Below are 72,089 nucleotides of genomic sequence, written 5' to 3'. Positions count from 1 at the left end.
ATCATTTTCCCACTCTATTTTTTATAATATGCATTCTGTACCCTGCCTACCTTCTAAACCATGATATAAAAGCATTTTTGACTTTATAGCCTAACACCATTTGAAATACTAATGCCTTTTAACCATATGAGTTCTATTTTCACACATTTACAATACTAAATCACTCCATATTAATTTCTCTGCCTAGCTTTAAGTGGGGGGGGGGGGGTGCCCCCTACTGCATTCAGTTGTTGGTACCTCATCTTCATTTCGGCACCTCCATTACAAAGACCTTAGGTACTGTGATTCTATTGGTATTAGGAGTCCTAGTGGGTTTGGCCTTGTGAGGTCTTCAGATTCTTTGAGATAGATACATAGGGGCTGTGTTGTGTAGGCATTTGTGTGTGAGTGACAATGTTTTGAAGATTATCCTTTCTTTGATTGGAGCCAGTGGGCTTGTTTCCTAGCGACTGTTATGTGGTCTCTTTTGAGGATGCCAATGGCTGCCATTAATCGCGTTGTTCTGTGAGACCAGAGAGCAGAACCACAACCCTATTGGAGTTCTATAACTTGACAAATATTTGCAGACTGGGTTGGGGCTGTTTTTGGAGACAATCATGGGCTTCCGTGGAGCTGGCATGTGGGAGGAGCTCCCTAATATCTTCTATGCATATAGGGGGGTTTTGAGTGGCTTCCATGTGACTGTTCCTTGCCAAGTGGCCCACACAGTGGTGTGAGAGCAGCCCCGGGAGCTTCCACATTCCACCCCAGGGTGCAACATACTCTGGTTTAGGGACGTACCCAGCCCACAAAATCACTTTCCCACTCGTCCTTGGAGCCAGGAAGAATAATTTGCCACATGCTCCACAAACAAAATGAAAAGCAGGCGTATGTGGATGCTGGGTGAACCGGATGGCTGTCTCCTGACCTCTTCTGATACCGTAGGCTGTGCCTTGGCTGGGAAGGGACAGACCATGCCTACCAGGAGCAGGAGCACCTCACATGCTGAAGGGAACGCTGCGTGCATGAAGATCCTTTGCTGTGTGGTGGTGTTGGCTCAGGTTGCCCCCTTCCCTTCAGTGCCTCTGTACTGTGGGGCTGAGCGGGGCTGCAGGAGTGTGAGGCTGATGCTGAAGGGGACCCCAGGCCCCACGTCACGCCGAGATTACTGCGATGTCTATGGACACCTCCGTCCCCAAGCACCGGTCAGGGAGAAATCAAAGAATGCTCACTAACCAGTTATTGAGACCACAGGTGCACAAGAGGCAGGAGCGCGGGTACCAGGTAGCTGCAAGGGAAGCAGGTTAGGAAATCGTGAATACAAGGTCAATAATCACGAAGGGCAATAGTAGGAAGGAAGTAAGAACAGCACCTACCAATGTTGCAGTGTGAGGAGGGAGCGGGTAGTCCCCAGGTGGTGGAGAATAATAGAACACCCAGAGGAGGACGGGTAACCTGGTTCCCCAATAGAACACCCAGAGGAGGACGGGTAACCTGGTTCCCCTTGATGAAAGCACCTGAAGTAGTGCTCAGCATTTAAAGGACAGAGTCCACAAAAGCAGAACGGTATCCAGAGGCAGTCCAAAGTCCGTGAGCCAAAGTTCCAAAATCCTGAGGAGCAAAAGTTCCAAAACACCAATTCCGAGGTACAAGCGAAGGCAGTCCAGTAACACGAAGCACAAGGTCAAAAATCCAAGAAAACAGAGTTCCAAGCAGCAAATTCAAGGGAAAAAACGAAAGCAGTCCAATTCCAGAAACTCAAGGTCTAATAGCCAGAGGAACGGGATCCAAGCAAAACGAAAGCGCCACTCGAACACTGTTGAACAGCTGAGAAGCGGAGTAGTCCGTGATCAGTGTTCCTTTATGCCGGAGACCAGGTCATGTGACTGCATCTCCATCAGGTCACATGGGCAGCATAGCGTGTCACGTGATACAGACGAGCAGGAAGCGGCAACGGGATTCGTTGGGCGAAATCTCCTAGTATCACGTGACCGGTATCGGATGGCACGTGACCAGGAAGTGGTGCCGGCGGTTCGTGATGCACCCCTTCGCAATCGGGGCCACAATCGCCAGGAGCCTGATTGATGTTTTCCCAGCGCAGAACTCCGCGCGTGGTGGATTCTGGAGATGCGAATCCGCGTGGAACGTCTGGAGCAGGTATCAGGCGGGGTGGTCTGGATTGTACGTGTGGGTCGTGTGGGTGTCATGACACCCCCCTAGCATTTGTTTTTTCTTCAGTTGGCAGCCAGGAGGGATTATTTTGGGAGGCACTGCTGAAATGCGTGCATCCTAGAAGGGACACAACCACTGAGGTCACAATCGCAGGCAGGTGCAGGCTTCTGTAGTTTCTCTTGTATTCATTATACTTAGGGCACAGTTGAAAAGGCTCCCCCTGGGCCTGCAGGGTGATCTCCCCTCTTTCAGGAAAAGTGTAGGCCATTGGGGACTTATTTTTTTTTCTCCTGCTCTGCCTAATCACATGGGGAGCACAGAATGCAGGCAGGAACTTCTTTTTCTAAGGAAAACAGGAGGTTCTCTGGGGCTGCAATCTAATTAGTTTTCCATGTGCTATGGGGCTGGTGGCAGAGGGCTCAGAGCTGCGCTCCCCCCTGCAGGCGACTCAAGGGTGGACTGGCCTACAGGGAATTCTGGAGATTTACCGGTGGACCTCTGCGCCATGGGCTTCTTCTTTGTGTGTACCCTGATTTCTTTCTCCTCTTTCGCTCTCTCCCGTGCACCCCACCCATTGCCTTCAATCCCACCTCATTACCCTCAACCATTTCAAGTAATTCGTTTGTGACAAATCCTCCATTGTGTTATTCCATATTCTTAACATAGGGGCACATGATATGATAGGTTATTTATAACTTGCTTAATATCCAGAGGTTTCTAAGCGTGGACCCGGGGATCGAACCTGTGGTGCTCCGTGTCTTCTTGCTTCCAAGGCAAGCACGTTGGCCCTGAGCTACCCTCCCGAGACATGTGTTTTAGAATGCACTATTTGGACCCATTTTTGTTCAACTTGTGGGATAATCCACCCAAAGTCTACTGCCCCACACAGTGTAATATGGGGCAACTTTGAAAAGAATCACCAGGGCCTCTTTTGGTTCCCACACCACCCCTGAGGAGACTACTTGTATTTCTTTGAGAGCCTAGAGAGCTCTTGCAGTGAGGCCCACAACAGTAAACACAGCTGAAGTAGCTTCAATTTCTGTTGGACCCCCGAGGTGCAGGGTGCACCGTAGACAGCTGTCAGATTTGTTCTGGATCCCTGATCACCATGTGGGAGCCCACATAGCCAGCCGGCTCTATACTGTCTTCCTCACTTACTTTAGACTGAGGAGCAACAGCCCCCTTTCTCTGTCTAAGCTGATGGCTTATATATGGGGACCCAGCGCATGAGTGGCTGGCTCCTTCCTACCTTCTTCACCACCCAGCGAGTCACATGACATGGAGCAGCATGGAACTTAATTTCAGCAGGGCCAGCTCTCTTCTTGTTCTGTGTTTGCCTTTCTAGCAGGGGCAAGGGCACAGCACAATATTCCTTCCTAGAGCACCGCGGAAAGGAAAGGCTCCTTCCTCCCTGGTGGGGCAAAGCTGGAGGGGTTCTGAACCAGATCTTCTCAAAAGCCTGAAAATCAGTTGTAAGACTACCCTGGTGCATGGTCCCCTCGATCAGTGGTCCCCTCAATCTCTCAGGCAATTTTGCCAGACATGTGCATATGAAGGCAGCGATGGAGGACAACCATTATCTGTGTTAAACCGAGGGAGTTATGAACTGAAAAAGGAGTCTGGAAATGAATTTACTCAAAAATGGAAGCTATTTTAATAACTTTGCAAAACGAATCAATAGTGAAATAAAACACAATGGCACTCTTTTACAATACAACAGGACAGTGGAAACAAATTATTCATATCCATTGAATTCATCATTTATTGCATACAACATCACACCACACACTGCATCATACCACACACACACATATGATAGCATGTGTGGGTGGTATGAATTAATCAACGCACAACTAGGACAAAAGAACAATCAATTCATAATTCAAAAAACATGTAGCCTAGACATGAAATGGTTAATTAATTCTTGTTTCCATCTCCCGGCTACTCCAAAACACCACCGACTGGTTTCAACATTACTATTGATTTATCATTGTCTTCATCAGGGAAATAAACGACCTAATAAGAACATAGGTACACAAAAATAAACCAATTCGCAGAAAATTGTCCATATATTCCAATCAAAATGACTAAAAACATACTCACAGGAAATTAAAGGCCAGAAGCAGATTGGGGGCCTGTAAAAGATCAAGAAGACCATAAAAAAGTAGGAATCCTTGCATCACCAGGTGTCAGCGCAAAAGACTGGTGCCTGCACCAAAGGATGTGGTCTTATAGGAGTGGCACTGAGGTGAGCAGAGTGCACCCGGGTGAAAAAGAACAGCCTACCCCCGAATAGAATACCTTGAAGATGAACAATGGTGAAACGACTCAAAGCCATGAAAAGAATAACTTGGTTAACCGACACATAACTCCAAAGAGTCATCACATTGTGTGCACAACATAGGAACGGGGTGGAAAACTTACATATGGTGGTGTTGCTAGGTCTGGAAAAGATCCGGGGCTCTGCTAATTTTGGGACTCTCAGGACTGGGGGCTAGCTAGCCTTTTTGGTTGTAACCCTTGAGCTTCTATCCAGGGCTACAACCAAAAGACCGGGGCTATAGCCCCCTCGGCCGCCCCTAGCAACACCTCTGCGGATGACATGCATCACAAGGCAGGTCTGGAAAATCTGGTAGGTAGATGTCTTGGGAACCAATGGGTGGCCTAGACATGAGCTCAAATACAGACAATGCCAAACCATGGTATAAACAAGTCAAAACGAATGTAATATAAAATATAAAATGCCAAGGGCATTCTTACAAAACAATGCGCCAAGTGCACTTGACCCGTGTGGCCAGTCTGCGGCCATCTCAGTCACCCTTCAGACTGACCTCAGAAAAAGCTGCGTCCGCAACAATAAAGATCACGTGCCCCCTAATCGTGGTGCTATTTGCACCTGAAAAGCTGACACACATACCCATGTTTTTATGCGGCAGAGAAGGAGGAACCAGTAAATGAGCGTGCCAAGAAGCGAAAGCTCACAACGATGTGGGCAACATAGGGGGCTAATGGGCTATTTATACATTTACCTCAGCGTCTCCAGGTGCCCCCTACTGGGAACACTACTGGAGAAATCCAATTCTACGTCAAATGGTTGATTGGTAAGTGATTTGTACTTTAAAATTGTGTCCACGCTTGTGTGCATTCTTTTGTTTTCTCATAGGTTGTGTTTAAAATTCACAAAAAGAGTATTGCAGTAAAATATACTGAATTAGTATTTTCACACGTTTTACTTTTACAAAAACAAAATGCCAAGAAACATATTGACCTACATTTTTACATAATACATTTAAATGTATTTTCACACCTGCTTTGCATTTGAAATGTACAATTTTAATAAAGTATTTCTTTCACTTTACTGTGTGTGTTTTATTTATGATGAGCGACTATGCCTTGCTTCCTTCCCTGGATTCACTGGGTTATTGTTCTTCTTCTAAAGAGTGGATATTTTTCTCCTTGTTTCTGCTCCATCTGCGTCCATATTCAAATGTCTGCTCGGTACCGTGTGTTATTTGCCATCAAAATCACAGACATCAATTATAGAAATCAAAGACATGAATGCCATGATCCCATGGCATTACTCAAGAAACACATAATTTATTCGCCCACTGGGAACTTTGAATAAAGAACAGAAACCCATGTTTCGAAGAAATCATGTCTTTTTGGCTTGTGTTGTGGCTTAATGGGAATGAAAGGATTGACTGGTGTCACAGATTGAGTGCATATGCCCCTCTTCGAAGACAACCCTCATACCAGTAGAGAATAAGGCTCGATCTTTCAGGAGCACCACCAGCTGATCAATACTATAAATACCTAGGGCTGCTGAGTCAGGGGTTGCCCTAGTTGGCAGACTGGCCATCCTTGTGTCACAAACCAAAGAAAGACTTGGGTAAACCATTGAAATAGTCTTTGTGAATCTCACCTCTAACACCCTTTGTCATCAACTGTGCAAGTGTGAGGCACAATGAGGCTCACGTAAGGATGTGGTTCTTTTATAAAACAATGATTATTTACACAACTAAAATGGAAGATGGTTTCTTCACCAAAGAATCACGAGCAGAAAAAATGTCTCTTACAGCATTCTTGACTTCTGCCCATCCTGGCTCCACTTCAATGTCCAGTTGAGCAATACAGACTTTGTCTTCGGGTTGCACATGTTTGGAGTATGCATATCCAATGTGATGGAGTCTGTAACAGGGACCCACTGAGGCCAAGACATCACAGACAAGCCTCAAAGTTTCCCTTAGAAGTTCAAGGTAGAGATGGATGCTTCCCAGCAGGGGTCCACTCTTCTACCATTCTAAGGCCCGGCTTGAGGGGATGTCATGGTATCTGACCACCATCCTCTTTTAGGGATTTTGTCCAGGGGACACTCCACTCCTGACTAACCCTGGTGTAACCTCCCTGCACCCTGCAGAGGTTGCACTGCCTCAGATCACCTACCACTTCTAAAGAATGCCCTGGACCGACCTGGTCTACCAGACCCTTCTTGGTCTCTTGGTCTCTCTGACTGCTGGCAGTGCCTGCTCTCCTCTCACCTTATCAGCACTTGCAAATCTAGCTTTTTTCATCTAGCTTCCAAGTTGACAGGTGTTCTCTCTTTCTCCTGCCCCCGCCAGTCTACCTTTCAGCTATATCTCCAACCTCCTCAATTTTACTTTCTCCAGATGAAACCACTCTACCATCAACGTTATCAGCGCAACTGACTACAGAAGGTACCTTTCTCAATTCAACCTGCTCAGAATACCTCTCTCAAGAGGTAACTCTCCTCACACTAACCTCCAACAATCTCCTCCCAGCTCTGCTCTCAACAAAGCTCTCTCTCGCCAATCTCCTCTAAACGGCTTCCTTCAGATCCTTCTTGAATACTCCACTCTCTGACTGAGCAAGCGGGTTTTTATAGTGCAGTGTCCCCACTTGGATGGTGCTTAGGGAAATGCGTGGCAACTGTGTAGTGTAGGCTGAAGTGATCTGAGATTGGGCCAAGTGTCTGTGGTCACGTGGTCTAAAGGAGGTTTGCCTTGGATTGTATCAGGGCCTGCCATCATCTTGGATTGTAAAACTGTCTTGGGCATGTGTGAGGTCTCGTTGCCTTCTCTTTTGAGTCCTGCTGACAATGCCCACTTTGAACTCATTCCCTCTGGTCTCTCAATGTGTAAATCAGCAGTGAAGGAAACCATTGTTAAGTAAGGGAAGATGCTTGCTGTAAAGCTAAAGCTTCTATAGCAGGGAACTATCCATTTTGCCATTTCTGCAACACTATTAGGAGTGGGAGACCTGTGCTAGCTTGCATTTCCCCTTCTGCGGGTCTCACACATAAGTTTCCCTTTGTTAAACATGCCTTCTTATCCATCAGACTCCCGCCATCTCATTGACTCTGAATCATTCTCATGAATGCTTCTGTAAGCATCACGTGCCCGGTAAAGAAATGTATTTCTGCACGTGCCAGTGAATTCAAAACACTGAAATTATGTTTCCCTATTTATTCCTATATTTAGGGCTATGGAGTTGGATTAGTTGTTTATAACCCCCAGTGCTATGATTAGAAATATCCCCATTGGGTGTGTGCCTAGCACTCTTACCCTATTTAACATTGGTGGTTGTGGGTGGGAATGTGTTTGTGTGACTGCCCCCTGCCTTACTGTGGGGAGCCACTAGACGTGGTCTAGGGATCCCCTGTATACCTCCTATGGGTCCAGCATCCAGCAGCTCAGGTGGCCCCCACTTCCTTGACCACACCATTGTCTTTGTCAGTCCCCAGTGGTAGGCAGGTGACTTTGGACACACTGGCTACAGGGTTACCCTTTCACACTAAAGTAGCTGACCTAAATGTTTTACTTTTTGCAGTTACACCAATATCTCTCTAAGTATTGTCAGGTCGGGTTCAGGTGTAGGTCAGATTGGACACAGGTTTAGGCTGAATGATTATCACTATGTTTATAATGCCTAAACATATCCTGGGTTGGTAACAATGTACAGTTCACTCAAGTTGATAAGAGTAGGCAGGTTTGGTCTTAACCTTACTTTTTACAGAAGGAGAGTTCGCCCATCCTTCTTGGTGACAGTGTTGTTGGGAAGCCGATTGGTGGAAGAGTGCTCTTCAAGTCGTCACAGGCATTCTAAACTGCCTTTCATTGTCCAATTTCAAGGAGGAAGGTCCTGTGTGGAGAAGCTCCAGTTTTAGGGCTTAAGACTGGGCACTACAGGAAAAGAAAAATGTCAAGTTAAGGTCCTCCAAGAATCCAAATCTGCGTGGGACAAGAACACTAGAAACCTTGGTGGGAGTGCAGCGCTCTATTTTTGAAGGAGTTGCTGTTGTGAAAAGGCAGCTCATTTGGTAAGTTCTAGATTAGGTATTTAGTTAGATATTTAGTTTTAATATCTGGTTAATTCCCTACTTTCGCTTCAGAGACTTCCTTCCTGGTTCTGTCCCTGCGTGAGTAAGGAGTTTGTGGATGAGACTGGAAGCGTAGGAAGCATCGCCCATGAGCAGATGTCCAGTCTTTGGGGCTGATTATTTGTTTTTTCTTTTCTGTGCGCTGCCAATTTATTCATAAAAACAAGACTGAATTTATGAAGCGGGCCATTGGGAACTTCACCAACATTGTTTAAAAGTTTATTTTTAATTGCTGGGTGCCAGTAACATGGAGATTAGGGTCTCCTTGTTCAAGTGCCTTACGGCGAGAAGTGTCTCCCGGCAGACAAGTTTTGTTCGTGCCTGTAGTGGAGTAGCATCTCCTTTCCACCGTGAATGCTGCAATGAGCTGTGCCTCTTGTTTTCATTGTTTGCAATACCTGAATGCTCTGCAGCAGAGTGAAAAGAGTTTTTGTTTATTTGTGCAAGCGGCAACACGCAGAGACTTTTGCTAGTGCTCATATAGCCAGTAGGCTTCGTGAGGAAAAACTGTTCGAAAGAAAGAGTCCAGGAAAGAATATAGATATACATTCCCAGTAAATAAAGATCTCAGGACAGTAAACCAAACATACTGGAAACAAGCTAGTTAAAGAGGGACTTAAATATATTTCTTCTGAGAAGTTCAGAACTGTCTAACAGTTTTTTTGCAAGAGTTAAGTCAAGTCAACACAGCCTTTCAGAAGATTCCGCTAGTAGTCTTCACAATTTACAGAAAAAAACAATCCTCCGAGCTTTTCGAGGAGGAACACAGGTACCGGTTTTAATATGAGGATTGTATTGGGAGAGTCAACGTTTTTAGAGTGAAATTTTACTTGTTTATGTATTTGTTATCCTCTGCAGATTTCTGTCTAACCAGGAAACAGGATTCTGTTGTTTGTTATTTTCTCCACTTCCCCTTGAGGATGTTTTGTTTTCAGCTGTGATTACAATCAGTTGTTGATCAGACATCTTGAGGGGTCTGTGGGGTTCAGCAGCTCCTGCTACAAGAATATAACAGGATCAGACAGTATAAGAATAATTGGAAGATATTGGGGAAAGGACAGACAATTGTTCATCTCTCTAAGTGAAACATGTCCACAACCTGGCATTTTAGGAAGTGTTCAGGGATATTTGCTGGCTCAGAGTAAGGTGTGGGAAACAAGTTGGCTCACAAGGGATTAAAACATGTAAGCAAGCAGTCAATGTTCAGAGCTTTGTGTGAGGGCGTGCTCTCTATGGCCCATTATAATTTGTACTCAAGTGTATTTTATGAATTGCTGATTTGGAGCAACAGGGAACTTTCGGGGTAACACGTTTGTGCAAACACATCAGCAGAAGAAAAGGTAACAGTAGGTTTGGCTGCAGTAGACTTCATAGAGGGAGAATTGGTTGAATTATTTCTGCTGCATTTTACTACAAATGTATGTGGCGGTGGGTTAAGGTACTAATAAAGGAATGGTGCAGTGGGGGTGTGTGGGCTGCAGGGGTCTCCCCGCATACATTTGCTGTAAAATGTCCTTAAAGAAAAAAAAGACAATCAACCATTTCTCCCTCGATTAAATAAATTAGATGAAACCACATAGAACGGAAGAAAATGATGCTTATAGTAGCAATAGCCTTAAATTGTTAATAGTTAAAGTAGAATTGGTAACACATTACCTTTCTGAGTTTGTGATCAGTTTTGATACTTATGTACATGGATTGTGGCTTCATGTGAGTAACGCACCAATTTTCCAAATAAGCGATCACTGATGCTGGCCATTAAGGATACGTCCTGTAGTATTGATCCCCTTTAAAGGTTGAGTAGGAGTGCTGCCACTATCACCCAAGTTGAACATAGAAACCGATTGAGGCATGAACTGCTGACTCACAAGATATCTGTGAGGAGTGGGTGGCAAGAGAACACAGCGGCTAGAACCTTGCTGGCTACCTGTATGCAGCCTGACACCCCACACTACACAGCAAGCCCCACGAGTACCCTCTGCCTTTGACGCGTCCATGGTGAAATGTGGCAGAGCAGCTTACTCAGCAAAACCAAAGCAAGGCATGAGGTCTGCATTTGGAGAGATTTAGCTACATGGAAATGAAATCACTGAAACTCAAGTGCAGAAACTGCAGGCCACCACTGCAAAAATAAGTCATGATCTTTCGTAAACACTCAACGAGATAAAAGGTGCAATATGGACCAGAAAATAAAGTGTACATGATCACAGTGAACAGATATAAACATGTAATAAGTAAAGCTGCAGACTGAGTTGACGAGACTAGCAACACAAAATGTGGTTACATTATTTGCGACTGAACCCAGAGAAGAGTAGGTTACTCGTGTGCAAACTGCCTCAAAGAACCTCTGGCACTGAAATGTTACTTCAAATGGAACTTCTCAATGTAATACCATACACTAGTAAAAATGTCTGTCCTGGGACAACATAGGAATTTGAGAAGCTACATATATGTGACTGCTATTTGAAAGTGTGTCTGGACTCCACAGAAGTGCATAGGTATTCCTACACATTCATAGTCGCATGCATTATATAAGTAGACACATTTCAGCTACACGCGTGTCTAATCACTCACATACAAGGGTCTTCCTCACCCCGAGCTTTTTGTACTTGTCATCGACATTTCAAATATTGGCCCACACACAATGCATCCTTTGCCTCAATGCGAGCCACTTTGTCTTGGTGAGTGACCCCTGGTTGATTTATTTCTTTAAACATATTAATGATAGGCCTATAGAGAAACTAATGGAACTGCTGCACTGGTCACATGGTGTGAGGCGAGGTGGAAACTGTGCAGCCAATCCATATGGTCTTGTCAGAGCCGAGCGGATGGTGACCTGTCGAGGATGAGTTAACACTTATCTATACTTCTATGATCTTCATGCAAAGTGTGAAATGTGAAGAACCTCACCTCTGAACAGGGAGCAGCGGCAGGCATGGGGTTAAAATCCTGCCTTCTACACTGCCTTTGAATTGGCCTTGTCCATTTGCTGCTTTTGCTTACCTGTTGAGAAATGGATAAAAAACATATTGTAAGCAATATGGAGTTGAAGCATTTGTACATTTCAGACATAAATTTGCCTTGAGGCGTGCTCTCAAGTAGAGAAATAGAAATACATGGAGAGTAAAGGAGTATGAGAAGGCCTTAAGGTTGTAGGGTGAGAAGTCAATAAACCCTAACATTGAGAGGTGAGAGTGCAGGAGGGGAGATGGGGAGGAGGTGTGATGACATTTCTAAGCATCAAAGAGGAGGAGAAAGCGAGAGAGCGAAGAGCTTAAGTTAGGTGAAGCAGAAAAGATGCTCTTAGGTGTGGGACCATTGCAACTTTTTGGGTAAGGTAGATGAGGATGAGGTATTGGGGAACTAGAGAAAGGAACTCAAGAGAAGGAGGAGGAAAAGCACCCAGACCCAATCTATAGAGAAGCTCAGCTGGCAAACCCTCTGATGGAAACTCTTGTGCTCATTTCCTCCACTCCCAGTACTAGCTTCCAGTACTGCCCAGACTTAACAGGTAGAGGCAGTCAGAGCCCCAAGACCCGGGTCCTATTGATTTTTTCAAAGACAAAATAGCTATATGGGTCCCTTTTCTAAGGAGGTTTATCAATGAACTTCGAAGTTGGCAAGAAGCAATAATTGTGTCTATTTATAAAAAGGTCAAAAGTTACGACTCCAGTGATTATCGGCATATATCCTTCTTAGACTCCCTTTCAAAACATTATCCCAGGGTGCTATGAGGGAGGCTAGAGCAATGGGCTGAGGAGAACAATATTATTTCTTTAGTGCAAATGGGCTTCTGATAGAGACTACCATCTACTAAGTATTTAGACTAACATTAAAGAAGGGATGGCTACATTGCCTACCCTTTGCATTGTATCGATTACGCAATCAACCTGGTTCAGGTCACCATTTAATGCCCCATGTTTTGGTGACTGGACGCCTTATGAGAACTCCCCTCACACCCCCAACAAGGGCAAATACAGATGCCCACAGTGTGTAGTGAAGGCATTAGGTGATGAGATGCATGATTATTTGAAAACAATGGCTCAAGGTGTTTTTTTTATTTCTCAACCAATACAAGAATCTACAGGAGGGGTCGAAAGTAAACAAAACAGACAATTTGCCTATTAGTTTGGAAGACTCATTAAAATCTCCAGTACTTTACCCAAGGGACCAGGTGCTAGTGAGAAAATGTGTGCGCACCTGGAATACCCCTCAATTCAATGGACCTTATGAGGTAGAGGAAGTAATCCCTACGGCCTTGAAACTCAAAGACTGATGGGCTTTGATCCATCTGAATGATATAAAGCCCTATAAGGGTAAAGCATTGACCTCTCCTGTATATACCCCGAGTGAAGTGCCCCCAGTGAAGCAAGAGATGAGTCACAACCAATGACAACGCAATCTATGACCAAGAGCACATATAAAGAAAGCAAAACATTTTTAGATTAGGGTTGTTTTATGAACGGATTAATTTACAGTGATCTTGAAACACTTTGACTAGATAAGCCTAAAGAGACAATGAGAGAAGAGTTTGCGCATTGAACGAAAAAGAAGTAAAAATATCTGATCTTCGTTTATGATACCCATCATTACATTGGTATATACATTCTTAGTTTCTCCTTTTACCTACAAGTTTTTCAAACATCTCCAGCTTTGATTCAAAGAGGAATAAACATGGTTGCATTCCTGGAGAACCCTATGAACAATTGGATTGTTTGGAGAGTGATCATTGAAACAATACTCCAATTTCTGATATAGAACTGATTAAAAAAGGAGGTAAAACATTTGCATATTCATACAATGGAGTGGCTTCAACATTTTAGAGATGCATTACCATATATAAAATCGATAGGATTTCATGTGATATTGATGATTATATCACCTGGTATTATGACTTGTGTTTTTCTCCTTATTTTTATGGCATTGCAAAATGTTGCAGAAAATGGCACTAACATGGAGGGTATTAATAGCACTGATATGAAGGGTATTAATGAAACACATAGTATTGTCCCCACTACAATCACAATTAGCCTGTTGTATAATATAACCAGAAGGTTATTTTGCTTCAAAAGAAATGCTGACGAAACCATGAAGGTAAAGATGCGTAAATTGAGAATTCAGTTCATTTAAAAAATAACCTATGGTAGCAGCACATGAAAGGAGTGGGCAAAAGAACGTCAGACTAAAGTCATTATGTTTGTTCCTTAATAACGTATGCCATGAATGCGGCAAGAACCTTTATTGAAGTCATCTAGCGGCATGCACAACCAGAGGACAATTTGAAGGGAAATGGGCTGTGTTTGAGACGGCGATCTAAATTGGCATCCCATATGAAGATACCTATTTGAAATCAGGAAGGTTGTAAAATGAATTAGGATGGACAAGCATGAAACTCATGTATCCTACCCAGATAGGAGAATGCATAAGGGTTGTTCAGATAAAGAACTTGAATTGTTCAGACGTCACTGAAAAACCGGAGAGTCAAGATGTGGAGAAAGACCTCAGTTAATGATATGCGAATGTGTTTTCACTAGTACTGGATGAATGGAATTAAGATAATGATTGACATGGATACTATAACTAGTGAACACATGCAAATTGAAGACAGTATTCATAAGAACTCAAAGAAAGGTACCCTTGCACCTACAGGAACTTGTATTATGCTAAAGATCGGAAGAAATATGTGTGATGATGGATATTCTGTGAACCAGCAGGAGATTGTTGTCTGATGACCTGGAGTGTGGATGAACATATACAAAATGCTGGTCACCTGAGGGGGTTGACAATGATGGGGGTCCTGAAGAAAAGGAAATATGATGAAATGATGAAATGATGGAAGAAGACGAATCAGGAATTGCAGAAGAGAAGGTGAAGAGTGTGGTTGAGTACTCAACAAGGGGGGGGGAATTAGAGGAGCAGGTAGACACCTTCTCCCTGGTCTCTGCTCCATTAGCCCCTTCCCATTGGAATGACAGGCAAAGAGCCACAAGTGGATACCTGTGCATGAATCCTTGCAATATTCCTGTACCATGTAGAGTATATGAGAGATGACATGCACTCAGGGAACCATTTAGAATGTGCCCACAAGCTCCTATAATAGAGCAATGTTACCGAGAAGGATGCCCCTTGCCGAGCTGTCGAAATGCTGCCATGAACAGAATGGACATACGTTAAAATCAATTTGATGGCAGCAAAAGAATATCAAAAAGATGATATAAGAACTTATGCTAAAACAATATGAACATTCTTAAGGATGATGATGTAACTGGAACACTAAGAGAAACATGTACCCAATGATACAGTAATCCTGAACACAAAGATGAATGAAGTGCCTCACTGATCAATAACTGTAAATACACTTTAAAGCAAGGTAGAAAGAACATATAGAAGCTTGCTTATAAGAGGTACATATTCAATGTTTACGATGACCATTAAATCAATCAAGCCAGCTACCTCAAAATACGAGCCCAGGATCATGAAGTAAAAAGACTATGAAGAGGTTGTTTTTGCCTTGCAAAATAGAGGAGTACATTGGACTGGGAGCAAGGATGCTGTTTCGTGAGATGAATGCAAAGTTGCGAAGGGAGTCCAATGAGCAGATCATGTAGGAAGGATATTTCACAAGATTAGGAGGAACAATAACATTTACAGATGCCAAGTATTGGACAATTAAAAGTGTATAAAGTTTATATGGGATGGAGTGAGCAAGTCTCAAAAGGCCAAGAGGAGCAACTGCACCCAGTATAATTGAATCAAATAGTGTTAAATACACTGTCGAAATAGACAAATTCGTGGCCTCTTAACACATGACAAAGAGTTTGCAAACAAGGGCTATTCATAAGGCTTGAAACTAAGATAGTGGTATGCCTACATTCCCTTGAATGTTCCAAGACAATGCAGACTGGCAAGGTCAATCTTCAGACAAAGGACACTGGCATGAGGCATACCAGGGTAGACTAATTGTGAAAACAAGGGGAGAGCTGACGTATCTCAAAGCACCTGGGCTTTGTTTCGATGTACGTGCTGCTAGCGAGCTGAATGTCCAAGGTTGGATTTGGGTTGCCAACCAATCATAAAAGCCTGCCATGCACTTTTACATAGAATGTTGCATATCAGTACACTACATATATCGGAGTAGCTCTGGGTGTATCCTACGGACTAGTGCCGCCAATGAGGGACTAACACTCATGCATTCTACATGTAGACAGGTTCCCCTAATCAATCCCACCCCTCTATAGGTTTTTGTAATATGCCACAAAGGATGACATCATAGATGACACATCTAGCATTATATAAACTAAGTATAATCCAGAAGTGTTGTGATCCTGTATACATCGATTTGATGAATGACGATTAACCCTGCTTTCCTTCATTGAGATAAAAGCAGTATTTTACCTTCTTTGAGTCTGTCCGGTTATTTGGTCTGAGGCATTTCTCTTGGTAATTCCATCTAGCACAAAGACGCATCAAGGTGCTAGAGCACATTATGCTAAAAGTAGATGATCTTTGCTTAATTTTCTCCAGCATCATTGGAAGTATACAGGAATACCAATGAATGCAAGCCTGAAAACTCTCATCTTGGTTTTTACATTGCATTGTATTTTAAATGTTTAAATAAACCCAACTCGCATACTTGTGGTTTGTTATTTACAATGTGCAGAAGAACATTTGAAATAGTATAAAAAACGAACCGTTTTTTAGTGACAAATAAGCAGACCTGAAAATATGCATGCCCAAACCTATAATGATGTGCTGGCTCTTCTGTGTCTAGTACTCCTGCCAATCAAATGGCTTACATAACAGGAAAGAGCAGCAAACTGCCTGAACAGGTTCACTAGAATTTGAAAGGGCAAACATTTTCACAGAAGAGCAGAACACTATACAATGAGATAATATGATATGTCCGGGATCACTGTACTGTCTGGTTGCAAAGCTGGAATACGATCCCTAACATGTTGGTTCCACAGAATGGAATTGTGACTACCTAAACACCTCTCCTGAAAAACACTTTATGCTCTTCAGTGTGGGTTGCCACCCAATTTGTTTAGCCCTCTTCAGGAGGAACAGATCCCTAGAAGTTCCAAGAAGAGTCGTTTTAAGTTAGGTAACAACAAACATCTGTTATCTGTCAATAGTGCCAAGATATCCCTCTAGGGGTGAATCCGTGCTATACAAATACACCTGTGATGTTGTTATGTTATGTTATTGATGCTATGTTCATTTTTGCAGCCAGTGTAATCTAGTGCTCGTACATTTTTGTTGTAACAATTATGGGTGTTGCTATCCCAAAGTCTATTTGCATGCAAACATGTTTATCAACATCAGACATAGGAAAGGCACAGTTGGCCTTGCCATAATTTGGTACTGTGATCTGGCATATGAACAAAATCTCTGTAACAAATGCTTAACTCTAAGCTATTTTCTTAATCATAGTAGCACCCATATTTATTCACATGCTTTTTGTTAGGGAGAATTCTCATTTCTGTGCTAATTTCCTTGAACCTTAGAGACCCTCAGCTCTTTTGCTGGACATAGGACTTTTTAATTTTAACCCTGTAGTGGGTGAGACCTTTTTCTCACTCTCTCATGTGTTATCACTGTTTTTGAAGTCTGACAAACTACACAGGCATCTGCTTTCTGTATGGTGACACACGCCCCCTTCAGTGCAGTGTCCCTGAGAAATCCTTTAGATTTCTTCTAAGATTCAACTACCTTTTCTTGTGTGAACTACAGTTCCCAAGAATAGTAAAGTGAAATTGACTTTACTTACCTTTTCTCTTTGTAGGTCCAGCAAACACCATTTTATGTGGAGTGCTGGAGGTTTACCTAGTAGCCCCTTATCCTACATTCTCATGTAACATTTGTATGTTACCCTCACTACTTTAAATGGCTGGTGGCAGTGGTTTACTTTTTCCTACCAATATGCTTTTCTACTGTAGGCTGAACATTCAGCTGCAATACAGCACCCATGGGTGACCATTTTGTCAAAATGGCCCAGGTCTTCTTTTTTCACCATTTTCTGTTTATGAGGTCGTTGGGTTTTACTCTGTGCGTTGAGACAGGTTTGAACTCTTTGTTTATCTTGCCTTTGGCGGGCTTCAGCCCTGAATCCCTCCCCTGGCTCCAGTGTGTGTGGAAGGACAGGATGTGAGTGAGGGTCCCGAAACTCCCCTGGCCTTTGTCTCTAGGAATGCCTGAATGCAATTAGTCCTGATTGACTGGCCTGCTGTGTGATTGACAGCCTAGGCTGTGCATGAATGGAAGAAACCTGCTTAAAAGGAGAGGGTTAAGTGACTAGAGGCAGAGTCAACCACTGGGTTGACACCCAACTAGGAAACCGTGAACAAAGCTTGCTGCAACCTCCTGGACCTTTGAATTGCCCAGGGAAGCCCTGCTGCTGTGTTGAACTCCTTTTTTGCCTCGACAGAGAAGCTCCGGACCAACTAACCCCAAGAAGAACTCCACTGGACCACCATCCCCGACTGGCTGTGCCTCTGCATTGGTTCGGAAGCCCAATGCCAGGGGTTGAGTGTCCGTAGTCGGGTGCACTGTCTGCCATGGAACGAATCAGGGTAGAAGTTTCAGGAGACTCCTAAAGACCCTCCAGATGCAGGACCTACAGATACAGAGTACCCTCACCAGAGTGCAGGACCGAGGGAGCAAAGAGAGTCCAACCAGTGTCCAAGATCCACAACGGTGCCGTTTGCTAAGTGATGAAACTGCAAGGTGCTGCTGAACCGAAAAGAGCCCTTAGCTGCCGACGCCCTTCCAAGTCCCGCCGCAGGAGTCCTCCAGACGTCCTCCCTCTTGCCCCTATTACTGAGGCTCGGGAACAAGGGTCTGAACCGCTGTAGCAAGACAGAATCCAGCTGGACCACTCTTCTTCAAACCAGAGGTACTGTTTAGGCTTGGGGTACTTACCTTATTGCCTTTAGCCGTGCTCTTCTCAGTTGGGAATTGCATTGGCTTACTTTTCAGAGTTGATCTCAACTCTCTTTTCACGGGCTTAACACCTTGTGACCCTACAAGCGATTTTTCTAGCAACTCTCTAACTTTGTGCAAGACTTTGATCGAAGAAGTACATCAGATCCATCGACTGTGTCCCAAATGACTTTGGCTGTTCTGGCTCCCTAAGGTCTATGCAATTGACTTTGATATTGTTTGTCCCTCATAGGTGGTAGCTTGTGGTAGACTGTTACTGCTGGGAAAGGCTTATCCAGATTTCATTGGAAGACTTAGTTGTCCTCACATATACTGAGAAACTGTTTAACCCTTTTCCTTCCCTAACCTTTCTTTTTCGACAACCTCCGAATCTGCAACATAAACTAGTGAGATATATAAATGCCATTACTGTCCTTGTGATTGAATTCACCTCAGGGTGTAGGAATTGTGTAAGACGCATATCCAAAGATTAGCCACTAACTTGTTTTGATTCTGAAAAGTAATTTTAAAGTATATTTACCTTGTTACAACGACATTGACTTTTTAAAGAATGCTTATTTAAAAATGTATGATAATTAAATAAATAACTATTTATAACTGAAACCTTGAGTGTAATTGTTACTTGGTTACTTGTATTTACGAATTTCACTTGTACACTATACAGCTCACTTTTGCCCCTCTTGGAATAGGCCTGGCTGCTCAGTCACACTACCAACTTGTGTAGTACAGACCTATACCAAAAGGTGGGTTACTTAATACCAAACAGATAAGTGTTGTGTAGTCCCACATAGTGTGACTACACCAATTCTTACCTAACATTTTTCAACTTATGGTTTGCATGTGATGAATAATTTGTCCTCACAAAAAAGTGAAAGCTCTCCTGGAGTTGTACTATAGTAAACACACACAAACTGTAGATAACTTTATATGATAATTGATCTGAATGGAATGTTCTTGTCAACAATAGATAGGCAGCCGGCGTATAACCTCGCCAGCACACTACAACATTTACGGACATTTGTCATTTATGATTTTATTTTTAAATGAGCAACAACTTTTTTGTAGCTGGCAGTGATGAGGGAACTCTCCCTCCTCCCCCAAAGTGGTAGCCCAGACCACGTGGCCCTTTACCCTCTCATAAAGCTGTCCCTATGGTTAGGCTGGCCTCTGCTGAAGAAGCTACAATTCCCCAGTCTCTTGGAGACCATCAAACCCCTCAAACTATAGGCACTGTTGATTCAGATGGCCTATATATACCCTTGGACTCATCAGAAGTTGGATCAGCAACCACAAAAACCCACAGCCTGAAAAGTAATAATATATGAGTAATAATTAATACTGAACAAATTCATTGGGGTCCTGACCTTATTTAATGCCCCCAAAACAAAACTAGAGACGAGAAAAACATGGATAACGTAAAAGCAAGATATACATTAAAACAATAGATTGTTGATAAATAAATACATAAATAGCTCAGGTGTTAAATGTTCTGTTTACTGAATGCATTCAAAAATACATTGGAGGGATGGATGGGCGCCTGGGGCCTAGTTGATTAAGAACCCACAGAGATGATGATTGACTCCAACCGTTGATGAGGCAATCACTGGGGTTGAACACGGCTCTCAAATCCATTTTGGGAAGAGGAGGCCGTGGGCCAACCATGCGGCCACCCTTGCTACAGCTAATGACGGACACCGGAATGCCCACGTGCATGAAAGGATGCCTACGTCACGCTCTCTTCCTCTTCCTAGTGCGTTAGTGCCCAGGGACAGCAAATGCAGACGGGGGTGCTTTGACCGCGATTACAGGATAAGAAGCCACCTGGAGGTGAAAGGATGAACAGTGCTGGGAAGGCCGCGCCTGGGGGGTATCAGAGATACATTGGGCTACAGATAGTGGTGAAAAGTGTCAGTGAGATGGCAGATTCAGGCCGATAAAAACGAGTCATGTGTACAAATGTTGCTCTCAAGTGCAGTACTCCTTGAGGCCCTCACAGGATCGATAATGGTGCCCTTGATTCTCAATTGCAGAGCTATGTCCCAAACGATGCCTTTCTTTATGTAACACATTGCTCATGTCTTGATGTCTTTGTTTCTGTAACAACACTGTATTTCTTCAGTATTGCGCCCAGATACCTTTGGGTTAGGTCCGCTATATAAATTTCAAAAGGCAAGATCCTGGAAGCCGTGGTCAAGCGACAGCTGCAAAATGGAGGGTAAATACACAACATCCTTCATATGGATGGAGAGGATCCACCCCACACGTGGACCCTCTGCATCCATGTGGGGTCTGGCTTCTGGCCTCCTATGGAGCAGACAGCAGCAGACAGCCCTCACCTATAACAGGATAGATTTTCTCAAGCCACTGGATTGTGATTAACGTGCTGTGCTCATAGTAGCTGAATGTGTTTCTTTTCAGCCACATGCAACACATCTGCATGGGATCTGCCGACTGCACAGCAAAGACGCGTCACATGATGTGTCATCCTTTTACAGTGGTTCACCCTTCATAGTTAGCCTCTCCCAAGAGGCATTCTGCTGCCTCACCTCCAGCTGCAGACCTCCGCTGCCAACATGCAGGTGCAGCTCTCCCAGGGAAAGGGGCTGGGGCCTCAAGTAGAATCGATCAGTGCCTCAATCCCACCCACCACTGGATGAGCGAAAGCAACGTGTGCCTCAAAGGCACAAGATCTGACATCACGGCGAAGCCCAGTGCCGCCATGGCAACATGCAAAGCGTGTAGGAAAAGGGAAGCCATTAGACATTTCAGATGTTTCTTGGCTGACTTATTTGTAAAATAGTACAAAGCGGGTTACAATACTAAAATATCCTTTGGCGTGTTTCTCTGCAGAAAATGGATATCTTGATATGAATAATGTAGGGACATTTTAGGGACAGCTTTTCAATTTGGTAGTTGCGTTTTTGTTTTATTAGCATATCAGGAACGTTAGGATATGATTAGTGCTATCGTGAGCAGAAAAAGTATTGCCACCAGAGGGCCTGAGCGGGCAAGGCCCACCCATAATCTGTAAATGCCCACTCAGCAGCACTGTGTGGGCATTTACAGATGTTAATGTCGCATGGTGGGCCCAACTCCATTAGCTTCAGGCCCCCTTGTTAGACACTCCTGGCTATTCCTCTGATTGCCACGTGGAGAACACGACTGTCAAACTAATTTGATTCCAAGACAAAATATTCCTCCATGAACTGTGCTTAATTTCACTCCTCAGGAGCTTGGCGGATTAGGAAGAGTTTAAAAATGACGTATTTAGCATGCTGCGTCATCTGCCCGAGCAGCACCACTATGTTCCGTGAAGAAGGAAATGGGTGTTTTTGTCAGTGAATAGATCGTTGAGATTTGCGGGACATTACGTCACATAGTATTGTGGAAATCCATAGCACTTCTAAGGAAAATGAGAATATCGCCAGCATCAAAGGCATACTCTATTCTAGCCAATAAGAACCAGGACTCATCTGCGTCATTAATAAACAGCTGGGAAGAGAAACTATTAGAAATCTTAGAAGAAGCGAACATAAAAATGTCTTTGGTTATAACGATACCCCAACTGACAAAAGATAAATTCAAACAATGGAAGTGGATAAAAAACGTGGAAGAACGTGTCGCATTAACTTCAGCAATAGATTTAGGCCTGAGCGCGCAAAAAATTGGTGTACTGCCAAAGTATCTGGCTAGATTCCCATCCAATTACCATCGGAATCAGTTCTTGCACCTACGCCTTAATCTTTATAATACAAAGGAGCGGCTGTTGAGAATAAAAGACTCAATGACTATGAACGACAAATGTCGCTTCTGCCAGAAGGAGCCTGAATCCACTAAACATCTAATAATTGAATGTCCGCAGATCTCCGGCCAACGTTCCTTGCATCTAGAACGTTTTGCCCCTAAAAACGGTAACATGGTTGAATGGTGGACCCATTTGATTATGGGAACAAATGTGCAGCTAACCTGCGGCGTAATTAACTTCATGGACATGATATTACTACAAAGGTTGGAAAGACTAGAACCGCCAGATAATACAACTGCAGAACTGTAGATTATCCCACGTCCGCATAACTCCAGACATGAAATGCTTAATGATGTGGGATAGGGGATTGGGAATGGGAATGACAAAAAGTGTGTTTTCTTTTACAAAACTAAAAGTCTATAAATAAAAAATAAAAAGAAATTACGTCACATTAGTGACTTTCAGAGTTCACTAAATGAGGTTCATCAGGTGCCTGCTCTTCGGAGAGAGTCGGTGAAGGAGGCTGTTTTGTACCCTGGTGACTTTGTATTTAAAGGCATGCCTTTTGGGCTAACTTGCCCTGGTCCCATTGCGGTTTCATGCATGGGGCTAACTCATATGCTTTGAAATAGTATTCACTGTATGTGCCGTTGCAGTGTCTGCTCGGGCAGCAGATGTATCAAGGCCATGCCACCTTCATGCCAAGATGGATGCGGGGCATGCTCGCCCGCTACGGTTCCCAGGCACTGAGAGCAGGTGGTGACCATTTTCACTCACGTTCTTTCTCTTCAGTGGCAATACAGCAGGAATATGTGTTAGCACTACCGCATATCTGCCCTTAACCAGCTTCTTAAGGACACTTTGCCAGAGGAATGACAGTGCACACAAAATTGTAGATTTCCCATCTTCGTACATCGACTAGAATTGGCAGTCAATATTAGGTATACGATTGAAGAGTTAAAAACACTAGGCTTAAAATGGAAAAAGTTGAAATTTACACTGTGGGGAAAGGTAAACATTATTAAGATGACTCTATTACCGAAGCTCCTCTATGTCTTCAGTATGTTGCCTCTCCCCAAGACGGGGGATTTAGTTTGTGACTTAAACAGAGTTCTACGTAACTGTTTGTGGGGAGAGAATGAAAAAGCTAGGATTCCCTTGAATGTGCTTTTGAGGCTAGTGCGCTTGGGTGGGTTTGGATTCCCTGACATCGTTTCCTACCACAGAGCATTCTCATTATGAACGTTGCATTATTGGATGAAAGGAGAGGAGGTGGGAATCCCTAATGGGGTATGTATGCGTAGAGAGGAGTTTGGTTTGTCCAGCCCCTTTAGATTGTCTGCTCAGCATGGAAAAGAGAATGCCACTGGCAAAATCCACCCCGTTTATCAGATCTGTCTCAAGGGATTGGAAAAAGTGTTGCTTTGATTTAGGTGTCAGCTGTTTATTGAGCCCTACCTCCTCAGTTTGGTGGAACGCAAAACTCTGATTTAATAATCGTCCTCTTTCATGGTCTACATGGCGTTCTGCAGGCATCTGGCGCCTGGGGCAAATATATGATGGTCTATGCTCTCATTTGATTTACTTAAATTTAAGTACAAGCTAAGAGCCTCTGAGGTAGGTTGGTATCATATTCTTTGCGAAGTGGTTAGTAATGCTCTAACACCCTTGAATGCCTCGCTCCATCTGTCCAGGACCTCAACACTTTCGCCCTCGTTCATTTATAAATTACTGACGCAGGCGCATGGGACCACTCCTTCAGAGCATGGTAGACCCATGTGGTCACTGGAAATGAGGTCTAAAATGTCGGATAGAGATTGGAGTCAAATCTGCACAGGACCTTCCAGGTACAAGGTTGACTTGAATCTGCGGTTCACTCAACAGAGGGTTAGTTATGGTATCTATTGGACACCTTCAAGGATGAAACAGTGTAAGCTGATGCAGATAGATACATGTTGGAATTGTAAGAAGGAGATTGGCAACTATCTGTACATGTTTTGGTCCTGTACAAAGGTGGTGAGTTTTTGGGAGGGGATCTTACAACGAATGGAGCTGGTGCTGGGTCGGTCACTTCCTCGGTCATCTCGTATGTGTTTGTTAAGGTTATTTCCAGTGGCTCTCCAACTTTTGTCTGATCAGTCTTACTGGGCTTATAGAGCCCTTTTAATAGCTAAAAAACAGGTTTTGAAGTATTGGAAAAGTGGTACTTGTCCAACAATTGACAGCTGGCTACATGATCTGTCCATTCTATCAAACAGAAATAAAACCAGTTATCAACGAATAAAAAGAATGGACAAGTATCTTACGATTTGGAATGCCTTTAATGATTTATATGTTTGATGTCCCTTAGGTTCCCTAACTCCCCCCTCCCCACCGAACCCAAGCCCCCGGATGCTTAATTAATTTTTTTATTTTTTCTTCTTTTCTTTCTCTTGCTTCTCTCTCACCCCTTGTTCTATTCTCATTTACTGTCTTAAATTTCGGTAAATATGGTGGGTTTTTTTGTATATTATTCCACAGATTCTGAATGTTATCTTTTCATGTCAGAGGCACGTTTGTTTTACCATGCGTGGCCAACGTCTTTTGTGGTCCAGTGCAGTCGGGAGAGCCAAAGGCAGGATATGGCTAACTAGGCTGAAATAGTGCCTATAGAAAAACGCACCTGAGGTGACATAGGATCACGTGACTTTTCAGTCACGTGAATGTCCGAACAAATAAAAAGCCAGTCCTGAGATGGATGAAAAACAAGCGACCGGCGTGAATAGATGCGGATCAGCAGACGGCGTGGAGGAACCCGAACCCCAGAAGAGGTGTGCCAGGATAAACAATCCCAGGTAAGACTAGTAAGGCAGATGATTGGAAAAGGTGGACGTTTAGCATGATAGACAAACAGAAAAAAATCATTAGAAAGATGAAATTGAGTTTGTTTTCCCCGCTTGATTATGTCCTCTATAGACACAGCGTGGGACTCCCCTCTCATCTATTATATGAATTGAGGGTATTAGAACGGCAGTATAAGAACATCTGCGCAATTCGTTGACAAAACACCAGGGATTGAGAACCCCAGGGTAACAAGAGCGACAAAAGCCTCATTTTGGTCGGTAAGGAAGAAAAGTGCAGTTGCATTAAAAAAAATTCTTTGAAACGGGCAAACTAAGTACTGATGTTGCTTTGTGTCTTCTATAGTCGGGAGCATTGGAGCCCAAGGTATTGGACCTAAGGAGGTATGATGGATCCTTCGAAGAATGGAGGGGCCCATTAGAACAGCTGAAAGATACTGGGGAGATAACATCCTAATAGTCTGAGGTAATACCATCTTATAGAACACCATGCTAAGGTCATACGCAATGACAGCCAAAAACAACCGAGTTGAGAAAATGTTCATTGTCCACATTGTCTTTTTTGCACATGGGCAGTTTCCACCGACTGATAGTCGTTGTGAGGAGACACGGCCCACTACACTGATTTGGAGGTGTATCTAGAACATCAACAGGACAAAGAACAAACAAGAAACTGAGAGACCGATCTGAGGTAAAGAGACATTGCCCAGTATGAACATATAAATTCCTTCCCCAATATACTTGGCTAAAACAGCTCCATTTTGGAAATGACAGGTGAAAATAGATATCAAACGGCTAGGACATGTGTAATCTGAACCAAGTTGCAAGAGAAATGATTGTTAAACAGATGTTCTGAAGGAGTATACCGAGCTAATGATTCCCTTCTGCTGTGACATTTAGCACAGCCAGTTGTATATATTAATAATTACAATGAGGATCTTTCGAGCATTCATTTTCTAAATATCCTGTATTTGCTTCCCATAGATATCCGCTCAGAGATTTGGCTCGAAGAAAGGACCAAAGGGAGGACAATTGAAGCTAATCCCCCAGCGAACCTAAAGAAGATATAATTTAAGTGTACATTTCGTAATGAATGTGGTACATAACCCCTGAAGAATTTCCTAGCAATAAGTGTGACAGTTAAAGGAAAGAAACATGTCGGGTATGGTATGAAAGTTGCATGAGAGATGGAATGAGTGACATGAGCACGGACAGTTAACAACTGTATGGACTGGGGTGTGCTTCTCTAATGATAGAGGGTAGCAATCAGCAGATCCTGACAAATAAGTGATTCTTGTGATATGATTAACTTTTTGATGAACTAGAGTACCACATAACATTGCTGATGTACAGTAGATTCGTGTTCTAATGTGAAAAGTCTGCTTTTAGAAATGTGCACAAACACTTTAGACAATTGTAGATGAGAATGGTTTTATTGAAATACTTTAAATAAAAATTAATAAATTGAATTGTATGTGATAATTTAATGAATGTGAATACATACAAAAGGGGCAAACCCGAAGGTTACTGGGCAGCAAGTGACCCTGTGAATATATTATATTGTAACAGTTTTTGTAGAGGGCTGTTCACAAGAGGTCCAATTAAATATTTCCTCTAGTCTCTCTGGAGGTGAGTAGATCTTTTCATGTAAAACACTGGTTTGGATTTCTTTTCTGATTATCACTCTTTATTTGTTATAATAAAATATGTAAAAAAAAAAAAATAAAAAAAAAAGAATTCCCACTCATATGTTACATACCCGTCACAGAAACCTTCCCAGCAAAGTACTTCGAACCAAAGGTTTTTACATAACATCTTTGCTTATCAATGCTCATATTGTACTTTATTGGTGACTTCAATATAGGTTTTCTTGCTTCTAATGACTGCTGCCCTGTCCTCACCTCAACTTACTCATTCACAACTCAACCTGAATTTATGCTACACCAAAGACTAATTAAATGGAATCTGTATTGTAATTGGTTATTCATAAAAACACATCTTGTTTGTTTTTTTGTTTGCTTGTTTTTATTATTTATAATGCGCGAGTGTACCCGAGGGTATCAGGGCGCAGGATATAAGAAATTTCAAAGCTTGGTTACAGTACACAGAGAAAATACATGATACAAAAAGAGGAACATAACGTTATATACAAATCAGCAGTCATATTATAGGACCGTAATATACAAGTGTGCAGGAAGGCACACGTGGTTACAATGTGTGCCGGTAGCGCTAGGGATTTCATTATCTTAGTGGGACCCTAATTTCAGCCAGGAGACAACCTTGGATCGGAAGTTCCGATAGGGTAGGTCTGCTCTAAAGTTAGGAGGCAGCGAGTTCCAAAGCTTGGCAGCTCTTACCGGGAAACTGGTGGCCCGTTTGTAGTGGGGAACAGATAGTCTTTGTATATAGTTCTGACCGGTCTTAAGGAGGATTGTTTGTGGAATCTATTGATCAGGTAGATTGGGGCAGCATTGTTAAGGGACTTGTGGGTGAGAGATGCCGTTTCTAAGAGAATTTTGTCTCTAGTGGAGAGTCAATTGTTCTGTTGGCTAAGTCCTGTAATATGCTCTCTTCTGGAGATGCACAGTGCTGCTCTGGGAGCGTTGTTCTGGAGGGTTTGCAATTTGTTGGTGGTGGCCTTGGTGGACCCCAAATACATGGCATTGCAATAGTCAAGGCGAGACAGTATAAGGGCTCTGGCAAGTGTCAGGCAGCTGGAGTTTGACAGGAAGGGCCTGGCTGCGCGGATTAATTTACACGTACAGGCTGTGGTAGATGCAAGAGAACTCACTTGTCTTTTGAGGGAAAAAGTAGAGTCCAGGTAGAAGCCCAGTGTTTTGACCTCCTGTCCGACTTTGATGTTGTTCCCGTCAATCATGAAGGAATTGTAGGCAGGGCCAAGTTTCTCTATGCTGAATGTGGTACCTAAAATGATGAACTCAGTTTTATCATCATTCAGGCATAGTCCATGAATGGCCATCCATGCCTGGATGATGATGTACACCCTATTTAGCAAGGCCAAATCCTTTTCATAATCTCCTGAAAGCGGAAGGTGGATCTGAGAATCATCTGCATAGTTAGTGTAGGTCATGGGTGCACAACATACGGCCCGCGGGCCAGTTGCGGCCCGCCATGCTGTTTTGTCCGGCCCACGAGGCACAAACACTTTCCTAATGGAGGGCGGCCCGCAAGCAGCATCGGCCGCCCTCCATTAAGAAAGTCTTTGTTGTCTTCCGCGCCGGACAAAACACTGGCCGTCATTGGCTCAGCACACACGCACCACGTCGCTCATAGGAGCCACGTAGTGCGTGTGTGCTGCACCAATGGAGGGCCAGCACTACGGCTGGCGTGGCCAGTAAGGCTTGATGCCGGAAGGCATTTCAGCCTTGCTGGCCACGCCAGCCATAGTACCACTCCACTTACCTCGCCAGCGTTCCAGCTTACCTGCCTTCCAGCACGTCTGGTAAGTGGTCTGTTTGTTTGTGTTTGTGTGTCAAGTCTGTTCTGCTGTATGTTTGTGTTGTGTATGTTGTGATGGGGGCATGGGGGGTTGGCGGGGGAGGTGTTGGATGTGCATGAATGTTTGTTTTTGAATGTTTGTGTTGTGTATGTTGAGATGGGGGTTGGGGGGTGTCGGATGTGTATGAATGTTTATTTTTGAGTGTGTTGTGTATGTTTAGATGGAGGTGTGGGGGGGTGTCGGATGTGTATGAATGTTTGTTTTCGAGTGTGTTGTGTATGTTGAGTTGGGGGGGTGGGGGAGTGTCGGATGTGTATGAATGTTTGTTTTTGAGTGTTTGTGTTGTGCATGTTGAGATGGGGGGTGGAGGGGTGTTGGATGTGTATGAATGTTTGTTTTGAGTGTGTTGTGTATGTTAAGATGGGGGTGTGGGGGGTGTTGGATGTGCATGAATGTTTGTTTTTGAATGTTTGTGTTGTGTATGTTGAGATGGGGGGGTTGGGGGGTGTCGGATGTGTATGAATGTTTGTTTTTGAGTGTTTGTGTTGTGTATGTTGAGTTGGGGGGCTGGGGGGTTGTCAGATGTGTATGAATGTTTGTTTTTGAGTGTTTGTGTTGTGTATGTTGAGATGGGGGGTTTGGGTCTGTATGGGTGCATGCTTGACAATGTGTGTGCTGAGTTGGGGGGTGGGGGTTTCGGGTCTGTATGGGTGCATGCTTGAGAGTGTGTGTGCTGAGTTGGGAGGTGGGGGGTTCGGGTCTGTATGGGTGCATGCTTGAGAGTATGTTTGGGGCATAGTGTTTGGTTGGGGGTGAGGGACATGGGGGCCATGGGGCATAGTGTTTGGTTGGGGGTGAGGGGGCCATGGGACATAGTGTTTGTTTTGGGGTGAGGGGGCCATGGGGCATAGTGTTTGGTTGGGGGTGAGGGGGACATGGGGCATAGTGTTTGGTTGGGGGTCAGGGGGCCATGGGGCATAGTGTTTGGTTGGGGGTGAGGGGGCCATGGGGCATAGTGTTTGGTTGGGGGTGGGAGCCATGGGGCACAGTGTTTGGTTGGGGGTGGGGGACATGGACATGGGGCATAGTGTTTGGTTGGGGGAGGGGGACATGGGGCATAATGTTTGGTTGGGGGTGAGGGGGCCATGGGGCATAGTGTTTGTTTGGGGGTGAGGGGGCCATGGGGCATAGTGTTTGGTTGGGGGTGGGAGCCATGGGGCATAGTGTTTGGTTGGGAGTGAGAGCCATGGGGCATAGTGTTTGGTTGGGGGTGAGGGGCCCATGGGGCATAGTGTTTGGTTGGGGGTGGGAGCCATGGGGCATAGTGTTTGGTTGGGGGACATGGGCATGGGGCATAGTGTTTGGTTGGGGTGAGGGGGGCATGGGGCATAGTGTTTGGTTGGGGGTGGGGGACTTGGGTATGGGGCATAGTGTTTGGTTGGGGGTGGGGGACATGGGCATGGGGCATAGTGTTTGGTTGGGGGTGGGAGCCATGGGGCATAGTGTTTGGTTGGGGGTGGGGGACTTGGGTATGGGGCATAGTGTTTGGTTGGGGGTGAGGGGGGCATGGGGCATAGTGTTTGGTTGGGGGTGGGAGCCATGCAGCATAGTGTTTGGTTGGGGGTGGGGGACATGAGCATGGGGCATAATGTTTGGTTGGGGGTGGGAGCCATGGGGCATAGTGTTTGGTTGGGGGTGGGGGACATGGGCATGGGGCATAGTGTTTGGTTGGGGGTGAGGGGGGCATGGGGCATAGTGTTTGGTTGGGGGTGGGGGACATGGGCATGGGGCATAGTGTTTGGTTGGGGGTGGGAGCCATGGGGCATAGTGTTTGGTTGGGGGACATGGGCATGGGGCATGGGGCATAGTGTTTGATTGGGGGTGAGGGGGGCATTGGGCATAGTGTTTGGTTGGGGGTGGGAGCCATGCAGCATAGTGTTTGGTTGGGGGTGGGGACATGGGCATAGGGCATAGTGTTTGGTTGTGGGTGGGAGCCATGGGGCATAGTGTTTGGTTTGGGGTGGGGAACATGGGCATGGGGCATAGTGTTTGGTTGGGGGTGAGGAGGGCATGGGGCATAGTGTTTGGTTGGGGGTGGGAGCCATGCGGCATAGTGTTTGGTTGGAGGTGGGGGACATGGGCATGGGGAATAGTGTTTGGTTGGGGGTGAGGGACATGGGGCATAGTGTTTGGTTGGGGGTGAGGGGGCCATGGAGAATAGTGTTTGTTTGGGGGTGGGAGCCATGGGGCATAGTGTTGCACTCCAAGAGTGAACTCAATAATAAAGCTAAAACAGGCACAGTTAGGAGATATACATCCTTTGCTTTTTTGAGGAAACCTGACTCAACGAAGGCCATACTCCATACTCCTCTTGGGCAACCCAAACAGCAAACTATAGCAGTCCAAAATAACGGAATGTCCAATAATAGGTCAATAAAATATATATAATTTAATTAAACAGACGATATACAATAACTAAATCGAAATAAATTATAACAATGGAAAATGTGTAGTACAAATGTAAGTTTGAAATGCAATAAAAATCGTTAACCCTCAAAAACATATACTTTTTCCGGGTGTTTAATACAAATTGGGGGTTGAAAAAGCCTCCTGCCACACCCGCCTACCGGCCCGCCCTCATTTACTTTTCGGCCCACTATAGCCCTCATGTAAGGTACTTTCGGCCCTCTGTCAAAATTAGTTGTGCACCCCTGGTGTAGATGATCCAAATCATCGAAAAGGGGCTTGGTAAATATGTTGTAAAGTGTGGGGGAGACACAGGAGCCCTGAGGAACACCGCAGGTGATGGGTATTGGATCAGCTGCCGCTGTGGGAGAAAAGACACTCATGGTCCTATGGTTAAGGAAGGATGTAATCCAGGTGATGGCTTCAGTGGAAAAGTGGGCTGAGGTGTGGAGGTGTGAGCATAGGATGTAGTGATCGACCAAATCAAATGCTGCAGATAGGTCGAGGAGGAGGAGTAGAGCCGCTTGACCGTTGTCTCTGAGCAGATCGATCTGTGCTTTCAGGTCAATGAGAGCAGTTTCGGTCCCATGTTGGGGACGGAATCCGGATTGTCTAGATCCTAGGAGGTTGCGTTCTTCCAAGTACTTCTGTATTTGTACATAGGCAACCTTGTCCAGAATTTTTAGTAAGAAGGGGAGCTGGGGATCGAACCTGTGTTGCTCCGCGTCATCTTTCTTCCAAGGCGGGGTTCGAACCTGTGTTGTTCTGCGTCATCTTGCTTCTAAGCCAAGCGTGTTACCTCTGAGCTACCCCTTCCTGTAGTGATGCTGCCTTTATTGTTCTTGCCATCTTTATGATCTCAATTTGTCTTCCACCTTCATATTCCTCCAATGATCTCCTTCTTGAAATGTACCATATCCCCTCATTCATGATTGATGTCTTTTATTAGTAAATCGATTGCTAGTGCGTTTTCAATGCTTTCAGCGACATTATTGCATAAATTACTCTTATGGCCAATGAGACTGTAATACTGGGAGCCATCGACAGCCGGTTGGACTCTCTTGTGACCTCATTATCATCAAGGACTTTCTGGGTTTTATCTAACTTTCAACCAGTCCAGCACACCATGACGGTCGCCCCCTCTCAGTCATATTTCTCGCCACCAGCATTTGTCCCTCTAGCATACCTTTTGCCTCTCAGTCGTTTTGTTCACCACCAATCCGGTGTCCCTCTAGCATCCCTTTCCCCTCTCAGTCGTATTTTTCACCACCATTCCTTTGTCCCTCTAGCATCCATTTTCCCTTGCCTCGTTCGACTATAAGGAGTTCGCTTTAGAAATTGCTATGATAGCGATATGCAGCCCCTCCATCCAGGTATGCACCAAAACTCTCTCTCCCAGCAAGGGTCTGAGAATTGGAGCCCATCTTTTTCTGAACCTCTCTAGTGTCACTGTTGCCTGTCCTCGTCATATCCAAAGGTAGCCACAAAGGCATTCTGCCTGTGGTCCTGTGAGGGAACTCAATGTGGCTGCCCCTTTCTGCCAAGCGTTAAACCTAAGCCTGTAGGTTGAGCACCTTGGTTCACCCCAGATTTACTCAGTGCGAAGGCTTTTTGGAAATCTTGAGATGAACACATTTGGCACCACTCTGTGCATCCAACCATAACACCCACTACAAAGCCGAACGGTAAGTATGCTCTCAGGCACCCCAAAAAGTGCATGAGTCCGACTACCGGGAACATTCTCAGAAAATCTCTCATCTCCTCTTGCCTTTTCTTTCATGATACCAGCCACCATGGAATCATGCAAAAATGTTGCCACTTTTATTCTGAAGCTATCCACTTTGACATTTGTTCTACACACCCTGTATTAGATCTTCCATTAATAGTATTTTTCCTTGTAAATGTGCTCTGATTTGTCTTGAAGGCATTCACGCTGCTAGAGGGATGTAAGTGTGATCTCATTAACACGATGCGCAACAAAGCTCTGAATTACTAGACTAATGTGGCTGAGCGTTCCATGAGTCTCAGCGAAGGCTGCTGAAAGGATGGCCTGGTGGGGGCTCTGAACATTTCGACTTTTTTTAGTGACTGCACTTGTAAATACAAATAAACTACAACTGCTATTTGTTCCTGTTGCTTCAGTTTCTACTTCAATAATGCTACTTTTGCATTATAACATTGGTGACTGTGGTTGCTACGGCACCTATGCTTTTGTGCTGCAGAGGTGGAGTAGCTAATATCAGGCGCCCACTCCCACCAGACAACATTCCTGTGACCACTATTTCAGTCAGCTTCCAAGTTCCCTCTTCAGACCAGTCTCAATGGTGCACTACTCAATTTGAACTATTCTGCACAGTAAGGGGCAAGGCATGTATGAGAGTAAAACTATTGATAACACAGCTTTGTGTTTGCACAAGAAATGAGTGCCCTGCAGAAGGCAGAGTTCAGTCATTTAGTGCCGAAACCGCTTGTACGACTGTTGTGGATTAGCGCAAGCCAAAGCAGACTCCTATTTAGAGTGTAACCAGGGTATGAAGGTAAGAATTATACCTTCCACCTTGGTGTAGCACAACCAATACACAAGGCACCATTTTCTGCACCCATGCTGAGCATTTGCACCCCAGGTGTGGCAATAGCTGCACCCATGATTATTAGTTGAGCCCGGATAGGACATGAATTATCAATCATACATTGAATCACACTTTAGATTATCTGATGTGGTTTATTGTTAAAGTTTATGGCATACACAGTTTTAAAAGAACTTTGCAGAAGAAGGTTTTGAAGTTGTACTAAATGATTTCATGATATACCCATGACGTTTCTTGCAGTTTGTAATTACATGAAATATTGAAGTGAACGTTTTGCATGTAGAGATCTATAGAAGCATTGTATGGTAATTGTGATAATAATACTTGAATGTGTGAGAGTTCAGTGAAGACAGGACATTTCTTCTACTACTGGGGTCATGGATTATCCATACTTTGTATAGAAGGGATACAGGGGCCTTTATCTGTTATAAACATGTAAATCTAAAATGTCATGTTTGTTGAAAAATAAAATCACTCTTAAAGTCCGAAATTGATCATCAGCAAGCCAACAGTGTTGTAAAATACACATTTGATTATTAATGAATGTATGTCATTTTGCATTCATTGATTATTTTTAGGTGCTCATTTTCAATAAAAGAGTAATTTGACGGTGGGGAGCCGTTACGTTTAGACTGTACCGTGAGCAGCCCTGCTGCCAAATGTTCATCATTTACATCGCGGGGTGCAAATGTCAATAGCAAACGCCGGTGTACAAGCTTACATGCCCTCTTTTGCACATCACATTTGCATCCTCAGTGCAAAGTGAGTAAACGCTGCGTTTGCCTTTGTTTGTGCGCACCGCTTGCCATGCCAAGCGGTGCGCACATATGAAAAAAAGCCCTCATCGACATGCTTGCACGTCATTTCAACAGGGAACACTGCTTACAATTGAAATCAAACTCTTCCCGACATGAGAGCATGTCAGGGTCGGGAGGGTTTCATTTGGATTGTACACGCTCGGCAGGGAGTGGGTACAATGGATCCCTCGGAGGTTCGCCTGTTTTATGCTGGTGCATGAAGCGGGCAGACCCCATCGGGATCTGCAGCTTTTGCGCCGGCATGAAAATACATGCCGGGGCAGATGCTGGTACAATTGTACGATGCAGAGGAAGGAAGGCGGAGGAAATGCAAGTTGTGTTCGGTCCCTCCTCTCCACCATACACATGATTAAATATGTTTTATGGCGTGATTGAAAGGCATTAAAGCAAAATTTAACAACAATTTAAAATAATTGATGGTGAATTCCAGACTGGTGATACGGACCAATGAGATTGGCTGGCAATTTAAGAGCAACATTGTTTCATTTATATTGCTATAACAATACTATACCAGTGTATCTTTTCTTTAATGTGAATATGTGAGAAGAACTTCCTGTTGTCGGTATTGTCGGTCGTTGTTGGTATTGCATACTGTAGGCATGCAGGCGTGGCTATACCAGGGGGCAATGCCTGCCAGCTACCCCTCTATAATTCCAGATGCCCTGTCAGCCTCACATGGTTTCTAACCATGTACTGTGGACTCTTTTCACAATGACTCTGATCACTTCTGGAAGATGTTGCCACTTTCTGACCTTTTCAGTGGAATCTGCATACCTATTTATGCCATGGACTTTTGCAGGAAAAAGTCAACAACGTTTGAATGATGTAACCTGGCACACGTTGGCCAGCATCCGATGTACTTGAAATATTTCAGCCTTCCTATTCTTCCTAGGACCCCATCTCAGGCCCAGCTTCCCACGAGTGGAGGAAGTGCTCTGGTCAGAGAAATACCAGCGAAGAAGCTGATGATGTAAAACACAAGTGGAAGGCGTCTGATGGCAAAGATCTGATTGATTGAGAGCCTTCAACAGAGCAGCATCTAGGTTGAGGTCACCAGCAAGAGTAGTGCTGGATCTCCTTGAGAAGGATAGCTGAACAGGGTGGGACTGGGGCATAGAATTGTCTCGGGCACCAATGAAAAAGTGGCCCACAGTAGCAAATGGCAATTCATTACTTTTGTGACAGACTGATTGAGTAGCACCCAAGGGGGAGGTTTTTGATCAAATGTGATGCAAATTGTCCATGTTAAAAAATATTTAACACTGGTCAAAACTACTAGCCACATGGTGAAGTAACTTATCAAACTGGCCCACATGAGCTAAATAAATGGCCCAGTTCAAGCCTGTTGTCCAGACAAACTGTCTCAACTCACTCAATTGTCAAGCCCAGAGTCTGCCTTTCAGCTGATCACAAAAGAAATAGCAGCACAAAAAGGGGCTTCTGGGAACAGAGCCAAAAATGTGCTGCTCCATCTGCAATATAAGGAAGAGCATCTGGTGTCTGCAATGTCGTGTCCTCTAATCACCTGCTCCCTTGAGCTGACCTTTTAATCAGTGAAGGAGATGGAAGGGTCCAGCACTAGTGCCCGGAGCCACTGTGCCATTGCAGCCATCCTCAGGGGCTGTCAAGTGAACATCCAGGCACAGATCAGGATCCGGCCGCTTCCCAGCATCCCCATTGGTTCGAAGACCGGGAACTGTTCCATCAAACTATATTGACCCCCGCACTATGGCTTCCCTCTTAATGGTCTGCAAGACTTTCATCATACGGTGTCAGTTGGGATTCCCATCAATCCCCGCTTCTGACAATATGTCCTTCCCCAGAGGCACCAGAAACCAACAGTTGCAATTGAGAGCATGATGACCTCTCAGGAACCATGCCAGCCTTGAAAGACAGCCATAGGTTCCCTTCACAATGTGTCTGCCATCTTCCCCTGCGTCTTGCTCGAGCTTCAGGAAGGCCTTTTTGAAGAACATTTGCAACATAACAGACAGTGACGAAGTTGTTTATGGCCCTGCGCCTGACTCCAGAATCTACTACATCAATAAACAGTGGGTAACTCATCCTCATTGTTCAGGGGGGGGTCCCCATTGTATCTGTAACCTTTTAGAGTTAAAACATATTCCCTGTTATATGTGCAGATTTCTACTGGGTATCATTACACATTCAGTAAGTAATGTGTGTAGAAACCTGAATAAAAAGCTTATTTTCATGCAGACGCAGACGGCTGTGCCGCACTCATACTCCTCTACCTCTCTGCAGCATTCTACACCGTTGATCAGAATATCCTTCTTGAGAGACCCCACCCCCTCGACACCAGGAACACAACACTAAGGCGGATCTCCTCTTTCCTCGCCAACAGATACCAAATCACCTTCCTCTTCCATTCTTCTCAACGACTCGCTCCGCCAAGTCCCACAAGGCGCTTGTCTATCATCTTTTCTGTTCAAACTCTCCATGAGCCCTCTTCCCACACTCATCTGCTCACACAACCTCACCTGCTGGAATTACGCAGACAGCACCCAAATCATCTTTAAGATCCTGAAATCCATCTCCAGCCCCCACCCTGACCTAGCATCCTGCCTCACAGACATCAGCCATTGGATGCCAACCAACCACCTCCTCCTCAATCCCAAAAAAGCAGAAATCATGCTCTGTAGAAAGACAAACCACCCCATGGCCCTCTTTCTTTGCCTCCCCCTCCCGCTGCAGCCATCGCAGTAAAAAGATCTGGGCTGCACCATAGACACTGAACTGACACTCTCACACCACATTAACACTGTCTCTAGATCTTGCTACCTACGTCTTCCCAATCTCAGATGCATCTTCCCTTACCTCTACAACCCCCAGAGAGTCACTGCTATTTTATCTGTTGTTCTCTCCCACCTAGACTACGCCAACTCCCTCTACCTTGGTGCCCCTGCTTAGCAACTCAGAAAGCTCCAAAGGGTCCAGAACTCAGCAGCTAGGCTCATCCATGCCCTAGGCCTCAGAGAACACATTGCCCCAGCCCTCCGCATCCTCCACTGGCTCCCGGTCGGACGACAGGTCTTTTTCAAAGCCATGTGCAACACTCCCAGCGCCCTCCACAAGACAGCCCCTGAATATCTTCAACAGAAAATCACCCACTACCAACCTAAGAGAAACTGTTTGGGCACTGCACTCCTCTTTGTGATCCCCACTAATCGACCAGAATAGGAGGCTCCTCTCCATCCAAACCCCCGCTATCTGGAATTCAATGCTGCTTAACATCCATAGCATCGAGGACCATTTGGCTTTCAGCAGGGCTTTAAATCATGGCTATTCCCCGAGGACCCTGACAAACCCTACCTTCTTGAACCAGTCAACAACATCAGGCATGCAGGAACAGCAAAGAATTTCCATGAGAAGACACAATAAGAATCTAGGTGAATTCTAGAATGTAGCCAATGTGTTAAATCCAGCTGAATTCTAGAATCTAGTCAAAGTACTTTATTAGCTGCATTTTACATAGCAAATGTGCATTATCCAGCTGCCCATTGAACTAACATCCTTCTAAATGCAGCTGCATCTATGCAACTAAGAAACCAGCAAGGACACATGGATACATATCACACTCCATGCCAATGAAAACTAGCCAAGGGCATGGCCAGCCCCCCGCACGTATCCGCTATCATACACTACTCTAATGATAATTTGCACAGCACCTCTGCCATAAGAATGCAGCTATCTCCGCGATATAAATTTGGTCTATCTATGCGCATAATGACTCTCCTGCTCTTGCATACTGTCCAGACCACCTCTTTGCTCCCATCCACATGCCTGCTTGACTTGGGTGGCTAACAGGGACTCGGCCACCCCTAACTAGCTTTGTATTGGCCAGAATGCACACATGCATTCGAAATTCCTCCGACAAATTTCCCATACATGGACTTTGGTCCACCGAGGGCGTTCAACCTACAGCGCGTTGGGACCATACCGATGGAGAAAGGTGATATACAAATTACAAATCATAATAATAATAATAATAAAAAGTAGTCATCAATATCTATGATTGCTCATGGACTGTAATTTCCTGTAGAAATAATTATGTTATCCGTAACTGGTGTCATCCCTTCAAAGTCAAGTCCTTGCACACTTGATCATGTCTCCCATAGATGATCTAAACAAGTGGTGGAGGCCTGCTTCGTCTATTTCAAACACAGAAGTCAGTCTGAAGGGGTTGGTGGCCTGACAGCACTACCTAGAACTGTGGCTTGCCGCCCCCCCCACTACCTAGTGCCCTTGAGTAAGAGCCAGCCAAAGCTACTATTTTATTTAGGCTTGATCCGCAGCGATGTGGTTGGCAATGGCTCTACTGCACTCAGAACCTTTGGAATCACAGGAACCTGTTGATTTATGTTCTATGCGCACACACAGCACCTAACCAACCTTTGATGCTCTGTGGAATTGTCCGATCAAGTGACATCCGGCTCAGCATGAAGTTCCTCTGTAGTACCGTTTTACCCTAGACCCTTGATTTGACTCACTAAACGGAAACTATTTGATTATTTAAGGAGCTGGCGCATTTGAGTAACTTTTTTCTCATATATCAATCATTTTATGCATTGATCCCCAGTAACTTCTTGTACCTAGGATATCCCACATACCTTATTCCATAACCTCAATTGAGCCAGCATGCAACGTGAAACCACTTGAAAGGCACCAAAAGATGTATTCGAATCTTCTCCATACTACCTTCTTGTCACTGGCCCTCATTACGACCCTGGCGGAGATCGTGGTGCAATATGCACCATGGAGCACGGCGGAAAGCTGCCGATACCGCCATGGGGGTTGGCGGATTTACCGCCCCATTCCGACCTTGGCGGGGCGGTAAATCCCCATTCCCCATTTTACCCTTCCCCATTCCCATTTTTGCCCCATAGGGTATAATGGGAGTGGGGAAGGCGTTAATTACGCCACCGTAAAATACGGTGGCGTAATTAACAACAAGGTCCCGTAGCGCCATGGATTTCTCCGCCCGGAAAAACCAGGCGGAAACCGCTCCATGGCGCTACGGGAACTCGTAGTAGGGCGGAAGGGTCCGCCGCGAATACCGCTGGCGTAAACCCACTCCGCCAGGGTCGTAATGAGGCCCACTGCCTACCAGTCTAAATTCAATGTTAGGACTTATCTATGGACCGGTGAGCTTAAGGAGCTTGTGATCTCTTTTTTAAGTCCAAACCTTTGCTGTAAACAGGAGTGAAAAACTGATACTCCACTCACTCCTGTCAGTCAAGCTGAGCTTCACACAAGCAGTGTATACCTGATGGCCTCGCGTGTTGTCTCGTTTCCGTTTGTTGTTTGTAGTATTTCTCAATGCTGCTTTAGTGATGAAGGTGAGATGTGCATTCTACCTTCCCCTGATTCGGCAAAGGTAAACTAGATCTATGGCGTGTCGACTCTGCATGCCACAAATTATTTTTTGTTTATTTATTTATTTACTTCGATAGTGCCGGGAACCCTCAGGCATCAGGGCACACATAGACACAAAGGACATTTATTAGACGGGACTGAACATTTATGTGGTAGTCTCAGGAGAATGCTAGGATGTGCTAGTTAACCCCTTTAAACAGTAACATTTTCCATGGAGCACGGAAGCAGTGGATATTTTTTTTCTTTTCAGCCGGAGTACGCGTGGAAGCCTGCAAGTTACGTGTGCAGGGACAATGCATGCACTGCACAGTGGGTGGTAAATAGTAATGCAAACAAGATCCAGCAGACCTGACTCCTGAGAGGTAGAAGCACTGGAGACCAGGGCAACTGAAAGCCAAGGAAGACCTCGCAGCAGCCAAGTCAAGGCAAGCAGGCAGAGAGGGAGAAGGAGACACGGAAGCAGGACTCAGAGGGGAGAGGAGGAACGGGGATCCCAAAATTGGGAGACAAGACCAAGAGAGAAGAAGGCAGCGAGGGAAAACAAAAGTGTGGAATTCACAAAAGTACAGAAGGGCGTTCAGTGCTGCTTATAGAGATGGCTGAGAGAAGCAGTGGGAGATCCTCACTCAGGTGCTGCCAGGATGCCTGTGGGCATCTCTCAATGCTCATGCCCCATTGCAGGGCAGAAGTCTACATCACTGCCGCAGCCGCCCAAAGAGGGAATCACCCATGAGAGTGTTCCAGAGAGTTCCCTTTCTGTACGACAAGCTGGTACTCAAAGCACTAACTCCCCAAGTGGGAGTCCCTCTTGAGGAGCTAGAAAGGTGTCTGGAAATGGTGAAAGACTGATTAGCTCTGCAAGGGGTGGTGACACGGTCTCTCCTCTGTTGTGCAACATCAGACATCGTGATTTAGAGGACATTTGTTTTTGTTAGAGACTCACAGCATTTTGTAGGTCCTTGCAATTCTCCTGCGTAGAAGACCACCACACTATGATGGAAAATACAATGTTTACAATGTCGCTAGCCTGCAATTACTGGTAAAAGTATGTTTTGATGTAACATAGCACCATACTAGTAGTTCTACATTTGAGAGAAAATACATTGTGCACCAAGTAACAAAAAAACCTCATTCACATTAAATACATTGATTTTTCGCGATAGGTAATTTCTCCAAGAACAATTGTAATGCATACATCCAAAGATGAAAAGGCTGAGGAATACCGGGTACCAAAGGCTGTGAATGAAGTGCAAAGTAGTCTTGGCTTCGCTGAATTCAATTGAAAGGCCATTGCTGGTCCTTCCACTGTGGTCAATCTCTTGGTAGGCTTGGCCAGTAAATAGGTGGATTTTGATATTATGGCCCGGCAGGCTATTCAAAGACTAAAACAGGCCTTCTGCTCCGAACTAAAGACATTTGTTTTGACTGACTGTTGCATGCCCTTTAACTCCGCAGGGAAGGCAGTGTTGTCAATGATGCAAAGAGATTGCTAGAGAAAGCTGGCTGCTTACCTGTTGCAGGGAACAATTGCTCTGTTTTGATAAGTAATTGCTGTATGGCTGTGAGCATTGGTATCATTATTTTAAATACTTAGTTATTTGGTATATTTACATATGGGGAAATGCACGAATAAGTGATCAATGGGTTGGCTCTTGCATTTGCCAAATGTCATCCTTATTCTTACTTTGAGTTCTGGAAGTAAACTTGGGGAAATTGATGCACAATCATGCCCAGAATCAGACAATGAGTTCAGACTGGAGCCTCATGCTATAATGTCTTCAGAAAATCAAGATGAATTGGATTTCCCACCTTCGATTACAGTCCCTCGCTCAAATACACAAAGCATAATGAAAAAGCATGCATTTTAATAAATATTTATCTGAATGAATCGATAATGATCCTGCAAAATATCAAATCCAAAATGGTGTCCATTAGAAAGACAAGCAGATGTTCACACTTCAGATGTTCTTCGATGTCTGATAATGGCAGGTAGCCATGCTAGTTTTCCTGCTTGACATCAAAGTGGACAGCGCACTGTGCACTTGATCATTTGTTGGATCTGGCGACATGCATTAAATGTTAGGACATTGAAGAATATATGAAGCCATGTTTGCTGTGTGCTCACATGAAGTCATCTAATAAAATACGTAGCTCAATGGTATATCTGATACACAAAAATATTGAGCCATGAGTATTATTGTATTTTGTCAGACTTTACATGCACACTTTAGTTTTAAAACAAAAAGATTTTGAACATTGTATTTTTATTTGAAACACCTTTCTTGCATTCATGTGTGCATTTCTTTTTTTGGATGTATCTTAAATTTTGGAAAATCAAAATAATATATACATCTTGTATATAGAATTGAGGGCCAGTAAAACAGGTATTAGCATAATTGACCTAAAAACGTTAGACCTAAAACATTTGATTGAATGTATTTGACCTTTTTCCTGTCAAATGTAATTAAATATATAGGTGGGGGTGGGTAAGGTTATAGATTAGGTTGAGAGGAAGTGGGGGTGATTTGTGTGGGGGTCTACCCCCACATTTTAGACTGAAAGAAGGTAATATAAATTCAATCAAATGTGATTAGGTCAAATAGACCCAAACCGTAAAATATACATACGATTAAATAAAAGAAGAGCCTTCTAAACAATTGTTTGATTAATTCCTTTTCCACCATTGATGACGAATTAAAAATAACTTATCTATCAGTCCTTGATTGTATTAAATATTTTCCTCCTTGAGGCACATGTCCTATACCTCTTGATTCCCAAAATACCTTTTGAGTGACTCAACCCTGATGACAGCCTGAATCAGATTATAAATCTGTGCCCAGAATGGTTAAGTTAAGGATGGCCACAGTTGATCAACATAGGTAGGGTATCTGCATCATTTTCATTGCTCTAGGATATCAGGAATCATGTAGATTTTGCCATTTCAACAGTGTCCCTGATCTGAGGTTTAGATAGCTTATGACTTCATGGTGTTGTAGCCTGTGATTTGTGAGTATCAGCAGGTTTTTTCTTTTAGTAAATACACTTTGCACCGTTCCATGAATCAGGGTTTTTGTCGGTAGTGCAACGTCATTTTTCAGCAGTGCAAATTCACATTGAACAGGGCAAATATTCCATGAATCGGGACCTAAGGGAGAGAGAGCTAGATTGACGTATGATACACTGCGTATATGTATTTGTTTACACTATTTGTATAATTTTCATTGTTAACCTATTTAAATTTACTTAATAAACAATAGCAGGGACTGATTTACATTTTTTCTCCTGGTTCACAAATCTATCCACAGTAATGCTCCACTGTATCTATCCTTCTCTATTCAACTCTAAAAGCCTTTTTGTAATCTCCACTCTGCATCCGTGACTATCCTTGTGGCTCCTCGCCCACCCCGTGCTTCCTCTCACTTTCACTCTTTCTCTATTCTTCTCCACTTGCATGGAATTCTCTTCCCCCAGACATCTGAGAAACAGTCCACACGGAATTGTTCAAAACAAAACTGAAAGCCTCCCTCGTCGCCTCTGAGTTACCCTCTTAACCTACCTCTCATCTGCCTGCCAGCTAAGACCTTCCCCTTGCCTCTAACCTACCTATGTACCCTAACTTCCTTTGCCTCCACTGTATCACTTCGCCCATCACGGCCACATCCCGAGCACAGCTGGCCGTACTGCCTACCTGCACTTAAAAATGTCCAGTATTGGTTGTTCTTATTCTATATATATCCACTTATGTATTGTCCCATCTGACAGTTCTTTTTACTCCCCTCCACAACTTGGTCAGAATGTCCCTCAAACTCACCTCGTTGTAAGAAGCTCACTACTTCGCATCAGATCTGGTTTCTTATCTAGTGTACGTTTGTGATCAAAAGAGCATTGTTCCTCCTGTATATAAATATAAATAAAATGTTTGAGCAAGAAATTGGCACTCCTACCAATATTTCTTTTGGTGGGAGACAGTGATTCTCCAAATGCGTTTCTTTAGTTTTTTCTCTTTCAAAGATTAGGAGAAGGGAGATATGTGTATATATGTATTATTCCATGTCCATGACATGCTTGTAACCTCAGTGTTATGTTCTGTTCAGGAAAGTGCTTCATCTTGCACTGTTTATTACATCATGTGTTCTTTGTAGAATGTTATGATGACATTAGAACTGGGAGTAGAGTATTCTGTGTTTAACTGTTGTAGCAAATGCCATTTCCCTGTGTGGTTGCACCTTACTTGTGTGTGTGGGGGGTCGGAGGGGGGCATCATTATGTATGTAACCTCAATGTAATTTAATAACCCATCTCTTTGTCACCATCCAAAAATCTAACTTTCTTTACAACTAACTTTCATTAGCTAAATTGTGCAAAACTGCTCACATGACTACAAGCCTTATCTGGGACAATGCTGCAGGCTTGGAGCAAATGTTTAATTTGGGGTGTGAGTGTGTGGGGGCAGTCGGGAAAGTGTGCAGGAGGGTAGACGGGAGGCAGGGTAGTTTAACCTCTGTCGGCTTCTTCCCACCACCAAATACACAGCAAACTGCTCCCCCTGGCTCTCTTGGGGAACCAGCTCAATGCAAAAAGGTATTTACAAATATTTGAATACATGAACTGAAATATACTTCTTGCTGCCGGAAAACGTTTGATCTTGGGGGTGGGGATGTAAAGCAACGTGCATAGGCACAGGTTTTAATGTAATTCTGCCTTGGTTGAAAATGGTTTTTGAAAGATTTCCCATCTTATCTATTGTCCAAATCACCATGCATCCTGCTACTGGCAAAGGCCTAGGTCTGGGTGTCATCTTTGCAGTAACATTTTTTAGTTATGGCAGCTTTTAATTCAAACCCGCCTGTTGCACCTTAGGTTACCATTGCTCTTGCCTTCACAGAGCGCATTCATTTCTGTTTCAAGACCATTCTCTCCATTCCACGCCTGAAGACTGTCCTCAGACTCTGTGCTGCCACCTGTTGACCTAAATAGGCAACTGCAGCGCAGGGAAGGTGCTGGAAAGGGGTGGTCTGTATGCAGCACATTCCCACAACAGCCCCGCAATCCTCAGGATGTGGGGTGGCATGGCATAATGCGGAAGTCTTGGGGCTGTATCCTCAGCAGCATCCCGCACACTGAACGCTTCACTAACCCGGAGGTTTCTTCAGGGTCACCAGTGATCACTACTAAATAACTGAACCTTGGTGACCGTGCAGAGCTGTGGGACCATTCAGTGCCGCTCCTTGGGCAAACTGTGATTACATTGCTGGCTGTCAGCCTGAAAGATTCCCTCCCTTCTCATCAGTGCTATGAGGTGGCATTAAGCACTACACGGAACACAAGCACTGTTTCACTTGGGCCAGACAATACATGCGTATTTCTTGAACTCTGTCTATCCTACTACCTTGCCTTTTGTTACCAACAGCATTCACCACTCTGATGCCCTACTCTTGGGTTAGGCCGCTGTCAGAGTTGGCTTGGCCACCCCAGTATTATTATTCAGCAACTTACCTGCAGTGCCATGCATAGACATGGCAGGTCTTTTTAATCCTAGATATCTGCAAGAATTGCCCGAGCACGCTCCCCAGCCCCGCGCGCACCCAACACAACTTGATCTCCATCTTATAATACTCCGGAACAGCCTTAAAATGCCATTGCATATAATGGCCCTACACATCCTCTTTGTTTCGCCTCCCTCTAGAAGATAGTCCATATAAAATGGACGAACACGCCTCCATACTAAAAGAAGCATTAAGCCCTGCCAAACTCCCCCCTCTGTCTGCAGACTGATTTCCTGCTATCCCTCCCTCTTACTTCACCCGTGTTCATGTAATTCTTGCCAGCAGACTGAGGTCCGCTAGCCCTGTGCGGCGGCACAGTATGCTTTGTACAAGGATTCAGCGCTTTGAAACTACTATGGCAGTGATTGGCCGCAGTACAAAAGCAGAGCAACATAACATAACTATGTAAGCCGAATAAAAAAAAAGTAAGAATAAGATTGGGGTAACCATTAAGAGATATGCTAACGGCTTGAGATACCCCTAATTGTGGTGATGCAGGGAGTAAAGTGCAGTGTGGCAAAGATGTATACCTTCTCGACATCTCCAGGGAATCATTTTGGTTTTTCTTGAAAATAATCAGTGCAATCAGGGGTTTCCTTCTAATTGAAAGGGGTTATGAAGGCTGCAAGCGGCTGGGCAAAGTATTGTGAAAAAACAAGTGACCAGCTGAAGACTGGTGGGCAAGGGAGGGCAGGAAGCTGTGAGCAGACTGGTAGCCAGGTGGCTACTGTCATAATCTGTAATGCTGAAAAGCCTAAAATGTGTACCTACGCCTTCTCTGGGACTCTGCATTGTTCCCAAAATAGTATCCAAGCTCTTCCCAGCCTTCAACATCAGGTATCCATCTCTCCCTAACAGTGGCGGCTATCATTTGGAAGTTTAGGCACCCAGTCTCGAGACAGGAAGACAAAGGGCCTCATCATGAGTTGGGTGGTATCCTGGCGTTAATTGCACCGTGATACCGCCCAACCCAATTAGCATTACCGCAACTCGGTCCGGCGCAATTTGCACCGGATCTCGAGTTGCAGGGGGGAGATAAATCCCCATTCCCATTGGGTCCAATGGGGGTTTCTTGGCACTATTAGTGCTGGTGCAATTAGTGCTGCACTAATAGCGCCGAAAACAGGGAGAATATGGTGATTTTTACCTACAGAAATAAGATGGAGGTAAAACTCCCATTTTCTGCCCAACTCGTGATTGGGTGGAGCGGTAAATGCGGCGGAAATAGTATTACTGCTGCATTTTACTGCTCTGCTCAACTTGTGATAAGGCCCAAAGTAATCTCTAGGGATTCTTTTGATGTCTCCCTGTCTGACCATGTGATTAAAGTGAGCGGGAACGGTCGGGAGCGGTGTTCCACTACTTTTATTTCTGTTTACCATTCCCCTACTTTTAACGCCCATTTTCACCATTCTATGCAGAGGATTTGTCCACTCATGTCCCTGTGCAAGTGTAAAGTTGTAAAAGGACCCTTAGCTACTAGCCACTTAGACTATTGCAATGTCGTGGCCGCAACACCTGGTCGCATGTTGCTTCCGCCTCCCCTGACCTCTGCCCAGACCACAGTTCCACTACATTTCTCGGCACACTTCTACCACTGGTCTCACCCCATTTCTATCAATCCCCAAAAATATGCGGGGCTAAGAAATGGAACGGGAGCACCTTATCCTTAGACACGAGTGACTCGTGATGGTTCTTAAATCCATGGTGTAGATTTTGTAAGCAACCTGAAATGGTGGAATGTCCAATGCATTTGATAATGGTTTGAAAATCGCTAGTCCAATTCCGAACTCTTTTTCTGGAAAGGTATATGGAGAAATGAACACTGTGAGCCCTATAGAGTAGTGGAAATGGGTGTTAATAGGTGAGCAATGTGGACTGGTAATTGCCACAATAAAAATGCTGGAATTTCTATTGTCAGCGAAGGAAGAGGGTGAAGGGGGTTTGAGATCCTCTCTTATCACTTAAAATTTGATTGCTAAGGGGAAAAGGATGATGATGATTGAGATGTAATGTTAAAGGTTTTTTGTTTTAAACAGGGTCATGCAACACGTATTTTGTTCTTGATTTTTATGTTTTTTTAAAAAAACGAATAAAACAGTAAAACAGTAAAAAAAAAAAAAATATATATATATATATATATATATATATATATATATATATATATTCATTATTTTAAACTGCTGGAAAGAACCTCTCTTGGAGACTTTGGGGTTGAACAAATCTTCCAATAGGACATAGCAGATGTGACGGATCCCCAAACAAGAGAGCATGTCTTTTCCCCAAGAAGACAAGAGGCTGTTGAAGATGAGACAAAGTCTGAACCCCTAGACTCCTTCCTTTGAGGGCGGGAACAGCACTGCTGATCCCGAGACGTGATGCCACCAGGAACAGAACTGAAGCTTACAGGTTCCTCGACATTCCCGTGACTGTTGTGAGTTCCTCCGGTCCCGTCCAATCCTGGCTAGCAAGAAGAAGACATTGTACTCCTCTCGACTAGCCTCAGTGGGGCACTAAGAGTCGCAGAGGGAAGGAGGGTGGACAGGCTATAGTTTACAGTGGCCTACAGCAGTTTCCAGAATGTGTGTTTATTTGTTGTTCATATCCAAGAACCGTAGGATCTAGCAACATCCCCCTTTCCCCTGCACCTACGCACTAGTGACTATTTCTACATGCATCCATTAATCCCCACTTTTTAAACTCCTCTATATGCATAGTTATTTGTCAAAATCGCAGGGAGCAATAGGTTTCACCCGCCCTTTGGGCCACTCCAGGCACCTGGTGCAAACCCACCAATTAGCACTGATGAGCTAGATCCACCAACCAATAAGATGATCCTTCCACCTACTCCAAACCATGACTGAGGGGTCACAAAGGAGAAGGAGACAGAGGGATAGCTCAAAATCGGAGGCATTACTCTCCCAAATCTACCTGATAGGTAACTGAGGCCTCCACATTAGCAACCTAAGCTCTTGGCTCGGCCACCATGGACTGCTGATTCCTACTCTCCTCCTTTACCCACCAGGGTAACCAGCAGACAACAAAGATCTCTGCTGAGGAATACCTTCAACCAAGTATATGTGCATATGTGCAAGCACCCCCGTCCGGCCAGGAAAGATATGGGGCGAGGATGACAATACAGATCTTCACAATAAACACAAGACAAATGCACACTGGCCACACCCATCTCAGATGTAAAGACTACTTGTTTTATTTAACATTTCTACATATCGTAGGACGATCCCGTAACTCAATTTAGGACTTAGGTTCCATTACAGCCCTCCTCTCAGCAGAGGCGTAGACTTTTGCTCTACCCAGCGCTGGCCCGGCTGCAAAAACAAATTGTCCCCTTGTAACGTATAGGGACTTTCATGCAATTGGCTTTTCCTGATGGGTCCCGGGTGCCGGAGCACCCGCGTACCCCGCACGCCCGCCTCTCAGCCAATCAGAATACTAGCATTCTGGCCTGAGCAGCTGCAACCTAAAATCACTCACTTTGCTTTTTATTTGCACAACTCCATGTGTTAATAGACTTATTTACCTTGGGAAGGGCATGATTGATGGGGATAATTACCCTTCCCCACCTTACAGCATTCTGCGTCTCCTCACTCTATAGGGCTTAATCCTGCCAAATTCCATCAGAATGTAGAATCTTTCTTCAATGCTTTCTTTTTTCATGAGCTTACATGGCTTCATGCACCCTTTCCTCATTCATTTATTTTGTACACGGCCGATACTAGCAATCATTATTTTCCTAAACAACCGGGCCCAGATTCTCATGCGCAATTGAAAGGAGCGCAGGGAATGCACTTGCTTTAATTGCGCTCATTGCTCCTTATTCCGAATGGTGACCTGAGCATTTCAGGAGGGACGGGACAATTGCGCAAATATGCTCTGTCCAGCCCCCTTGCATACATTAGTGTCAGGAACGCACTCTAGTCACTAATATATGACTGGCTACTAGTGCCCACGTGGTTGCTGGGAGCGCATTTCCCCAAGATGGCCTCTAAAGGGCCGGTCTCTGTGAAATGCTCCAGAAAATGATAAACACATTTCCATCCCCGTTTGGGAGACCTCTGGTCTCCTGGATGGTCTGCATGCACGCAGGGCACTCCAGAGCACAGTTTTTCACTCGCATACACACAACCACACACATGTGTGCCCCTCATCCCCTTTTTAGCTTGGGCTATTAGGTGTCACTTGTGACACTTATAAGCTGAAAGGATTGCATTAGAGTACAGCTAGGGAGAAATGCTGTATGAGGAGGGACAACCAGCCTGTAGGTGTTTTGTTTATTTGCCCTCCCATTGACTGCCCTTGACCATGCTAATCCCTATGGCCATTTCCATCCAGTTCCTGCCCATCCTCGCCTCAGCACCTCCCCACGGGAACTCTTTGAGCTTGCTTTATTCAAGCCTTACCATCAGACCTTGTGCTTGAAGTGCCTGCCAGTGTTTTTTCAAAGCAGTCTTCTGAGAGTTAATGGCTTAGTTGGAGTAGTAACCCACTGAGGGTGTAATAAAAATGTCTTAACTAGGCTTTCAGCCACTCTATTTATAAGCAAGCAGTCTGCATGTCCTTCACTGAAGTCCTGTTAAAAACAAGCATTGGCAAAGACAACAGTTTCGCTTATGGATAAGTTTTCGGCATTTGCCAGGCACTTGCACCATGTTGTACCTGCTCCCATCAATGGCCAGTTAATACCACTACAGCTGTGCCTGACAGGTGCCTTTACCCATGCCTTCACAAAAGCTAAACATTTTGGCATTGCCAATGCTTGTTATAGAAGCATGTGAACAACGTGTATCCATGGAGGCAAATTAAAAGAGGTTCTCCATCGGTTCCTGGATAAATGCCCAGAGATTTCATCTTCACTGGAAACCTACTGCACTTTCCCATTCTTTCCCCGGAGTCAATGCTCAACACACCGGCTCTCCCTTCACACACGCCATATCCCTGCTCTTTGACAGCCAAAATCCCACAGTTAACTTCATCAACAGCATGTATCTAGTCAGTCGTGCATTAAAACCAACAATTCAGACCTGCCAGTAACCTGCAGTATGCAAGCAAAAGTGCCCAGATACCCTCGGGTTCGGTGCGCTATACAAGCAAATAAACTAAAGTAAACCCAGATAGGCATTACCATTAAGACAAGTACAAACACACACACACACGCCTTGCACACTACCACAGACACCATTCTCATGTTTAGAAACATGCACACTCCTTCTGTGTCCCATCCACATAAGAGGTCATAATGACCACAATAAATAAATATGTTAAACAACTGTACCCTAATTCTTAAGCATAAAATCACACCTGTACTAGCACCTCCATCTTTTAAAGTGAGGGGTGCTATAGAAGCCTCATCATCAGGTAAGTCTCAAACATGACACCTTCCCACCACCTCTTCCGATTCACAGGTACTTACGGAATAACCAGATCTGAATGGAAATTTTATCTCTTCTACTTAAAATGGAAGCACACGCTGTGAAAGGCCATATTACAGACGTGCCATTGTCCGTGAGTCATTGGTCTTATTTCCATGAGTCACTGCACTTCTTTCATGAGTCATTGTCCTGCTGTTCAGTCATAATGCAGTAATTGCCCATCTAATGTCACCCAGCAATGTACTCAATGCTCAGGACCTGTTTCGGGCCTTCTGTACTTATTGCCCTAATTTAGGACTATCCCATTTTCTTTCACATTTTCTTTCCTTATTTGGCCTTTCCCAGATCCAGATCACATGCAGCCCTCTTCCTAACTTTTGTATCCGAGCTACTGGCCTGGATCCAGGGGGACATCCTGAACTGTAGCATCATCTGTGAGAGACAGCAAAGTCAAATTAAATGTTTTTTTTTTCAATTGACTACACATAAAATGTACATTTGTTTTTTGCTTAAAAATTCAACATGGTTTAACATTTCCAACTGTTTCCAAAACGGATCAACGATCATTTTGATTGCAATAAGTATTTTGTGCGGCATTTGAAATATCTAACGACTGCCTAATGCCCCGTTCCTGTCATGAAAAAAAGGGGGGGAAACACAAACCGCCACGGTATTTATTTCTTGTGTGCTTTTGGTTAGTGAGATTGAATTTTCAAGAGCGATATCCGTGTTGTTAACATCAACAATGTTGGCCTCCTGCATGTTGTCTGGAAAATTAGATTTTCTTCACCTTAATTTTGGTTGGCAGCATGTTTCTATTTCAAAGATGTTAAGTATTCTACGAATCTAGACTTTTTCAGTGAGCAAGTCCTAGAGTAGTGAGTGGGAACAAGGCTAGCCTATCTGGTGTGTTAAGGAAGGCTTACTCACTATAGTGACTACTGTACTCCTAGTCCAGTGTCCCATTTCCTCCACATGTTAGGGACATTCCATTCAATGGGATGGGATCAGAGTGTTTTTTGAAGCACCAAGATATGTGTCCTCTTTTTTGGCAATCCGACTGGATGCGTGGCCTTTGCTCTGCCTTCCCATGCCCAGCCCTTGGCTTTACCCATCAGTCCTTTTGCAACACTCGATGTCAGCCCTTGACTAGTGCCTACACATTTCTTTAGAGGAGAAGGTTGGCAGGGCGCATGAAGGAAAGGTGTTAAGGATGTGCTAGGGCTAGCAGTTAAGTGGTCACTCATTGAGTGACTTTTTCTTACTCCTAAATCCCGTCCACTCTGCTCCATATTTCAGAGAATTTCCCAAGCATAGACTTACATGGGTGTTGATGGTTCTATTTCCCGCTTAGTGGAAGAGATTGTTTATGACAGCTTGTCCAAATTAGATGTCAGCCCTTGAGCTTACTATAAGACAGTAGTCTATGAAAAGCAAAAAAGGTAGCCCAAGTTGTTGTCCTGACATTTGTGACCTAGGGGACATGCCTTGGAAAAGCGACTGAAGCTGCTTTGGACATCATAATATGGCCGTAGAACTCCCTAGGTTGATGCAGGCTGTGATCGGAGTAGCTTTCCAATATGCACAACAAGGCCACCATGAGGTATTGTCCTTGGACACCTGGGAGCCCTTGTCACAGTTCCCAAAGGTCAGGAAGAAAGGCCTACAAGAAGCTAGGAACTCCTGTGTCCTATGAAGGTAGAATTTAAGGGCTCTTTTCCTATCCATTCTCCCGTCCGTGGAGGGCCCTTTCCACCTGTGATGATGAGTTGGAAAAGAAAAACAGTGTTATTCCCTGCTCAATATGGTAATATGATATGGCCTGTGGGTAGAAGAAGGGGGTAAGTATGAAGTACCGCTTTGTCTTGGTAGACTACTGTAAACAGTTCTTCTGCTGACGGCCAAGATTTCTCTTAGGTACCTAACCGAAGTTATCACAATCCGGAAGGCCACCTTCCATGGCACTTGTATAATATCAGCTATTTGCTCAAAAGGTCTGGGACATATGGTTGTGGCAGATCCCACTTAAGGTAAAGAGACTTACTCAGTGGGTACAAATGATACAACCCGTCAAAGTGATGCTTCACTACAGGACTGGAAATTGAAAAATAATAGTTTTTAGAGATCAGATATGTTTTTTTTATTATTTTTTATTATTGTAACAAGGGTTTTAATACAAAAAGAAAAACTTTAAGTTACAGTTCATCCAACCATAAAACAATATCTTCTGATTAAGTCTTTCAAGACTTTACACCTATTATGATTGTCCTTTTACTTCCCTAAAATTGAAACTTTACTGCTCCTTATAATTTAATATCAGGGCATCCAGAAAGTTTATTGTGGCACAGATTAACTGAGTGTTACCCCCTCCACTCAAATAGCTCCACCATGCATCCATATTACCAGATAGAGGTGCAAATTCAGCTAAATGCAGGGAGCGCTGACTTGTGATCGTCACGCATTCGGTGATTAAATGGCTCACAGATTCTACTTCCTGTTTGCAAAACGGCACCATGAGTCATGCACACTCGGGTCTCGTTTCAACATTTGGATATCTTTGGTGTAATAGAGGTTAAGACGTAACCGAAGGAACATATCTCGATGATACCTAGATGGAAATTGCTTCAAATATTTCGGGAGCACATCAAGTTGGTTCAAGACACTACCCAAATCGAGCGATGTTGCGAGCTTCATCCGCTTTTCTTCGTTTGCTATCCAGTTTCCCAACCGCAGTTTCCTTTTTGCTTCTTGCGGTCTTAACAACACTGATTTAATGGTGACGTCCACTTTATCCAAAGCATACATCAGTCTTGCCTTCCACTCATTCAACAGACAAGCCGAGGGGTGCGATGAAACTGTATGCAAGATTTCATAAGGTTTAGCAACTGGATTCAACCGCATTTTTCTTAGGGTGGAAACAGATTTCCACTGAACAACCCCATAAAGTGATTCAATACATAGATCATACCGTATTGCGGAAATTGACACGTTTTTTGGTAATCTTAAAACCTTGCGCCAGAATTTACCTTCTAACCTATCCCACAGTTCATGAGTGATGTTCCAACATGATTCACTACCAAATCTTATTGCTGGCACCACTTTTTGAAGGTAAAATGCTAACACTGGCCCAAGGGTAAATTTTCCAAACTCTACATGCAATTTTGCTCCCTGCAACGCAAACATCTGCATACGGGCCAACAGATCTTGGGTCCAATCCCATTCACGTATCGAGGTATTGAACAGTACCCCTAGATACCAAATGTTATTTGACATCTCAAGAAGTTCATCTGCTATTCTCCAAGAGAAATTATTAGATTTCTTTGAGCTGCAGTTACCCATCACAATGATCTTTGACTTTTTTGTGTTGATCCGTAAATCATTATGTATACAATATTCTTCAAATGCATTAAGCAAACGCTCAAGTCCAATTGGGGTAGAGTCTATTAGCACAATGTCATCTGCGTAAATGGCCCAACTTAATTGATGCCCATTTACTAACGGTGGAAACACCCTTTGGCCATTTAAGGACAACGACAGGTCAGAGATGAATAACTTGAATAGTTGTGCCGCCAGAGGACAACCTTGTTTCACTCCTCTTTTAGTAAAGATTTCATCAGATAAGTCACCTTGCTTATTCAGCCGTACTCTTATTGAAGTCTTTGTGTGGAGCGCAATCAGCGGAGACAACAACTCACTAGGGCATTTCCAGTCGTATAATTTCCTCCATAGTAGATTGCGGTTTATGCTGTCAAACGCCTGACTCAGATCTATGAAGGCGAAGAACAAGCTTCTTTTTCGCATCAAGGAGTCAAGCTTCAGACTGTTCAAGAGGACCAAATTGAGCTCTACACCCACTCCTCTCGTGAATCCTGTTTGACGTACGTCAAGCGCTCCCACATCATTGGCCCATGTCGCAAGCCGTTTCTGAAGGAAAGATGAAAATACTTTACCGATTGTGTCCAAAAGGGCAATCGGGCGATAGTTGTTAGGATCGTCCTGATTGCCCTTTTTAAAAATGGGCACCACAACCACTTTCAGCCAAGACTCAGGCAGCACTTTCTCGCCGGCAATTCGTTCAAAGAGGATGGCCATGAAATTTGCCCACAAGGCACTGTGGGTTTTTAATATCACATTAGACACGCCATCAGGACCAACTGCTCGTGATGACTTTAGTCTTTGGATTGCCCATTCAATATCCTCTTCAGAGTCGGCCACGTTCCACCTCGATGTATTCAAGATCAAATTTGGAACATCAATGTAATTGTGGTCGTCAAATACCCTAGAGAAGTGTTCCACCCATGTAGCTCCGTTCACACCATTTGACATTGCGTATGAATGTTTTACCCCACCTGTATTGATAATCTCCCAGATGTGTCTACTATCTTTTTGTAAGATTAGCTTTAACATTTGTTCGGCCTGGTCTTGAATTCTGATCGTTTTGAAGGATTTTATCCAATTACGGTATTGCTGACGCCGAGATTTAAGTAAGTCCAGGATGTTACTGGGGCGGGTTTGCTTCAGGTCACGTAGATCCTCTCGTAGTTCTTTCTTTGCTCTCCCTATTGCCGCACTATAAGGGTGGTTCAATTCTGTCACATTACCATTGTGGATTTTAATCATCACCTTATATTGATGCAGCAAAATGGGATAGTTTATCCTTGAGAGGGACGGATTTGACTGTAGAAAAGTCGATGTCATCTGGGCTAACTGAGGAGCATTCATTCGTAATCGATTAGTTCGATTATTTACTGTGATGTTGGCACTATACTTAGTATTCTGATTTTTTGGTTCCTTTAACCAAGACAACACCAGTGCATCATGATCACTATTGTCAGTTTCTAGTATTTTTAGACTCATGATCAGATCTAGAAAGTTTCTGGACGCCCAGATATAATCAAGTGTCTTCTTACTCATTCCCCGTTTACAGGTAAACCCTGGGGGGATGTCGCCTCGTGTGCATCCATTCAACATTGAGGAACCTCTCCGGGAAATCTCGTTTATCCATCGGGTACCTCGGTCTATTGATATAGTTCCTGATTTACAATCAGATGTTTTACTCTTTATCAATTAGTTGTTAAGCCAAGCATAATTGAAGTCTCCACATATCAAAATTGTCGGGTCACTAAAAGACAATAGACACTCGTCAACTGCGGCCATAACCGCCGCAATGAAAGCAATTTGTGAAATCATTGCCGGGTTCCAATACAAGTTAATTATCAATAGCACTTGATCATGTGTGCTTATGGACTGACTCTTTTGGATCGTTGTGACTTGCACAAACATATTCGTGTTTTTGTAGGAAAGAATCTTCCATTCCAGTCCGTTTTTAACCAGTGTTATAAGACCTGAAAAAGGGCGCCCAAACAAGTTCTTGCCTGCAGGATTAAGCAAAACAGTATAGCCATCGCATGCTGGACATTCACGTAGCCAAGTTTCCTGCATGCACAATATGGAAACGTGGTCCGGGAATTGCCATTGGTCTTTAAAAAGATGCACAAATCCATGAGTGTTCCACGACAGTAGCTGGTGAAAGGAGTCAGTCTTATTTTCCTTTTGCTAGTTGCTGTTATAGGATGGGGCCTTCCTGCTTGGTGTACGCTTAAAGCTCATCTGGGCCCATAACTCTTTCCTTTTTGATTCATTTGCAGTTAGTTCCACTGGTGAACAGTGCTCTCTGTCGTCATCTTGTTCGTCCTCACAGCGAACTTCAAAGCCAAAGAACAGAAGATCCTCGGCGGCTTCCTTTATAGCCGACAGTAGGGACTGTGATTTGAGGTGAAGCCTCACCCAGTCCAGATGATCTTTGGACATGTATTCAACCACTACAATATCCTCTGATTTTGTCGCACACAGAGTTGGAATACAATAGAGCAGATTTAAAATATTCCGCCGATTCAAATTCACTTCTCTTTGTTCAGGCAAGATGTTTTTAAATTGGACTCGCCACAACCCATGATTTGATGATGAGTGATGTTTTATGATCCTATCACTTGAGCTCTGTTCGAGTTTTTCAACCTGAGCTCTCGTCTATTTCGGATTAACTATTTCACACAGAACATTAGCACGGGAGGACGAGACTCTCACCTCTCAACTCTGTATCTTTGCATCCTTGACAACCAATGACGAGGAGAGCGGCATCATTTTCTGCTTTTTTGCCAGACCGCCCCCTCGAGGAATGACAACCTGCACATCTGCAGCCACAGGCATGATAGTCTTATCTTTATCTAATGCAATAGATAAACCTTCCGCCACAGTGACTGCAGCAACCTCGACATCGTCATCAATTGAGTACGTGGAGTACTCGCATGGCTCTAGCGAGTCTTCAGAGATTGCCTCATCTTCATCTTCAAAGGTGTCTCTGTTTCTTTTGGCACAATTCTGTGGAGAGATTTGTGTTTCAGGAATATTAATAGAACTTCGTGGTACCTCATTTAATTTCTCGGCTTGAGAAACTAACTTTAGGTGAGGAGGAGTTGTTAGATTCCTTATACATTTTTTAACACCACTTATCCGTGCTCGTTTTGCCACCTGTTTCAGGATTGGGCGTCGTTGGTGGACGTTTGGACGGCCATTCTTGTGATGTAGTTGATGAGCATTCGCCTGCACTGGTGTGGTTGACTTATTAAAAATACCAAACGATAGTTTCTTTGTTAAGGAATCTGGCTCCACAACAACCACCCTCGGCTCAGGCAGCTTCTTGCAGCTTTCAATGCTCTGCGCGGATGAGGCAGGTAACGTTCCATCCTTTCCTGTTATGTCACTGTCAGGCTGCGTTGGCATGTCATGAGTGGTACCAGGAAGCTTATGCTTGAGTCCATTTTTTTTTTCTCATTGAGCTGCCATTTTGCAGGCTAGAAGTTGCCTTTAAGGGAGCTGTTGATTTACTCTTCGGGCTCACTGGACACACTCCACCGATTGGTACACCATCAATCTGACGATCCATGTTAGTTGCCTTATGAGCCACTGCAGAAATCCCATTTGGAGCATCTGTGGGTCTTACAAGAGCTTCATGAGTGTCATATTCAACTCGCTTTTTTGTTGTGGTGTTGAAGCTCATCCATTTAGTGCATTCGATGACCGCTTCCATTAGGGCTACTTGATCTCCATGCAACTGCCGAGCAAGATCACACAATCTATTTTGCCATTTTAGGGAAGTTTCAGCTTCGTAATCCAGTCTTTGCACATTTTTTTTCGAAAAGGCTTCTGGGCTTGAGTTCTTGTTATTGATAGAAACTAGCATAGCAGTTTGATCGCGAACAGCATCATGTAAGGATTCATAAAGCTTCATGAAGGGCAATAAAGCAATTGAAGTTGCAGCAAGCACATTATTATGTATTTGAATACCAGCAGCCGTGGATAAGGAGCTTTTAGAAAGTATGTCAGTTTTTGCATCCTCTGAGGCCACTTTGTCCTGCGTGCTGCTAGTAGAGTGCTCAGGCGTTAAGTCTGCCACGTTGGAGTCTTTCTCCGTGGCTCGCTTCTCAACTTCCATGACAATTTTGGCCTCCCTGTCTCCACATAGTCTGGCGCGCGATGTCGTCTTTGATGTATTCTGAGACAAAGGCACGAATACCTAGTCACCTGGGGTCGCTGGAGAGCTACTCCTTCTGTGCGCCGTTATTTTTGCTGGTGTCTGATAATTCTGCAAGAAACTGTCGTTTAGACCTTCATACATAGCCAGAAAGTCAGCTTTTAATCTGGCTGTTAGCCGTAGTTCACGCGCTGACATTTCAGTAGTAACGTCATCTGGGAGGGGCATTCCAGATGACATGTCCATGGAGGTAGTTTTTAAACTATGACGCAGCGTCTGATTCAAGTCGGTCTCTGGCACCATGATGACATTAGCCTTTTTGGGCACTACCATGTCGTGCGCTGTGATTTTAACCAGTCCAGCGTTTAGAGGAACACTGTGTCTCCCCTCCCCATGTCTCTTTTCGGGTGGTGGGACTATATTATCTGCCATACTCGTCACATACAGCAATGGCGAACCCACCGCTGTCAACTTTCTTGGGGTAAAGGAAGGACATAATACATGAGTCTCAGGCAGCACCTCCAAGCTATGTGAGTTACTCAACTTCGCAGGTAATGGCGACTGTACAAATACTTCCACCTGGCCCAAGACGCTCGGGAGATTAATAGCAAGCAGATCAGAGTCCGTTAGCTCAAAAGGGGAAACCTGTGCCACATCACTAGCATCAACATACACAGACGGAGACGGCAGTACGGCCAACTCCTCCTCACTCCCAGCGCCTCTGCCGCCATGAAGGATCTTTGAGTCAATTGACGTCGAAGGTATGTGGCCAATGGCACCCAATAATGTTAAAGACAGTGAGGCTAAGGAAGGAACCACTCCCTCCACCGTCTCTGCGCCATCCTCAAGGTCAATCAAATCAGCTTGTCTTACCTCCTTTAAGGATTTCAGCGGTTGCTTCCGACGGGAAAGGAGGGATTTGAACCGTGTCTGAGGACCGGTTTTTGAGCTGTCGGGCATCATGCCACCAAGTGGCAATCACTGTGAGCAGACTGCTTTTCAATAAAAAAAAATAAAAAAATATTCAGATGAGCCAAGAATCAAATACGGACACGCGGACGGTGGGGCAAGGACCTCAGTGGAGTTCGATGGAACTCCTCGCCGCGCTTCCGCATAGCTTTTTGAAGGCTGGGACAAAACGTTAAAGGGCAGCAGTCCAAAACAAAAACAAAAAGTCTGTTGCTGCAGCTCCTCTTCTCGTAATGCACACAACCAAAGTTCCTCGGTAAGCTGAACTCGTCACCAAACTTTTCCTTGTCTCAATGCCGGGATCAAAGAGGGGATACCTCCGCAGTCTCCCGTTCACTGGTCACGCCGTCAGCGCCAAACAGCCGCACAACAGCCGGCGCCCTCTACCCCTGCCGGGCTCAACGCCGCGAGGGTGAACGCGGGTGCGTTTTGCAGAGAGTTCGGGTCACGTGATGCTTCACGTGGGCTCCAACAAGCTCCGCCCCCTCCACAGAATGAAGCTACGGGCAGCAAGAGTCCTGAGTGACACACAGTGCTATGTATCGCTTGGCAGCCTCCAAAGCTCCGGTGTATGCAGCAACAAGTGTCCTTCACAATGAACGCACCAGATCAGATATGTGCCTAACACTGAGAGGTACATCCTGCAGGACTCTATCTGAATGCCAGATGCAGCCAAGATTGACACGAAAGAAACTACTGTATACAAGGAGGCTAACAAGGTTTTCTTAGGCCTTTTTAAAGTACTGTGGCAAAATCTGAGAAACTTGCTTTTAGATTGAGCTTTGGTCAGTGCCTTCCTTGCTGCCTGTATGTCCTGCATATTATTTATTATCTGACAGACCCAGAAGACCAAAGTATCTGACCTCTGTACCAAGCTACTAAGCTGGTCCTCCTCCTGTGACAGTAAATACAGAGGATTAATAAAGCAATTTGTGAGATGAACCGGGGCCCACATTGAAAGGTTTACAAGGTCCAAATGTCAGAAACTTTCTGGCCACCAGGGTGCTATGAATATTCGGGAGCACCAGAGAGACCTCTGGAACTTCTGGATCACCCGGTGGATCAGGGGAAGAGGATCCTGTCCCATGAAATTTCCAGGAAATTCCCAAAGGGGTCTGCCCTTTAGCACTCCGACAACACATAGAGGTGATCATTCTTTTTCTGGCTTGTGTCAATCAAGTCCACCTTTGAGAATCCAAAAGCGTGAAGCAGGCCTATTGTTCCTACCCATGATTGGCAAATGCCAACCATCTCAGAAAATGAGAGAATTAGTTGTTTTGACTTTGTCCAGCCCGGCTTATTGATATAAAACATTGATGTTGAATTGTCTGTACATATATGCACTGACTTGTTCTGATCATTAGGCTGGAACACTTTCAGAGCGAGGAAAATTGCTTTCAATTTTAAGAAATTAATGTCTTCCCTCTGATGTTGGCTGAACCAAAGATCAAAGTCTTATAGGTGATCATGGTGGGTCCACATACCAGGAAAGAGGATTGTTATCAGTCAGTAAAATTAGATTTATTTCACTAAATACCATAAAATGTCATTCAAAACAAAATATACATATAACACTGCTTATTCAATGCAATATATAGTAAACCATTGTCCATTTTTGAAATATTAAAACCATATACTGAAACAATTCATATTTATTTTACAGAACAAAATAATACAGTGAGTAGGTATGTTAATATGCTATAGTTCAGACATAAATTATCCTAGATAGTACTGAAAAAATTAAATGCAATTATTTAATCAAAGACTTTCTGGTCTATAGAGCGGATCGTAAAAAAGGATAAAAAGGGGAATGCTGTAAGTCTCAGCCAATAACAAATATAACAAAGCAAGTTTATATTGATAAAATGTTAACGGCCACAGCACATGGATCAAACATCGGCTTCTCTGGGATGCATAAACTGGGCAAAAGAAACATAAATGCAGCCATTTCTGCTTTGAGGCCCCACATAGTCAACAGCTAGAATCATGGCAATTCTTCAGGACCCAGCATGAAGTAACAGCTCTAAGTTGTAATATATCAAAGCATGCTCTTGTAATCAGGGCATATTCAAATGTATATTTAGGCCAAAGGAAATAGTCCGGAATTTCGAACTTTAACGAATGGGTAAAGTTTTATGTTCTGTGGGTTTCCTTAATTCTATAGTCTCATGGTCTACCATACCTTTTAATTTCAAGGCTGATTTAATATTGGTAGGTGGATGAGGTGCTGAATAAATGTAATCCTCTATATTAAGTAATAAATCTCAGAACAGCTTCACAATGAAATATCATGTAATTGATGTTAAACATAACAGGGCCAAATAAGCAGAGAAAACATGTCATGTTGTAGTTTTTCTGAAAATGAAATTAGCTAATGCAAAGGAGCCTCTTTATTTATGCTGTCATGTGAAAGTGAACATTGATCATTTATGCAACTTGAATGTTAGTATGACAAATCACACAGAAGGGCTTGTATATTTAAGAACAAAACACACATATTTTCAAGTGGTCATTATGAGTTCAAATAATGTAAATAGCATATTTCAGATACATGGGACACAATATATCACATGTATCTTTCACATTCAGTAAACATAAGCTGTGAAGGTTTGTACACGTGAAACTGTATGTTTATGTAGAAGTCAGCTCTTCTGAAACCAAAAATGCCTGGATAAATGATCAATCCCTTTGATCAAGAAATTAAAAAATCAATGGCACATCTATTTAATTGAAAGCAAACACCCTGTTTCCAAATTACAGAAAAAACACTGCATGCGTTCTTTACATTGGGGATCCAGCACAAATCCATAGGTTTGTATTTGTGAGCTGATTGGAAGGTCAGAAAGTTCAGTGTGTGGTGGGTCAGTATGTGTATTTTTAGACTAAGAGGCCTAGAGCAGGTCAAACAGAGCAGGAAGCTCTAAGACTATTGCCCATATGTTTCATTAAAGCAGCTTATTAAAATATTCCTTTGTTTAAAGAGAGCAGATGGTCCAATGATATTGATTTAAGCTCACACACAAATAAGATGCAAATCAGGTGCAATGTAGAATACAAAGTTCGTTTTAAACATGCAAGACAAAAATGACCTTAAGAACTGGATTTTTGGCTATAAAATCAGAACTGTCTGTCTGATTTGAAAAGGAAAGATCCATTTGAATTCAGAGAAAAACATGAATAGCATGTATATAAAAGGATAAAATAAAATATATGAATTCTGCATAGTTTAGTTACCCTTTTATGCATGTAGTGACTTGAAACATAAATTATGACTCAACTCACAATATTTTTGAGAATCTAAATAATCAATTCTTGTCATTAGATGTTCATACTGGAAATTATATGGAAATGTAATATTTCCATGCAATTTGTATTCCTCATTTTTGAGGTGACGGCTAACTCATAGCCTACACATCCCCCTATGACACAGTGGGCCTCATTCTGAGGTGGGGGGTAAGGGATACCGGGCACCGGTAAGGAGACCGGTGATGGTAATCCCTTACCGCCCAATTCAGAGGTCCCTTAGCGGGAACCGCAATGGACGTGTGGTCGGACCACATGTCCTTTACGGGTCCCGTCTGTTTTTCAACTACTGAGCATGCATCCTAACTGTTTGAACACCACCCCATCCGTGCCCCCCTTGTGACTGTCTTTTTTTAATATAATGGTTTTTAGCAGGCCCGTAATTAGCTCCTTCCCCATTCCCATTGAGCCCTATGGGGTCTCAATGGGAATGGGGAATGGCATTTGGAATGGGGATTTACCGGGTCCGCCAAGGGCAGAATGTCCCGGTAAGTCCCCACTCCACCAGACCGGATCCGGGCACGATTTTGGAGGCAGCCATGGCGCTAGTAGCACCATGGCTACCTCCGAAGTCATAATGAGGCCCAGTAGTGATTGGAATGGGCCATTGAAAGTGGGTGTGAGTAAGTGAAGAGAACCTACACAGGCAATGGTCAATTCAAAAATGCTGCATCAAATGATGCTGCTGCATGAGTGGAGTTTGCCGTGTATTTCACATAAGAAGACGATAGTTTTATGGGAGGGCAGAAAGGAAAGAGAGCCAGTTCGACAGGAAAAAAGCAATTGGGACTCCAAATGGAAGCAGCTGATGGACATTCTCCTTAAGAAGGACTTTTCTAGATGTGCCTGAATGCAGAGGCCTTTCCCAATATAGAACCATACTACCTGACAGGGAATTTGGGAGCAGGTTGACAGACAGAAAGAGAAAGCATTCCAGTGATACTGCCTGAAGCCAGTTTATGTATTTACCTGTCCGTGCCTTTAAAAGACTAACCAAGAGTGCATACAATGATCCTCAAGTATTTAGACAAATACCCCAAGAATTAATTAAATCCCAGATAGCAGTTATACGTATTTTTGTGGAACCCTGTGTACAAGCTATATAACTTAAAGAGGGCACATAGTGCAAGGCACATGCGCATTGTGATTTTAGAATTAAACACTGAAACCTTAGGTAGCATCATTGAATTAGGGCGTAGCTCCTGCAATTTTGATTCTCTGGAAGCTTTAACATATCAAATTGAAATGTGGACTAACACGTCATTTGATCAGTGTCCGACATATTCAAAAAAGTAACTGAATTAGCTTTCTTAAATGAGCACATGGAACTGTAGAGTTGGGTAGGTGAACCCTATTCCTAGAGAACTGCGAGAGAGCAAGGCGCTGCTGTTCCTGCATTCCAAAGAGAAACAGAATTTCTGAATCCAAACATTTAAATAAAATGAAAAATTGCAAGTAATTCAACACCACACAGAAAGTGTCCACCATGTTTGTATATATGCCCACGTTAGGAACCAACAGTCGTGGATAGTGGCCAACATTTTAACTTTGAATTAGCCAAAGAATCAGAGAACCATATGTTAGAGTACATATTTTTCACTGGTGCCAGTACTTCAGAGAAAACCAAGCAAATTGTTAGTTTGCAACTCGATTCTGAGACCGGCTTCATCATTTCATTTAATTGGAAGGAGGGTCGTTGGTAAAAACAAAATTCCATACTGTAGAGTGTGTGAATAAACATTTATGAAATTCAATGTCAATGTGTGTGAATCTAAGTTGTCTGATTCATTATCTGATTACCTAGAACATTCATTCATTTTTGGTTTTCTATGTACATATGCAATGTGCACATTTTAATGAAAACTTTAACAAGACAATCGCAGACAGGTCATGCTTTCTTTTTTGTAGTGAATCTGCCTGTTTTCATGTGATATATTGTGGGGGACTTCTCTTGTATTGAAAGTTAAGGCATCACCTTCAATTTGTTGGTTTATTATTTTAAATATTCAGATTAAAAACTGTCTGTTTAATGTCCTAGACTGTGGGGTGGTATTGCCACGGTGGGCAATAGAGCCGGGGGTAATAGACCAGGGATATTTCTCTGTAAACAAATCAATCATCAAAAATATAAATATATTCCATAGATAGATGGCATTGCAGGAGCCTGCATTAATGGGAAGTTGATCAAATCTGCAACCAAATCCTCAAAGCATCCCCAGTGTGAAGTTAGTTTGGTTCAACCAACAAACCAGATCCAGTTGCATCCATCTTGGTGCATCGTGTTGGTCCATCTGTGATTGGATCCTCTGAGATTGAGGCTCTGATGCTTGCGTTGAGGATTCTCTCAAGGTGAGCTGGGTACTGCACATATTCAGCTTGGCCAGCGGGACCACCAGTGCACATGATGCCCAAGGCCCGAAGTCTTTGAAACTAACTCAATCTCATGTAGGGAGCCTTTAGGACAGCTATGTCTATTGTTCTTAACGTTATTGGGTATATTTTGAATCATGCCCTGTTCCAGTGGAAGTCTATAAAAATGAGGTCCTGCATGACTGTCAAGGCAGACATTGCCCAGTTCTCTGACAGGCTCAAGTCATACAGCAGAACCAGCAATATTTCTAAGTGAACCAACAACACAAAATGGGAAGCACAAGGGAAATTAAATCCACAAACAGCGATCCCTCAATTAGGTTATATAAACTTTAACAATAAACAACAACGCTTTGGGGCAGACCACTCTGTTGCTAGAGAGATATAATCAACCAAACACTGGTCAGGAGAGCCTGATACCAACACCAGAGGCAAACGTCAAATTATAACACATTTTATTAATGTCAATACAATGTTAGAAACACAGTGCAGACAGTTATCATATTAGAAGCATTTCAATTGCAAACCTTTTTACTCACAGAAATAAATTTCTCGTGCTGTGCAAAATAGTTAAGACAATAAACCCATCAAGCACTCCATTCATACTAGGGCTGTACCGAATAGCATATTTAGCATTCGGCCGAATACCAAATAGTTTGTCAACTATTCGGCCAAAGCTAAATATGAAGCCGAATAGTTGCTTTATTTAATAAATCATGTTCCAAACTTCAAAAAACACACTTATTAAAAAAAAAACAAATAAAGCACCATTTTAAACGCATTTTATACTTTTATTTCTCTTCATTGTAATTAATGTAGCATCTTTATGTAAAGTATAAAAGCCAGAAATAAAGCAGATTTAGCCAAATGAAGTGACCAAATGTACAGAAGATTGTTGCATATTCAGCACCAGTTAAAGTAGGAGGCTTCACAAATGCAAAAGGACTGCCTTTGTGAATCAGATGCGTTGCATTCTCTATCAGTTTCAAAGTGGATGCGGTCGGGTTTCCAAACCTCTTTGCAGCTCACATAGAAATGTATAAAATGGTTCATGTCGGCTCATGCAGGACACAAGAGAGGAAATCTGAAAATGCGTGAACTCCATCTCACAACTATTCACCCCACTCAAACAAATGCTGCTCACTTTTTAAGTATCCTAGCCACTCTTTCTCGCCAATACACAAACATATGCAACTTATAAATCCTGATAAAATATCAGATAATGTTAAACTCAGAACTCAAGTCCTTTAAAAAAAAAAAAAAAGAAAAGGGGGGGGGACTATGACATACACAATGGGAAGTGACATGACAGGAACTGAAAGTATCTATGCACATTACTTTCAGTTTGTTTTTTCCATTTGAAAAAAGTGCACATTGCATATAAATATTCACCAAAAGAAAAGATGTTCCTGTATTTTTGCAGGCTAAGTATAACAGATGAGCACCTTTTTTGTCTAAGAATCTGTAACAAAACATGCCCTAAAAAGCAGATTACAATGTAAGATATTTATCAGCTGTGTGATAGCAATTTGTCTGGTCTAATTCTATTCAGTTTTGCAAACTGAAGTTTATATCTGCCTTTATGAGTTCATGTTGCATTGTATTCAAATGAGAATGTCAAAGTGTTTGCCAAGAGCTGAATAGCAAGAAACTATTCGGCCGGAGCCAAATAGCTTTTTTTCAGCCGGAATTCAGCTAAATACTTAGTCAAAGCCGAAGTTCGGTATACCTCTAATTCATACTAATTATATCACACTCATACCAATTCTTATTTTATCAACAACAAGGGAGCCTCAGCCCCATTTGGAGAATGTGCTTTCACCAGTCAGTCTTCCAAGTAAGGATATGCATGGGCACCCTGGAGGGGGAGAAAAACTGCAACTGCCACCATAATATTTGTAAATACTCACTGAGCTGAATTCAGCTAGAACGGAAGGGCTTGGTTCTGGCAGTGAGAGAAACCAACTGAGAAGAGTAGGCCTTTTCTGCAGGCTGGCCACATACGAATCCACTTCACAGATCCAGTCTCCCTGTTGAAGAGCATCACAGAGTGTTCATCTTGAAGCTTTCAAGTGGTAAAAGCAGATTGAAGCTTGTCAAGTCTAAAATGGGCCTCATGCCAGCATGTAAGCTGTTGGCACAGTAAATAAATAAGAGTAAAACCCCTTGCCTCTCCCAGCCAAGGGACATTCTTCTGCAACTCCCATTTTGAGGAGCTTCTTGATTTCCTCCCATATGGAGATCTAGTCCATCTTCTGCTAGGGCTGGTGGGAAGGAGTTGAGGGAGGAGGTGGCAACTGGAAGCATCTGCTTGGCTCTGACTAAAAGCAAGAGTTTGAAGTGATGGTTTACCTGGCCTTTATGTGGAGAGAAAACTGCCCTCGACAGTGCTGTGGAAACAAAGCCAACTGGGCTTGTTGGCTGAACTAGAAGAGGAACGGCCGCAGAAAAGGAATGGGAGTAAACACCCTGCTAGACATTCTAAGCTATTGATTCCACTGGTAACTGGGTGATCTATCCTCTTGCCTCATTTTGTGTTCTTGGAAACCTCTAAAACCCACAAACAAGTGGCAGCAGGACCCCGAAATCGCACTTGCTGAAAGGTTGGTTGAGGCCAGCTTTGTCAGCACTTTGTCAGCACTGATTAGGATTTTGCTGTCAATATACTTGCCTTCTTTTTAGTCAGTACTTCATCAGCTGAAATGTGAAATGGGTGTTTGCCATTGAAGGTGGGTCTAGTATTTCATGTTGCAACCTCCTTAATAACTTTAATTGAATGCAACCGCACCTATCTGCACACATCAGCACCATTGCTTATCCCTCTCAACAAGCTCTCAACAAGCTGTCCACCACCTTTAGTAGATCCTGGAATGTGACCATTGTGTCTGCTGGGCTGTCTTTGAATTGTTCCATGCGAACTGTGGGAATGTATTTCTGAAACTTTGAGAGTTTTTGGATTGGATGGCTGCCACCAGTAGTGCTCCACATTAGCCTGCCCTAGCTGAAGGGATAAATTAGCAATATCCCTCTTTCCCACAGCTTGCAAAGCCCTGTGTTTTTTCCTGAAAAAAACGCCCTGGTTCCATGGTTCTGTCTTGTTAGATGGAATTTCCCAGAAATATGGATGGAAAAGGATAGGGCTTAGGAGTATTTTAGGCAACAAAGGTTGGATACCTTCCAGGAAGTTGCGGTGTACGAGGAAGTAATGACGCTGCTACCCAAGAGTGGGTAGTGAGTATGGACTGTAGACTTAGTGCATTCAGGCTTTGAGTCTTTCTGTGACATCTGGATGTTATAGTTACTGACCAGTAGTTAGAAACAGATTTACATTAAAGCCTCAGATGAGTGTGGAGGCAGGCACCTTAATCACCTTAACCTAAGGGGGCCCACCACCTGAGGAAAGAGTGCACGTTTTGTACATAAAGAATGTTTATTGTGCAACTGTCCGGAGAGCAGTTAGTTGATGCTGTGGAGTCATACTAACCGAATTCTCACTGAACCATATAAGTTGACACATTATATACATGTTTGCCAGACTTAAAACATTCCCATATATTTTATTACAATCCACCCTCCCCACATGTGATTGGACAGAACCTCTTCAAAGAAATTCCATCTTCTCCAATTCCTACATTTCCATTGGTAGCTGTCTTAACTACCCTCTTTAGCTCATGTGTGAAACACACCTCCTTTTAGGAATTGTCCGTGGTAGGTCCTGACATCATCAGACAGTTAAACATTTGTGTGCAAACATAATTCATTACTAGTAATAACTGGCCTGAGCCCTTTAACCTTAACTCTTAATTGCACATGGTTCACATTAATACGAAGAAGGCTCAGTAAACAGGTTCCATTTGAACTAGGAATAACTATCTCATCCCCCGGTTACCCGTCTCCAATAGAACATTCTAATCAAAATAACTGCCATTTCATCGCACATGGCACATTTTGAGAATACAATTGAAACTCCTGGGTTTCATTTACTTTAGCCTCGAGCAATGATTGACACCACATTTTACTGCTAGTCAAAAACAAATAGTGAAAACATTCTGTCAAGCTCCCATGCAGTCAAGAGATTACATCTGCTTTCTGCAATACTTATCACACCTTAAAAACCATGTCTGGCTCCTTCAGCTGAGTTGACCATCGCTAAGGTCATAGTTACTTATTCACCCATCCTCTGGCCTTTAAATCTCTGCAGAACCAGTTTCTGAAAGTCAAACCCTGACTGCCGTGTTTTAATCTGTTTATAAAAGAACCCACTACATAAACCCCTCTTGATTGTGGGGACCTTTCTTGACCACCCTAACCTTTGCCCCTTTAGTTAATACTTTAACTAACAAACAATAATCATCTACTTGGGGAATAACCCTACAATCACCTTTCATACCAGTCCCAATATGGGCATACTCCTTCACTGAACAAATCCATCTCGTCCCCCCACCAGTGCAATCTGCCCAATGTTCCACACAATCATCACAACATGGTGGAGGACACAAAACAGCTTCAGTCTGAGTATCCATGTGAGATTAAATGGTAGTGAATCCAGCTTTGGACAGAGTCACAGTCATCATAGCAGCTGCTTTCGGTACTTGGGCAGAACAATATCGTAAGAGCATTTGAACAAAGCAAAAAAAGATAATGAAAAAGACAAAAATAGGTAAGAGTATCTTCACATTGTGGCTTATCCAAGGTGGCACCCAGAAGAAAAGAGAGTCAAACCACGAATCATTGGTAACTCCTGCCTAATTTTCCATGATCACTCTGAGTTTAAGCAAGGCAGCAATCGTTTGTGTTAGGGTACCACTAGGCACTGGGAGGCACAGATGGGCAGCAAGCGCTCCCAATGTTTTGACACACTCCTCCCTCTATTGCTATCAGGAGATCGAGGATGTAACGATTTTGCAAAGTCATTAGTCTCAGTGCCCGTAACTCTTCTTTAATGGCACTACACGCTGACCCTGACGTGTTGACAAACAGTAAAAGTCCATATCTGGTCACCTGGTGCCACATGCCACCTGCTGCCATTTGGATGCCAGAAGAGAAGCAAAGAGAGTCTCAGCATAATTAAACAGTCAATATTGATCAGGAATGTCCATTATAGCTTTTGATGATGCTGCTGAAAAATAATTTGAACATCTGCTTTGTTGCAATAGTTCCTGATTGTTGAACAAAGTCATTGGTTTGTCCATGTAAGATGAAGGGGACGCAAGGGGAACAGGGGACAAAGGGCTCCCATGGATGTAACCTTGGGCATTGGATTGGCAAGGACCAGGTGACCTCAGGGATAATGAGGACAGCCACATGGAGTATAGAGAAACTGCACACAACTCACCAAGCTGGAGGCAACTGACTATAGGCATTCGATCTACAGGTCCAAAAATTAACCAGAAGGGCAGCGGTACCGCCAGCCAAATCAGCGATGTGAAGCATGCGAATGTAGTTCCCATTTGTGCCAACGGGCACTGTGCCATCGCTCTTAAAACACAGAGAAAAATGGGTAAGTGTCTGTATCTCAACAGGTTTTTCTGGCTCCTTAAGCCACGTCGGATGCTGCAAATTATTGCACCACATAGTCACACATTCTTGGTTTATTCATGCCACCCCTTCTTTTGAGAATCCTCTCATTCCTCCAGCTCCGCAACTCTTCATCCCTTGCTCCCATCGTTTAAAAAAAATAAAAAATAGCCTCTTCTAGACTCAACTAGGCTCTTTGGATACACTGTATGATTTTGTGCTCTTTACGATCAGCAACTGAACAGTCTTCATCGATAGGTATGATTGATGCCATAACTGATTGCCTTTAAACTGCCCTCGGCCCTGCACAATGCTACATGCACTAGGCATAGTGCATCTGCTACCTCTACTTCATTCGGGATAAATGCCCTAGGGAGAACAGACGCATGAAGGATGAGAGATCAGATGTAGCAATATTCTAGTGATCTCTCTCTCCCAACCATTCTCATATGGCTACCCATATATTATCCACTGTGAAACCATGTGCATTTGTTGTGGGATCTAGTTCATCATCCCCATTATCAAAAAACGCAATATTGAAATTTCTTTTTTCTGTTGACAATACATCTTTGAGTTCAATAAAATGAGATACATTTGAACTTTCTATATTTACACTTGTTGCCACCTTCAGAAAAGATGACAAGAGAAGCATAAAAACCATAGAAACACTCATTTTAACACACATCATACCTTTAAATATTTCTTCTTTTCCTAAACAAAAATATTCAAGTTTCAGATCTTCATTCGCACCCCCCTTTTCCACTGAAATGAATGATGGATTCTTAGGGCACACTTGGCTTTGTGCCTCTTCCTGCTCCTGTGCTGGTGCAGGGGTGCCGGTATCATTTCGGTAATCACTAAGGTGAATCCAGTTCTTGTTGCCCACCACCTTCACAGCAGTCAGAGTTGTGTAAATAACGCAGTGCAGCCTATGGAAACAATGCTCATTCAAATGGCGCACAAAGGTCCAAATGAAGATGCGATTTCCCGGGAGTAGCTGTGGCTTGTATTGATCATCGGTTTCCTTGCTGTTTACTCCTTTAGTCTGTTGGTGAGACGACATAACCTGTGAAGATATAATCTTAACACTTTTGGTTCAAGCCCTAAAATACTCCGGAAACGCCTCTCCTAGGATTTCTTTGGTCTTATGTGCGTCTGATTCCGTGCGGGCAGGTGAGAGTGGTGTGTGTAGCCTACGGCCTGTCACAATTTTGTGGGGGCTCAAATGATGGTCTTTTCCTGGCTGATTTCTCAAATAAAACAGTGCTAGGGGAAGGCAGTAATACCAAGACCTTTTCAAATCTTTGCAAAATGTTGCTAACCGGGCCTTAAGTACCCTATTGAGCCTCTCCATGATTCCGTTGGCCTGCAGGTGGTAAACCGAGCACAACCTGTGGTTAATTCCCAAAAGTGAAGTAATTTCTACGAACCAGGCATTAAAAAGATTTTAAGACCTCACAAATTTGCCACTGTGGAAATACCTATCTTGCCAGGAATCATGCTGCTGATTTAGCATCAGGATGTATGCAGGGACCAACCTCAAATCACCGGGAGAATGGACAAGCAATCACAATTAAGTATCGATTATTTTTGCACCTCGTAATCATGTCTATATGGAGCTTCCTGGGCAAGACTCCCCTTACTGACCTCATGGTGTTTCCA

Source organism: Ambystoma mexicanum, chromosome 1q, assembly GCF_040938575.1.
Source record: "Ambystoma mexicanum isolate Mex_15411 chromosome 1q, UKY_AmexF1_1, whole genome shotgun sequence".
NCBI classification, from domain to species: Eukaryota; Metazoa; Chordata; class Amphibia; order Caudata; family Ambystomatidae; genus Ambystoma; species Ambystoma mexicanum.
This window is presented reverse-complemented; position numbering follows the sequence as displayed.